Raw genomic sequence first — 72,089 nt, forward strand, 5'->3', positions numbered from 1 at the left:
CACTCTTATAAGCCTTGCCTTGCTCGCAGACCCTCAACTCATTTGGGTCTCTCTAGACCTAGTTGTGGCCACTGGTTTCTTAGTTTCTTGTTTTTAGTACTGCCTTGCCTTATTTTTGTTCTTAGTGTTGGCCCCATTATTGTGGCCTGCTCTCTCTGTGTTCCTTGCTTGTGTTTGTTTCTTGTTTGGTTCTGTTTGTTTGTGGCCTCTGTTTTGGCCTTCTGGTTGTCTTCTGTGTTTGTCTGTCCAGTGTTCCCCTGTTCTGATTGTTTATTTATTTATTTTATTTATTTAAAAACTCTTCTATACGTCGTTAAGTTATATAACCATCACAACGGTTTACAGAAGGGCACGATAAAGAAAATTATAAGTGGTATAGATTACAAATTAAACATGTGCCATCATAGTACGGTAACATAGTTAAACTATATGTTTAAGTTAAGCCTATATGTTGGTTAGGAAACTGTTAAGCGTTTCAAATCTAACATTAATATGCATTTGTAGGTAAAAAACAAACAACTGCTTGCTTGGTGCGTCCTTATCTATCAACTGTTTTTTTCCTTTTCTTTGTCTTTATAAAAAGCTTGTTTAAAGAGCCAGGTTTTCAGGTTAGTTTTGAATATTTTCAAATTTCTCTGCAGCCTTATTTCGAGTGGCATGGTGTTCCAAAGCACAGGTCCAGCCAGCGACAGTGCTCTTTCCCTTACTTGAGTGAGGCATGCTGATTTAACAGAGGGGACAGTTAGTAGAGCCTTATTAGCAGATCTCAGGTTTCTGTGCGGAACATGTACGCACAGTGCTGTGTTAAGTGTTGCGACCGTCGCTGCCCGACATCTCCACTACGCCCACCTTACCTCTTTGGCTACTCCCTCTTTTGCTGCCACGGCGTCATCGTGCCATTCCCCTCTGGCGTCCCCGGACCGGCTAGACGCCGCACTTCGCCATATTTCCCAGCAGCCTAAGGGTGCGCACGTGGCGCGGCCCCGACTCTCAAGTACCAGCAGTGGCGCGAACCTCAGGGGCGTCCCCCTGAGGTGACGTCATCTCCACTGGATATTTAAGGTCTCTGAACTCGCTAACTAATCGAGTTAGCAAGGAGTTGGATTACAAGAGAAAGGTTTCCTTATGCTCCTAGCTACTCTGCCTCCACGGACTTACCAGGGGTACCCGATCCTCAGGGGCCTCGTTTCTCTTTGCATTTCAGGTCGCAGTCTGGAACCAGTACTCTCTCCTCGAGGGCCCACATACCCGGACTTGCTACTGAATACCACTTCTGCCAGGAAGTCATCGCTGCCTGCAACACCAGTGAGTTACCATCTCTCTCTCAGTGCGTTCCCTGGAACCAGGAACTCGCTCCTCGAGGGCCTACTTCTTTCCAGCTCTTGTGCTGCTTCTAAGAGACTATTGTGTGAGAGTTACCATCAAGGTTCTGTTCCTGAACTCTGCATACCCTGCCTAGTCACTATATTCAGTTTCTCTACAGCTCAGTTATCCAGGATCGCTGTTCCAGTATCTGAGGGACTACAGCCCAGCTGGGCATTCCAGCTCACTACTGCCACCTCTGGTAGTTCCATATACTGTCTAATAAAAGAACTAGTGTGTATCTGTTCCATACTCTGAGCCTGACCGGTGGTCCCTCTCGGGATCTTCCCCTGGGGGCGTGGTCATCTGCCACCAGCCCAAGGATCTACCCACAACTACTCCAAACACCAACATTAAGCCAGTCGGCTTTTTCATCATGGATTAGTTTATGAATTATGCATAGTGCCTTATATTGTATTCTTTGTTCAATTGGAAGCCAGTGTAGTTCAGCAAGTGTTCCTGTAATGTGATCACTTTTCTTTTTGCCAGTCAAAATTCTAGCAGTGGAATTTTGCAATATTTGCAGTGGTCTAATCGTAGATTGAGGTAGCCCTAGTAGCAGGGAGTTACAATAGTCTGTGCTTGCAAATATCATTGCCTGTAGAACTGTGCGAAAATTGTTTAGCGTTATCAGGGGTTTCAGTCTTCTCAGGATCATTAGTTTGGCATAGCCTTTTTTAAATTTCTGTGAGATGTGTTGTTTCATGTTTAGCTCGGGGTCAATTATTACCCCTAGATTCCGTACTTTTATTGCTAACTCCATGGCTTGATTATTTTTGATTGCGATTGTAGGTTGTATATGGTGTATGTTTTTTCGTTCTAGGTGTAAGAATTCAGTTTTGTCAATGTTTATTACAAGTTCCATTTGGTTTAGGAGCTGTTTGATTATTTCAAGATACATATTGGCTAGTTTCATTGTTTCTTCAATTGTGTTTACGATGGGTAAAAGTAGTTGTATATCATCTGCGTATATGTAATGATTGATTCCAAGTCCTGCGAGTAGGTGACATATTGGAAGTAAGTAAATATTAAAGAGTGTTGCGGCAGGGCTGATCCCTGTGGGACTCCTGTTTGTAGTTTGACTTTGTCTGAAAGTGTGTTTTTGATTTGTACTTGGAAACATCTATTGTTTAAGTATGACTCGAACCAGTTTATTGTTTTGTTATTGAGTTCTATTTCTTTTAGTCTATTGATTAGTATTTTGTGATTTACAGTGTCAAATGCTGTGGAGAGATCCAATAGAACCAGAATGTAATATGTTCCTGTATCGAAGCCTCTTAAGATATTATCTGATAGAGCTAATAGTAAAGTCTCTGTACTGTAGTGTTTGCGGAATCCATGTTGTGCTGGATATAAAATGTTGCTACTTTCAAGGTGGTTTGACAGTTATTTTTGTACTGTTTTTTCAATTAGTTTGGCTATTAGGGGTAAGTTGGAAACTGGTCTATAGTTGCTGAGAATTAGGGGGTCAAGGTTCTTTTTCTTAATGATTGGTTTGATTATACCTCCTTTCAAGGTATCCAGCATTAATCCTTCATCTAGGGAGAGGTTGATTATTTTAGTTAATGTTGGGGCTACTGTGTTGGCTAGTTTTTTTAATTCCATTATGGGTATGGTGTCAATTACGTGGGGAGCAGGGTTCAGTTTTTTTTATCATGTTCTCAACTTCATTGTGTGATATCTCATCAAATTCTGACCAGTTGCTGACGACCCTTGTGAGCATCTTAATCTCTTGTTTTGTTGTGTTAGGGATTTTTTTTCTTAGGTTCTCAATTTTATCTTTAAAGAAATGAGCTACATCATTGCATTGGTTCTCTTGTAAGGTCCGGTGATTGCTTGTATTGTCGCTGGTTAGGTTTTTTACTAGGGATGTGAATCGTTTTAGGATGATTAAAATTATCGTCCGATAATTTTAATATCGTCTTAAACCGTTATGGAACACAATACAATACAGATTCTAACGATTTATCGTTATAAATCGTTAGAATCGTGAGCCGGCACACTAAAACCCCCTAAAACCCACCCCCGACCCTTTAAATTAAATCCCCCACCCTCCCGAACCCCCCCCCCCAATAACTTAAATAACCTGCGGGTCCAGCGGCGGTCCGGAATGGCAGCGGTCCGGAACGGGCTCCTGCTCCTGAATCTTGTCGTCTTCAGCCGGCGCCATTTTCCAAAATGGCGCCGAAAAATGGCGGCGGCCATAGACGAAAAAGATTGGACGGCAGGAGGTCCTTCCGGACCCCCGCTGGACTTTTGGCAAGTCTCGTGGGGGTCAGGAGGCCCCCCACAAGCTGGCCAAAAGTTCCTGGAGGTCCAGCGGGGGTCAGGGAGCGATTTCCCGCCGCGAATCGTTTTCGTACGGAAAATGGCGCCGGCAGGAGATCGACTGCAGGAGGTCGTTCAGCGAGGGTTCCGGCGCCTCGCTGAACGACCTCCTGCAGTCGATCTCCTGCCGGCGCCATTTTCCGTACGAAAACGATTCGCGGCGGGAAATCGCTCCCTGACCCCCGCTGGACCTCCAGGAACTTTTGGCCAGCTTGTGGGGGGCCTCCTGACCCCCACGAGACTTGCCAAAAGTCCAGCGGGGGTCCGGAAGGACCTCCTGCCGTCCAATCTTTTTCGTCTATGGCCGCTGCCATTTTTCGGCGCCATTTTGGAAAATGGCGCCGGCTGAAGACGACAAGATTCAGGAGCAGGAGCCCGTTCCGGACCGCTGCCGTTCCGGACCGCCGCTGGACCCGCAGGTTATTTAAGTTATTTGGGTGGGGGATTTAATTTAAAGGGTCGGGGGTGGGTTTTAGGGGGTTTTAATGTGCCGGTTTTTCGATTTTTCGATTTTTCGATTTTTAACGATTTTTAACGATTTTTCACGATATTTTACCCCCCCAAACGGCAACAATACGATTCCCTCCCCCTCCCAGCCGAAATCGATCGTTAAGACGATCGAGGACACGATTCACATCCCTATTTTTTACTATGCTAAATAGGGTTCTGGCGTTATTTGCAAATTTTTCTATTTTTGAGCTTTAGTATTTCTTTTTGGTGTCTAAAATTGTTTTTTTATAATAGGCTAGTTGTTTCCTGTACTTTGTTAAATTCTCAGTTGTTTTGTTAATTTTCCATTCTTTTTCTTTCTTTCTAAGGATCCGTTTTACTTCTTTGATTTGTTCGCTATACCATGGATTATTCTGTTTTGGTTCTTTAATGTGGGCCATTTCTGAGGGTTTAATTCATTTGCCAAAGTAGTGGTTCTGTTTATCCAGTCAGTTGTTGTGGTGTGGACATTTATGGTAATTGATGTGTGTTAATTCTTCATATAATTTGCTTTTAGAATATCTGTGTTGAAGGGGGGGCGGTATGTGAATTCAACTGGTTCCATGTTTTGTTTCCTTATTGGGCCTGTGTGTTTGATCTGAGAGTTAATGAGGAAGTGGTCTGACCATGGGATTTGTATGTATTCGATTTTTATGTTTTCTAGGAGGCTACTGTTAATGAGGGTTAGATCTAATGAGTAGCCCGCTTTGTTTGTTGGTTTATCTGTGATAAGTTTGAAAACTAATGCAGTCATTATGTCAATTAGTGTTTGGCAGGTATTTGATAGGAGGTGAACGTCCATGTGAAGATTAAAGTCACCTAATATTATGGTGGGTTTAGATGAGTTGTAAAAAATTCTACTAGTGGGGAGTTGTTTAGTTCAAGGCGACTGGGTGGGCGGTAGACCAGGCAGATTTGAAAATGGTTGGTGTCGAAAAGGCAATTTCATGATTTGCTGGCACTGTGATCGATTCGAGAGTAGTTTAGTTTTAAATATTTTTTCAATAATTAATATTAATCTGCCCCCTCTTTTATTTATTCTAGGGATCAAGAAGACCTAGTAGTTTTTGTTTAGTAGCTGATTCTTTAAGACTACATCTGATTTTTTTAGCCATGATTCTGTTATTGCTATAAGGTTTTGTGTCATATAGCAGGTCAGTGATGATGGGAAATGTTTTTGTCACTGATTGGGCATTAACTAGAAGGAAAGAGATCATTAGTAGGCTGTTTAATTTGATACTGTTGGCACGTTTTACTGGAATTAAGTTATTTGTAATTGGATTGCTACTTTTTTTTTTACTGTGATGGTTTTTGTATTGTTTTCTCCTTGTGTTATTTACATACTTACCATTTCCTGTGCATACTTGCATAGTGAATGCCGAGGTTATGGTCATTAGCATTGTCCTGTTGCTAGGCAAGTGGTGGTCTTTCTCCATTAGTATTCTCTCGGTGTGTACGAGGGGCTGTACAAAGGGGCATGCAATGGGGCATGCCCCTTTGTTGTGCCCTTTTGGTATGCGATTCCGGCGCGCGGTGCCTCCCGGGTCCTTGGAGCGCTTTTAACCTCGGCACGCTTCTGTGACATCAGGAGGAGGGCTCAGGAGCACTGCGAAAACCTGTGGAGAGAAATAGAGAGAGATGGGAGAGAAATGGGAGGAAAAAACCAGTGAATACAGCGTCAGGTGGCTCGGGAGGCAGGTATATCTCTTTGGGCACCTTGTTCTGTCTCCATTATTATGCAGTTAGCCCTGAGTAGTCTATGAGTACAGTGCCACTCAAAACTGAAGTCAGCCAATCAGTCTTCACATCTGGTCTAAGCCTCGCCCACTCCACCTATCCAAATAGAAGTGAATGGGTGTATTCCCATCTGCACCCCACCTCCAAACCTCACCCCTTCTGCCTCTAGTCACAACTCTAACTCCAACCCTGGCCACAACCCTATCTCCGCCCATGTTTCTCCCACCCCATAGAAGTGAACATAAGAAGATGCCATACTGGGTCAGACCAAGGGTCCATCAAGCCCAGCATCCTGTCTCCAACAGTGGCCAATCCAGGCCATAAGAACCTGGCAAGTACCCAAAAACTAAGTCTATTCCATGTTACTGTTACTAGTGGCTATTTTCTAACTCAACTTAATTAATAGCAGCTAATGGACTTCTCGTCCAAGAACTTATCCAATCCTTTTTTAAACACAGCTATACTAACTGAACTAACCACATCCTCTGGCAACAAATTCCAGAGTTTAATTGTGCGTTGAGTGAAAAAGAACTTTCTCTGATTAGTTTTAAATGTGCTACATGCTAACTTCATGGAGTGCCCCCTAGTCTTTCTATTATCTGAAAGAGTAAATAACCAATTCACATCTACCTGTTCTAGACCTCTCATGATTTTAAACACCTCTATCATATCCCCCCTCAGCCGTCTCTTCTCCAAGCTCAAAAGTCCTAACCTCTTTAGTCTTTCCTCATAGGGGAGCTGCTCCATTCCCCTTATCATATTGGTTGCACTTCTCTGTACCTTTTCCCTTTCAATTATATCTTTTTTGAGATGTGGTGACCAGAATTGTATGCAGTATTCAAGGTGCGGTCTCACCATGGAGTGATACAGAGGCATTATGACATTTTCCATTTTATTCACCATTTCCTTTCTAATAATTCCCAATATTATGTTTGCTTTTTTGACTGCCTCAGCACACTGAACCGATTATTTCAATGTGTTATCCACTATGACGCCTAGATCTCTTTCATGGGTGGTAGCACCTAATATGGAACCTAACATTGTGTAACTATAGCATGAGTTATTTTTCCCTATATGCATCACCTTGCACTTATCCACATTAAATTTCATCTGCCATTTTGATGCCCAGTTTTCCAGTCTCACAAGGTCTTCCTGCAATTTATCACAATCTGCTTGTGATTTAACTACTCTGAACAATTTTGTATCATCTGCAAATTTGATTAGCTCATTTGTCGTATTTCTTTCCAGATCATTTATAAATATATTGAAAAGTATGGGTCTGAATACAGATCCCTGAGGCACTCCACTGCCCACTCCCTTCCACTGAGAAAATTGTCCATTTAATCCTATTCTCTGTTTCCTGTCTTTTAGCCAGTTTGTAATCCACAAAAGGACATCACCACCTATCCCATGAATTTTTACTTTTCCTAGAAGCCTCTCATGAGGAACTTTGTCAAACGCCTTCTGAAAATCCAAGTACACTTCATCTACCGGTTCACCCACAAGTTTATTAACTCCTTCAAAAAAGTGAAGCAGATTTGTGAAGCAAAACTTGCCTTGGGTAAAGCCAAGCTGACTTTGTTCCATTAAACCATGTCTTTCTATATGTTCTGTGATTTTGATATTTAGAACTCTTTCCACTATTTTTCCTGGCACTGAAGTCAGGATAACAGGTCTGTAGTTTCCCGGATTGCCCCTGGAGCCCTTTTTAAATATTGGGGTTACATTAGCTATCCTCTAGTCTTCAGGTATAATGGATGATTTTAATGATAGGTTACAAATTTTTACTAATAGGTCTGAAATTTCATTTCTTAGTTCCTTCAGAACTCTGGGGTGTATACCATCCGGTCCAGGTGATTTACTACTCTTCAGTTTGTCAATTAGGCCTACCACATCTTCTGGGTTCACCTTGATTTGTTTCAGTCCATCTGAATCATTACTCATGAAAACCTTCTCCAGTACGGGTACCTCTCCAACATCCTCTTCAGTAAACACCAAAGCAAAGAAATCATTTAATCTTTCTGCGATGGCCTTATCTTCTCTAAGTGCCTCTTTAACCCCTCGATCATCTAATGGTCCAACTGACTCCCTCATAGGCTTTCTGCTTTGGATATATTTTAAAAAGTTTTTACTGTGAGTTTTTGCCTCTATGGCCGACTTCTTTTCAAATTCTCTCTTAGCCTGTTTTATCAATGTGTTACATTTAACTTGCCAACACTTATGCATTATCCTATTTTCTTCTGTTGGATCCTTCTTCCAATTTTTGAATGAAGATCTTTTGGCTAAAATAGCTTCTTTCACCTCCCCTTTTAACCATGCTGGTAATCATTTTGCCTTCTTTCCACCTTTTTTAAAGCGTGGAATACATCTGGACTCTGCTTCTAGGATGGTATTTTTTAACAATGACCATGGCTCTTGCTCACTTTTTACCTATGTAGCTGCTCCTTTCAATATTTTCTAACAATATTTCTCCTTTTATCAAAGTTTCCCTTTTGAAAGTTTAGCACGAGAGCTGTGGATTTGCTTACTGTCCCCTTCCAGTCATTAATTCAAATTTGATCATATTATGATCACTTTTGCCAAGCGGCCTCACCACCGTTACCTCTCTCGCCAAATCCTGTGCTCCTCTGAGAATTAGATCTAAAATTGCTCCCTCTCTTGTCGGTTCCTGAACCAATTGCTCCATAAAAATGTCATTTATTCCATCCAGGAACTTTATATCTCTAGCATGTACCGATGATATATTTAGCCAATCAATATTGGGGTAATTAAAGTCTTCTCTAAAAAGACGTCATGTAAATATAATTTTAATTTTACTTAATGTGCTAATTACTTACGGAGCCATCATAACACCTGCAGGCATACCAGCATTTTTTGCTTTGAGGTCTTGCCACTTCAGGTCACATTTAATCATTGGCTCTAGTCCTTTATTCTACGACGTATTTTTTAAGTTTTTGCATTTTTCATAAAATTCTGTATCGGGGTTGAATCTTCCTTGAAGTGACTCAAAATGTCAAAATCACAAATCAGGGACTGATTTGTGATTTTGACATTTTGAGTCACTTCAAGGAAGATTCAACCCCGATACAGAATTTTATGAAAAATGCAAAAACTTAAAAAATACGTCGTAGAATAAAGGACTAGAGCCAATGATTAAATGTGACCTGAAGTGGCAAGACCTCAAAGCAAAAAACGCTGGTATGCCTGCAGGTGTTATGATGGCTCTGTAAGTAATTAGCACATTAAGTAAAATTAAAATTATATTTACATGACGTCTTTTTAGAGAAGATTTGTATTCGTTGTGTTTCATCAGAACTGTTTCTAGTGTGTGGTAATTAAAGTCTCCCATTATTACCGCACTACCAATTTGGTTAGCTTCCCTAATTTCTCTTAGCATTTCACTGTCAGTCTCAGCATCTTGACCAGGTGGACGGTAGTATACTCCTATTAGGGATGTGCAGAGGGACGCCATACGTTGCATTCAGGATACATATTCGTCAGGGGGCAGATACATTGCATACGTCCGTATGGCATCTCGATACGGTTATACGTCTAATCCTATTCATTACCCGACTAAAATTAAATTTGCTACATCCCCCCACCCTCCTGATCACCCCAAGACTTACCAAAACTCCCTGGTGGTCCAACGGGGGTCCGGGAGCACTCTCACACCCTCGGTACCAGTTCAAAATGGCACCGATAGCCTTTTCCCTACTATGTCACAGGGGCTACCGGTGCCATTGGTCAGCCCCTGTCACATGGCAATCGGCGCCATCTTGTGCTCCTGCCATGTGACAGGGGCTGACCAATGGCACCGGTAGCCTCTGTGACATAGTAAGGGCAAGGCTATCGGCGCCATTTTGGTTCCTGGCACCCGACGGCACGCATGCAGGAGATTGCTCCCGGACCCCCGCTGGACCCCCAGGGACTTTTGGCCAGCTTGGGGGGACTTCCTGACCCCCATGACTTGCCAAAAGTCCAGCGGGGGTCCGGGAGCGACCTCCTGCACTCGGACCATATTGCCAGTATTCAAAATGGCGCCATTGCTACCTTTGCCCTCACTATGTCACAGGGGCTGACGGTTGGTGACATTGTGAGGGCAAAGGCTAGTGGCTGCCAGTACTCAAAATTGCGTCGGCGCTAGCCTTTGCCCTCACTATGTCACAGGGGCTGACCCTCGGCCCCTGTGACATAGGGCAAAGGCTAGCGCCGCCGCCATTTTGAATACTGGCAATATGGCCCGAGTGCAGGAGGTATCTCCCGGACCCCCGCTGGACTTTTGTCAAGTCTTGTGGGGGTCAGGAGGCCCCCCCCCAAGCTGGCCAAAAGTCCCTGGGGGTCCAGCAGGGGTCCAGGAGTGATCTCCTGCACTCGTGCAGTCAGGTGCCAGGAACCAAAATGGCGCCGATAGCCTTGCCCTTACTATGTCACAGGGGCTACTGGTGCCATTGGTCAGCCCCTGTCACATGGTAGGAAAACAAGATGGCGCCGATGGCCATGTGACAGGGGCTGACCAATGGCACCGGTAGCCCCTGTGACATAGCAGGTCAAAGGCTATCGGCGCCATTTTGAACTGGTACCGAGGGTGTGAGAGTGCAGGGGATGGGTCCTGGCCCCCCCACCCCCCCGCTGGACCACCAGGGAGTTTTGGTAAGCCTTGAGGGGGATCAGGAGGGTGGGGGGGTTGTTTAAATTGGCGGCTGAATAATTTGGTGAAAATTCATTGTATTGTGGGAAATCGCAATACGTTTCGCTTCCCCACGAATACAACGAATATTGGCACATCCGTTGCGGATTGCCAATATGTAGGGACTGAATGCACACCCCTAACTCCTATCACTATAGTCTTCCCCGACACACAAGGGATTTCTTCCAATAAAGATTCAATTGTGCATTTAGTCTCAGTAGGATGTTTATCCTGTTGGACTCTATGCCATCCTGGACATAAAGCGCCACACTGCCTCCCGGGTGCTCCTCTTTGTCATTGTGATATAGTTTGTACCCCGGTATAGCACTGTCCCATTGGTTGTCCTCCTTCCACCATGTCTCTGAGATGCCAATTAAGTTTATGTCATCATTCACTGCTATACATTCTAATTCTCCCATCTTACTTCTTAGACTTCTGGCATTAGCATACAAACATTTCAGTTTGTTTTTTGTTTGTATTTTCATTCTGCTTTTTGATTGATAGGGATAAGTTAGAATTTTTTAGCTCAGGTGAGTTTTTAGTTACAGGCACTTGGACTACTTTTCTTATTATTGGAACCTCACTGTCGGGATGCCTTAATTCTATTGCATCATTAGTATCCTTTGAAGACACCTCTCTCCAAACCATGCACTGCTGAGTGACTGTCGGCTTTTCCCTTTGTTCTAGTTTAAAAGCTGCTCTATCTCCTTTTTAAAGTTTAGCGCCAGCAGTCTGGTTCCACCCTTGTTAAGGTGGAGCCCATCCCTTTGGAAGAGACTTCTCCTTCCCCAAAAGGTTCCCCAGTTCCTAACAAAACTGAATCCATCTTCCTTGCACCATCGTCTCATCCACGCATTGAGACTCCGGAGCTCTGCCTGTCTCTGGTGACCTGCGCGTGGAACAGGGAGCATTTCAGAGAATGCTACCCTCGAGGTTCTGGATTTAAGCTTTCTACCTAAGAGTCTAAATTTGACTTCCAGAACTTCCCTTCCACATTTTCCTATGTCATTGGTGCCCACATGTACCACGACAGCCCACATGTATCTCCCCAGCACTGTCTAAAATCCTATCTAGGTGGCGCGTGAGGTCTGCCACCTTCGCACCAGGCAGGCATGTTACCAGGCGATCCTCACACCCACCGGCCACCCAGCTGTCTACATCCCTAATAATCGAATCACCAACTATGACAGCCAACCAACCTCCTGGGCAGTAGGCCTTGGGGAGATATCCTCAGTGCAAAAGGACAATGCATCACCTGGAGAACAGGTCCTTCCTACAGGATCCTTTCCTGCTGTACCAGGTTGATGATCTCCAATCATGAGACCTTCTTCCTCCAAGGCAGCACCAGGGCTGCCAGTCTGAAGTTGGGACTTGGCTACTATGTCCCTGAAGGTCTCATCTATATACCTCTCTTTCTGCCTCAGCTCCTCCAGGTCTGCCAGTCTAGCCTCCAGAGATCAGACTCATTCTCTGAGAGCCAGGAGCTCTTTGCATCACATGCACATGTACAATTTCTCACCAGCGGTTAAAGAATCATACTTGTGATACTCGATGCAAAAGACTGGGTAGACCCCTCTTGCTTCTGGACTGCTGTCTTCATCTCAAATTTGTTCAGTTCCTACTTAAGTTTTAGGTTGCTATGGGATTAAGAATGTGTCTAATTATTGTCCTTTAAATGTATTAGTGAATTCACTATGGGGTAGATTTTAAAAATGTGTGCGATCGCGTACTTTTGTTCGTGTACCAGGCGCGAACAAAAGTACATTGGATTTTATAAGATACGCGCGTAGCCGCGCGTATCTTATAAAATCTAGGGTCGGCGCACGCAAGGGGGTGCACATTTGTGCAACCTGCGCGCGCCAAGCCCAGCGTGCGCTGCCTGTTCCCTCCGAGGCCGCTCCGATTTCGGAGCGGCCTCAGAGGGAACTTTCCTTCGCTAAAAGCAGACGTAAATCTGCGCGCGCCAGCGGGCCCCGGGGGCTGGTCCAGAAGTCTTGACCACGCCTCTGGGCCGGCGCCATGCCCCCGGGTCTGCCCCCGAAATGCCGTGTCATTTCGGGAACGCCCCGACACGCCCCCTCCCCGCCCCTTTTACAAAGCCCCAGAACTTACGCGTGTCCCGGGGCTCTGCGCGCGTAAATCCGGCCAGATTTACGCGCGCAGGGCATTTAAAATCCGCCCCTATATGTCTAGTAGTGGCCTACAGGGGAATGATCAAACTCTCAAGAAGGGGTTTTTTTTGTTTTGTTTTGTTTTTTTAAAGTGTCACCTGCCTGTAAATTAAAGGATGAGCTAGGGGTGGGTGGGTGAGTGTTGGGAAATACAAACAGTCTAACTTCAGTTAGTCAGCCAAAGTGACTCACTGCTCTCTTGATTAACAAATGTTGGTACCTAATCAATCCAAATCACACTATCTCAACACCTTTCTAAGGTGAGTAACTGAACTGATCTTTTCAACCTTTTTACTTAGGTATACACTGCTCCTAGCTTATTTCTAGCTTCTGGCTACTTTTTTCTTTTTTTTGTTTTTGTTTTTATTATGCAAACACTCTAACTTCTGCTTACTAGCTGCCTTCCAGACTATTTAAAAATACAAACAGTCTGACTTCTGTTTATTTGCTGCCTTACTGACTATTAAAAGCACAAACACACAAACACACTAAATAATATTCCCAAATAGTTTACTTTGCCCCAAAACTTTTAAAAAAGACAATGTCCCAAGCAAAAACTTACTGATTCCTTTCAGCCACCAGCAAGGTGATCCTCTCCTCTCAGTGCTCCCACTGGAGTGCTCGTTCCTACACCCTACCCCAAACCAAACCCCCTGTGATTTCACTGGTATGACATCACCAGAATTCTAACCCTCAACACACTCCCAAAAAATACACCCCCTAGAAAGTCATCAGAAAAAGCTTTTTAATAATGACAGAATTAATAGACTGGCCGTTTTTGATGATCTCACTGGAAGTACAGCACAAACCCAACCTCACCCAAAAATGTGCCCCCTAGAACATCATCAGAAATGTCCCTGTCACTTTTAATGAAAAGCAGGGTTTTTTCCTCTAGCCCCTCTGTTTTAAAAGTTACTAGCTGTGATGTGGCAGAAAGCTTTCTCTCATTCTGTACACAGTAACAGGGAGAATCACTCCCTTCCCTCCTCTCCTCACTGTAGATATGCATGCCCAATGGCCTCAATCTTTGCAGGGTGAAATTTGGGCAGATCTTTTGTAGTATACTAAAAGGATAATTAACAGGGTGTTTGGCTGTTGGAGATTGAGGGACTGCAAAAGGGAATAGAAAAGGATTTCATTTTCTTTTAAAAAAACAGACCTCTGTGTTTACAGCCTTAGAAACCAGCCACGCACAAACAGCTATTAGGAAAAATGTATTATGACCTCGGCGCTGTAGGAAGTTTTGGTGGAATAAATCTTCTTTTTCAGGCTGCTAAAGCATGTACTGAAACAGTGATCAGAAAACAAGTAATTGAATGGCTTACAGATCAAGATGCTTATTTGTTACACAGACCTGCTAGGACACATTTTGAAAGAAACAAAACCATAGTGTCAGATGTGGATGCACAATGGCAGGTTGATTTGGTTGATCTGACTGCTTTGTCTGGGTATAACAGCAGCTACAAATACATCTTGATGGTGATAGATTCTGAATCTTTGTCAAAATATGCATCGGTTGTGAGCCTAAAAACAAAAATAGTTCACAAAGTGGCCAAGGCACTTGAAAATATATTTAAAGGCAGCCGGGTCCCCAATAAAATGCAAACAGACAAGGGTAAAGAGTTTTCAAATAGCTCTGTGAAGAATTTGTTAAAATACACAGGCATTCATCATTTTGTGACCAACAATGATGTTAAGGCAGCAGTTGTGGAGAGATTTAACAGGACTTTAAAATCCAAAATACTTTACATTCCACAACACTTTTCAATATGAAGATGTGCTTCAGGCTCTTGAGAATAGTTATAACCACAGCTTTCACAGAACAATACAGTCCCACCCCATCGATATAACAGCCTCAAACTCTATGCAGGTCTGGAAAGTAACCTACAACAATAACGACAAACATGAACCTGCTAAGCCATTTTTTATAAAGGGAGATCCTGTTAGACTGTCAAAAACTAAAGGGAAATTTGAAAAAGGTTATGAACAACAAACATGAATAGATGAGATATTATAATAACTAGCTTCTTAAACAAGGGGCAGAAAACAGTGTACAAGATTATGGTGAGGTAGCTGTTCAAGGTTCTTTTTATCCTGAAGAATTACTGAAAGTCAACGCTTAACAGGATAGAATATACTGCATTGATAAGGTTCTAAAGGTAAAAGGGAGAGGTAGGAACAAGCAATGCTTTGAGAAATGGCAGGGGTGGCCTGAAAAATTTAACATTTGGATGAAAGCATCAGAGATTCAATACGTTTGATTTGAAAAGGGCTTGTATCATAAAGAAGAAAAAAATGAATGAAAGGAGTTTTTACATAATGGTGCTTAGTAATACCTCTGTGAGGATATTTCCACAAAACACCAGCTCTAATTTCATGATACAATTAGCTAAGCCTTTGAACCTACAGGAACCATAGGAAGGGGCTGGTGGAAATACAGTATTCACATACATGGGATAATACTAAAGAAGACCATAAGTACGTTATCACCTCCGGAGAAGGAAGCATGAAGCACCATTTTATTGTATGAAGAGGGTATTATGCAACCATTCAAAGTCTAGTGAACAAAATGAACTATGACATGAATTGTCTCCTTAAACCCATGCCACCACGAATCATTTATGACCCTATTATCTGAAGAAGCAAATTAAAATCAGAGGACAATGCAGTAATTTCTGCAGAGGGTTATTTAATGACCATTTTGGGGCTAGATGTAATGCGTGCTGTCCGTGGCAGACCCACGGCATGGCCCTCTCACCTTTTCACAAGGACTCTAGCCTCTGGTTCCTCCTCACTAGCGGCAGTGGGCCACCAGTTCCCCCCTCGGGTCTCCCCTGGTGCCTCCACCCCCACTACAGTCTCCAGCATTCCTAGTCCTGATGCCACTACACGTCGGGCCTCTCCACATGGCCCGTGGAGAGATGCCACCACTTGCGCCGCAATCCTCCCTAGGCCTGCGCTCATCACTAATTCTTATATAGGGACCACGGCGGGAACCTGGCCGCAGCCCTGGATGATGACGTCAACCTCTTCATAGTGTTTAAGCTCAGGCCCCGCTCCATAGCGGTGCCTTTGCAACAGGTCTCCTCACTGGTTGAATACTCGCTGCTGCTAAGAGATCATCTCTACTTTTCGTTCCTGATCCTCATTGTTCCCTTTTCCTCGTTCCTGCACTGCCTATGCTTCAGATTGATTACATGGACTTTGACTTCACTTTGCTTGACTACGCTACAGCCTATCTCCAGATCCAGACCTCTGCTTTGCCTGACCACATATTGTCTATCTCCAGACCCTGACCTTCGCTTTGTCCGACTACGCTATTGACTTCTCCTTGATCAGACCTCAGCTTCGATTGACTACACTATTGACTTCTCCGTAATCAGACCTCAGCTTCGATTGACTATGCTATTGACTATATCCGTGATCAGACCTCAGCTTCGATTGACTACGCTGTTGACTATCTCCGTGATCAGACCTTAGCTTCGATTGACTACGCTGTTGACTATCTCCGTGATCAGACCTCAGCAATGCTTGCCGCAGCCCCTAGATTGCCGCTGGCCCTGACTCAAGCCTACCATTGGATACCTCTTCTGCTTACTTTCTGGATGTGGACTTATTAGGCTTCAGCCTATCTTTGCTCGAGTGCCCTTAGTCTGCCTTTATTTCATTGGCACCCAAGTTTCCAGAACCTTATCCAGTCCAGAGTAGGACTACATCATCCCTCACCTGCTGTCTCTGGGCTGAACCAATTTCTCTTGCTATTCTATCTCATGGCGCACCTAAGTCCTGCCGGCCCCGGCACACAAAGGCTCAACCCATGGGGAACAAGGGCCTCTGCCTATCAGCCCACTCCACCTGCCGATGGGGGGGACCGTAGGTCCTTACCTATGGGTTGCGTCAATCCCATCTCGGCCCAAGGGTCCACCTCCGATGCAACAGGTTGCAAAGGCCATGGTGGAGCTGCATGCCCTCCAGACCATCCCAGGCCTGGCATCCAAGGTGCAAGAACAGTAGCAGTTCCTTAAGGTATTGGCCTCTTCCATGGATCGCCTTCATGACTGGCTTGATACCCTTACTAATAATCCAGCTTCTACTCTGGCTGCTCCTCAGCCACAGCCATCTCCATCGATGCCTCGAGTCTTGTTGGTCCTACCAGCACCCCCACACTTCAACGGTGACTCCAGACTCTGCAGAGGGTTCATTAACCAATGCTACATGCAATTCGCTCTGCAGCCCTCCGTCTTCCAGGATGAACTGACCAAAGTCACCTTCATCTTATCCCGTCTCAAAGGGAAGGCGCTGGTTTGGGCTTCCTCCCTGTGGGAAAGCTCGGATTCCTTGCTTAAGGAACTCTCTCAGTTTATGGCTGTGTTTCAACGGACCTTCGATGATCCCGGGCGGCATGCCTTGGCAAGCACCAGCCTACTACATCTCCATCAAGGTCAAAATAATCTCAGACTTTGGCTTCGAAGCTCACCTGGCAGGAAGACTGCCTACAAGCTATCTACCTGGATGGACTTTCCTCACAGCTGAAGGATGAGCTGGCTGCAAGGGAGCTCCCTTTGTTATGACCGCCGGCTGCGGCAGTCCACAACTGGGGCCGACTGTCATGGCCGCCGGCCGCGGCGCTCCGCGGCCAGGACCAAGCACTTAACCGCGGCGTCGGGTCTCTGCAGAGGCTCCTGCAGCAGGGAGCCTCCAACAGCGTTCTCCGCGCGGCCTGGGCCGCTGCTTGGCCGGCCACGGGACTCTGCTCCATGCCATGACTCCGCCCCCTTCTCAGCTGCACTAGGGCCGCACGTGCGGCTGAAGACAGGGTTTAAAGGGGCCACAACAGGAAGTGTCGTGGCTCCCTTCTGAAGCACTTCCTCCAGGTTTTGCTATATAAAGGCAAGGTCTGCTCCTCAGACCTTGCCTTGGTATTGAGGTCTGTGCTCTGTTCCATTATTTAGTATTCCTGGTTCCATGCTTCGTCCCGCTTCTGCTCCTCCCTGTTGGATTGACTCTTGGATCCCTGACTTCGGACTAGTAGTGGTGTATTCTGGTATTGACTTGGACTGGCTCTGGACCCTTCTCCTTCTCTGCTCCTGGATCGGCTTCAGACCATTCTCCTGTCTGCTTCTGGACCGGCTTTCGACCCTTCTTTGGACTTCGACCCTTGGACTGGATTAGGACTACTCTTCTGCTATACTCCTGGACATCTCACGACCTGCTGGAGGCGCCAGCTGTCTGGAACCCACGACCGGCAGGAGGCACCTGCATCCAGACCATCTTCATTCTTCAGGGAGTCGCCTAAGTCCCAGCGGCCGTGTCCCTACGGGCTCCTCCTGGGGGGATCACAAGCTTCCAGGGTGAAGTCGTCCTCTCAACATCTTCAACAGGCCTCGCCATCTGACGGTAGAGACCGACGAGGGTTTTCTTCCTTTTCGGCAGTGCAGACTCTACCTCAGAACAAGGGTCCACTCTCCGGTTCCTAACACCCTTCCTCTCTTGAGGACCTTATACACTTGACAGGCCGAATCGACCACTGTCTCCAAGAGCGTCACCGGGAGAGTTGGATGCACAAGAAGCCTTCTCAGGTTCGGTCCCGTTCACCACCGATCACCAACCCTGCCCCAAGCAGGGACACAATGGTGGCTAAGATGGAAGAGCCCATGGAGTTGGGTCATGGGCTGCTGACACGGAAGAGTGCCTCCGGCGGAGACAAACTGGTCTGTGTCTGTATTGCGGAGCACCTGGGCACCATCTACAGACTTGTCTTATCCGTCTGGGAAACTTCCCGGCCCAAGTTCAATAGGGGTCCTGAACTTAGGCACAACCTCTCTGGCCCCTCAGTTATCTGTACCAATTACCTTGATCTGGGATTCCCGATCCTTTCCAGTTCTTGCTCTGGTAGATTCTGGAGCAGGAGGTAATTTCATTCTCAAGGACCTTGTCCAGCTCCTGGGTATAAAGACCCACTCACTTGAGACCTCCTTATGTATCGTATCTATTTATGGAGAGCCATTACGTGGCCAAATCTCTCTTACTACTGAACCAGTCCAGCGGTGCACCGGTACCGTACACACTGAGGAACTCAAACTGTTAGTGTTGGAGAAATCAATCCATCTGGTAGTTTTTGGACTCCCCTGGCTACAGAAGCATTCTCCCCAATTTAATTGGGGTTCATTGCAACTGGTGGAGTGGGGTCCTGCCTGCCACCAGTCTTGTCTCCAGAAAGTGGTACCTCCATCCGTGGTTCCTTTGGCTGTTCACTTCTTCTGGCATAACTGCCCCTACTCCAGACTTCAAGGACGTGTTCTCTAAGTAAAAAGCAGACCTCCTTCCACCTCTTCAGAAGTTTGATTGCCCTATTGATCTACTTCCAGGGACCACGCATCCTCGAGGACGCATCTACCCTCTGTCTCAGCCTGAGACAGAGTATATCTAAGTATATCTAAGAAAAACTTGCGAAAGGGTTCATCTGCCCCTCTACTTCTCCTGCTGGGGTGGGATTCTTTTTTGTGACCAAGAAAGATGGGTCACTTAGGCCGTGTATTGACTACCATGACTTAATCACCATCACCCATAAGGACAAGTATCCCCTGCCACTAATCTCCGAACTATTCAATCTTCTTCAGGGAGCATCTATATTTACAAAGTTGGACCTACGCGGAGCATATAACCTGGTACGAATCCGTCCCAATGACATTTAACAACCCGGACGGGCACTACGAATACCTGGTGATGCCTGTCGGCCTCTGTAATGCTCCCACAATATTCCAACGAACGATGAATAAAATTTTTAGAGATTTGCTGTATATGAAAGACGTGGCTTACCTGGACAATATCCTTGTCTTTTCTAAAGACCTGGACACTCACTGCTCTGACATCCGTACCGTCCTCCAACGCCTTCACGAGAACCACCTGTTTGCAAAATTGGACAAATACTTGTTTGAGAAATCCAGCCTGCCTTTCCTCAGTTATATTATCTCCCAACAAGGGTTTTCCATGGACCCAGCCAAGTTAAAAGGAATATGGGATTGGCTACAGCCCATGGGTCTTAAAGCTTTCCAGCACTTCCTGGGATTCCTCAACTACTATTGTCACTTCATCGCACATTACTCTACTCTGGCTGCTTCTTTGACGGCCTTAACTTGCAAAGGGTGAGATACGTGAAATTGGACTCCAGAGGACATCGCAGCCTTCCATCGCCTCAAAGAAGCCTTCCAGAAGGGGTCTTGTTTACATTATCCCGACCCAAATCTCCCATTCCTAGTGTAAGTGGACACCTCTGCCATTGGAGCTGGGGCGGTCCTGGTTCAACGCACCACTTCTGGCACTATAGTTCCGTGCTCCTTCTATTCCCATAAATTTTCATCTGTGGAGCAAAATTACAGCAAAGGGGATCGTGAATTACTTGCCATAAAATTGGCTCTTGAAGAATGGCACCCGTGGCTAGAGGGTGCACAACACAAATTCACTGTGTTCACCGATCATAAGAATCTGGAACATCTGAGCCAAGCCCAACGTCTCAACGCCTGTCAAGCTCAATGGGCTCTGTCCTTTTCCAGGTTCAATTTTGAGCTTTGTTACCACCCAGCCGATAAAAAATCTCCGGGCAGAGGCCCTATCACAATCCTTCAAGCCTGAAGATACTCCGGAAGAACCTAGCCACATAATAGACCCAGCCTGTATTTTTTTATCTGCTACTCACCCAGTTCCTGCCGGGAAGATGGTCGTGCCCCGATGACTCCGAGAAAGAGTTCTCCGCTGGGCACAAGATTCCAAATTCGCCGGTCATCCAGGGCGAGCACGTACCTTGGCACTGCTCCAGCGGGTCTTCTGGTGGCCTACTATGGTCTCCAATGTTAAAGCATACGTCGAATCCTGTAATATCTGTGCATGGCAAAAAACCCCGGTCAGTTGACCTTGGGGTCTCCAAAACCACTTCCAGCTCCAGAGGAACTGTGGACCCACCTGTCTATGGATTTCATCGTGGATTTGCCTCCATCAAAGGGTCATACTGTAATATGGGTAGCCATAGACTGATTTTCAAAAATGGCCCATTTCATCCCTCTACCGGGCCTACCATCTGCTCCAGATGTAGCACGCCTTTTTGTCCATCATACCTTTAGATTGCATGGCCTACCCAAGGACATTGTCTCAGACAGAGGTCCACAGTTCGTTGCTAGATATTGGCGCACTCTTTGCCGAAAATTCGGTATTAATATCAGCCTAACAACTGCCTATCATCCCCAAGCTAATGGACAAGCCAAGCAAATGAATCACTCCTTGAAGGCCTTCCTGCGTGCTTACATCAATGACCACCAAGACAATTGGTCCGAATTTTTATCCTGGGCGGAGTTTTGTCACAACTCCCACATTGCCACTGCTACAGGCACAGAACTGTTCTCTATTGTCTATGGAAAACAACCACGACCACCACTGCCCATATCTCTATCAGTGCTGTCCCCTGCGGCACAGGCTTCTGCAGATGCCTTCAAGACTTTAAGGGAGCAGATGAATCTTTGCTTACATCAGGCCACTTCCCGGGCCAAGAGAACTGCTGACAGTCAACGTCACTCGGCTTCTGAATTCCTCCCTGGCCAAAAAGTCTGGTTAAGTACTTATAACCTGTGGGCCTATCCTGGCCTGCCTGGAAGTCTCCTGAACCACCTCCATTGGTGGTGGTGGAAATAGATATGACATACAAGTACACGAAGTCCTTGATGTCTGCCGTAGGGGCCGCCGGTGGGAATACTTCCTTTCTTGTCAGGGTTATGGACCTGAAGAAAATTTGTGGGAACCAGCTCAGAGCATCCTGGACAAAACTCTCCTCCTGAACTATCATCTTGCCCATCCAGGCAAACCCCGACCTCCAAAAGGGGGCGTAAAGGGGGGGGGGGGGGGTACTGTTATGCGTGCCGTCCGTGGCAAACCCGCGGCACGGCCTTCTCACCTTTTCACAAGGACTCCAGCCTCTGGTTCCTCCTCGCTGGCAGAAGTGGGCTACCAGCTCCGCCCTCGGGCCTCCCCCAGTGTCTCCTGCACCGCTACAGTCTCCAGCATTACTGGTCCTGATGCCACTACTCCTTAGGCACGTGCACATCGCTGATTCTTATGTAGGGACAGTGGTGAGAACCTGGCCGTGGCCCCAGATGATGACGTCAACCTCTTCATAGTATTTAAGATCAGGCTCTGCTCCATAGCATTGCCTTTGCAACAGGTCTCCTCGCTGGTCGAGTACTCGCTGCTACTAAGAGATTCTTCTCTACTCTTCGTTCCTGATCCTCATTGTTCCTGGTTCCTGTTTTCTTATTCCTGCCCTGCCTATGCTTTGGATTGATTACACGGACTTTGACTTCGCTTTGCCTGACTACGCTACAGCCTATCTCCATACCCAGACCTCCGCTTCGCCTGACCACGTATTGCCTATCTCCAGACCCTCACCTTCACTTTGTCTGACTACACTATTGACTTCTCCATGATCAGACCTCAGCTTCAATTGACTATGCTATTGACTTCTCTGTGATCAGACCTCAGCTTTGATTGACTACGCTATTGACTATCTTCGTGATCAGACCTCAGCATTGCTTGCCGAAGCCCCTGGATTGCCACCGGCCCTGACTCAAGCCTACCATTGGATACTTTTTTTGCCTACTTCCTGAACCTGGACTTATTAGGCTTTGGCCTACCTTTGCTCGAGCGTCCTCAGTCTGCCTTTGTTTCATTGGCACCTGAGTTTCTAGAACCTTATCCAGTCCAGAGTAGGACTACATCATCCCTCGCCTGCTGTCTCTTGGCTGAACCAACTTCTCATGCTATTCTATCTCGAAGCGCACCTAAGTCCTGCTGGCCCCGGCACCCAAAGGCTCAACCCACAGGGAATGAGGGCTGGTATAGGTGAAGCCTCAGCGGCCTCTGCCTATCAGCCCACTCCACTTGCCGACGGTAGGGACCCGAAACTCCTTACCTACGGGTTGCATCAACCCCACCTCGGCCCAAGAGTCCACCTCCAATGCAACACTAGAAGCTAAAACAAATATGCAGCACTCTCTATTTCCAGCAGATATTACAGAAGGGTTTAAATACCTTTTACCTGTACTCAGATATTGTAGAGCATCAGCTGGTGGGGGACCATTTTATGCAGCTACTTCACTGTGTTCCAGCTAAAGCAGATAAGGATGAGTTTATCACCTTCACTTATGATAAGCTATATTACATCTCTGTGAACAAGCAGCACATTGACACCAAAACATTTAAAATAAAGGCAGACCAGAGCCAACACATCTCATTTCGCTATGGGAAAGTCATCCTTAAGCTACACCTGTGAGCCCAGAAAGCTGTTTTTTAAAATGGTTGTGGTTAAACATGATGGGGACCCTGACGCATACAGAAATTATTATACAGCTCAGGCCGGTCATGGTCTTTCGGGGTGTTATGGAGCTCTAGTCATGTATGGGGCATTGATAGGCAGTATGTTGCATTGTCTCTTTAGAAAAGCAATACATCATTTGAGAAGGGATTTTGAGATTGTTAAACCACACATGAAAAATGCAGAAAAAAACATTGCCAAAGATGTTATGGGCCATGTCACAACAGACATTCTGAATAAAATGAAAAATAACACAGATCAGGAGGGGTCAGGATTAGTGGTTATTAGAAGAGCTGTTAAAAGAAAGAAAGCCAATCAACAGGAGCCTCCTGAACTTTTTAAAACAAAGAAACCCAAACATGTCAAGTCTCAAAAGACTAACCACAAGGCTAAGAAGAGAAACCTCTCCACCAGGAAGCAAGATTAGAGATGTGAATCGTGTCCTCGATCGTCTTAACGATCGATTTCGGCTGGGAGGGGGAGGGAATCGTATTGTTGCCGTTTGTGTGTGTAAAGTATCGTCATAATCGTTAAAATCGTGAGCCGGCACACTAAAACCCCCTAAAACCCACCCCCGACCCTTTAAATTAAATCCCCCCCCCAAATGCCTTAAATTACCTGGTGGTCCAGCGGCACACTAAAACCCCCTAAAACCCACCCCCGACCCTTTAAATTAAATCCCCCACCCTCCCGAACCCCCCTCCCAAATGCATTAAATTACCTGGGAGTCCTCCATAGCAGCGGTCCGTGGCTAAATCGGGGGAAGGGGGAGAGCACGAAAACCAGCACACTACATCGTGAGGTCTTCAGCCAGCGCCATTTTTCAAAATGGCCGCCGCAAAATGGCGGCGGCCATAGACGAAAACGATTCGACGCAAGAGGTCGTTCCAGACCCCCGCTGGACTTTTGGCAAGTCTTGTGGGGATCAGGAGGCCCCCCCCAAGCTGGCCAAAAGTTCCTGGGGGTCCAGCGGGGGTCAAGGAGCGATTTCCTGCCGCAAATCGTTTTCCGTACGGAAAATGGCGCCGGCAGGAGATCGACTGCAGGAGGTCGTTCAGCGAGGTCCGGAACCCTCGTGAGATTTCCGGAAATCGCTCCTTGACCCCCGCTGGATGCCAGGAACTTTTGGCCAGCTTGGGGGGGCCTCCTGACCCCCACAAGACTTGCCAAAAGTCCAGCGGGGGTCCGGAACGACCTCTTGCGTCGAATTGTTTTCCTGCCGTGAATCGTTTTCCGTACGGAAAATGGCGCCGGCAGGAGATCGACTGCAGGAGGTCGTTCAGCGAGGTCCGGAACCCTCGCGAGATTTCCGGACCTCGCTGAATGACCTCCTGCAGTCGATCTCCTGCCGGCGCCATTTTCCGTACGGAAAACGATTCGCGGCAGGAAAACGATTCGACGCAAGAGGTCGTTCCGGACCCCCGCTGGACTTTTGGCAAGCCTTGGGGAGGTCAAGAGCCCCCTCCTGACCCCCCCAAGGCTTGCCAATAATCCCTGGGGGTCCAGCGGGGGTCCGAAAGCGATTTCGTTGTCGGCTGCCAGTAATCAAAATGGCGCCGATAGCCTTTGCCCATACTATGTCACAGAGGCTTTTGGCGCCATTGGTCAGCTCCAGTCACATGACAGGAGCACAAGATGGCACCGATGGCCATGTGACAGGGGCTGACCAATGGCGCCGGTAGCCCCTGTGACATGGTAGTTCAGAGGCTATTTGGCACCATTTTAAAGAGCACGGTTTGCAAGTAGCACGGGCACGGAGGGCAAATGGAACCCGGGACCCCGCTGGATCACCAGGGATGTACTTAGTAAGTCTTGGGGAGGGATCGGGATCAGGGGGGGATGTTGTATTATAGTTTATTTAAATGTTTGGGGTGGGTTTTAATTTAAAAAAAAAAAGTGTCCCTCTCCCCATGCAAACCCGAAAAACGAAATTTCCCCAAAAGTCGGGGAAAATTCTTTTCGGGTTTCGGGGCCTCCGAAACCACAACGAGTTAGGAAATTTCGTTGAATTTCCTAACTCGGGCGAAAAACGAACCACATCTCTAATTTATATAGCAATCTGTTTTGTTTTGTTTTTTTCAAGAAAAGCTGCTCATAAATGGATTGGATATGAAAATTAAATTAATGCAGAACAAAGATACATTCTGTTTAATGAGTGGCAATGCTGGTAAGCACCACAAACTCCTGGTGCCCTCTTTGTAAGGAAAGTGAAAGTGTCTCTGGGAGTGCGTTTGGGGCTTGCAGAAGCTCTACTGAGAGCTAATGCCAAGTACGCGGCGGACTGTGCAAGGCTGAAAGTATTTAGCCCATGTCACTAACCAGGAAAACATTACGATATTAACTTTGTTGCGCTGTATGTGGATGGCGATCAAGTCCCCAGGAAACCTCTCCAATCAGATTTTGAGCATGGATGCTGTGTCAGAGAATACATGCAGCTGATTCAAGCAACAGGTAACATTTGAAAGACAGTGCTCTCTTGATTGATCGTCATAAGTTTTACCAAGATTATACTTTACTGGCCTTTAACCTATCACCCGACCAGGAGTGCACGGACCACTACTCTTTGATTAAAATTGCTAATCTACGGACTGAAATCCATTTTGCCAAAGCTTTGCCACACACAGTGAATATAATTGTGTATGATGTCTTTGGCAATGTGATAGAAATTAACCACAGAAGGAACATCCTTTTTAATTATCTGTGATAATGAACACCATACAGATCTTCTGTATCTTAAAGAAGGATCCTTAAGTTACAAAATCTTTTGTAGTCGTCCTGCCCAATGACTGGCTGTCAGATGAACAAATAGAAAGGAAACCTACAAGCTTGGTAGTAAATACCTATCCCCATGACCTTCCCGGAGAAAACTGGTTAGCAATTTAAATGAATGAAAATGGCATAGGAGAAATTTTTTTATTCCTATGGGCAACAGCCTACAGTATTATGAACTTTTCCAATAATCATTATGAGGATGTTTTATACCATAACATCCGCTATCCACAGTCTGTGATTATCACTATGTACTTTTGTTACGCGCCCCGTCCGCGCACGGCCTGCGCACGGGTCTGCTCACCTCGCAAGCTCCTCTGCAGGTCACAGGCCGGCATCCCCAGCAGCAGCCGTGAGCTCCTCCAGGCCTCGGCATCCTGCGGCGGTGGTCGCCAGGCCTTCCACTGTGCACTAGGCCTCACGCTGGAGTTCGGCATCTCCAGTGGCATTGGCCACACGCCTATGCGTGCGCTAACCGCCCAGCTTCTTGTAGGGCCAGGGGCAGATCCTAGCACTGTGGCGCGCCCTGATTGAATATTCAATATAAGGAAGTCTCTGCTTTAACTTCCTTGCCTTGGCAATCGGGTCAGCACTGCATGTGTACTAGTTTGCTTCCACATTCACAGCCTTGTTCCAGTCTTGTTCCAGTGTCCTACTGTTCCAGTGTCCTACTGTTCCAGCCTTGTTCCAGCGTCCTACTGTTCCAGTGTCCTACTGTTCCAGCCTTGTCCAGCGTCTTTCTGTTCCAGCATCAGTCTGTCCTGTCTCCCCAGGTAGTACCCTTGGACTGTCTCTCTGGTACTGACCTTGGCCTGCTCCTTGACCATTCTGTCCGCTGCCTGGATCCTGATCTCTGCCTGCCTTGTGACCTCATCTGACCTCCGGAACCTGACCCCTGCCTCATTGACTACTCCTTGGACCCATCCTCGGATTCTGACCTCGGCTGCCATTGACCACATCTCTGATTCTGGCTCTGTTCCTTGCCTTGTCATCGCCTACGCTGTTCTGGTCTTGCTTGCTCCACCAGACCTACAGCTTAGATTCTGACTGCACTCCCTTGTTGTTCATGGGCACGCTTCTCTGTTACCTCTCCGAGAGACCCTGCGAGGCCCACTTAAGTCCAAGCAGCCCGGGTCCCTATGGGCTCCACCCGGGGGGACCACAGGCTTCCAGTGGTGAATGTCATCCTATCCTCTCTCTCCTCCTGTGTTCTGACCCTGGGAGCAGGTGCTTCCTGGTTCCTACCAGGGAGCCATTCTCCACTGCTCCAGGACAAGGGTCCACCTCCAAGCGCAACAGGTTGCCAAGGCCATGGACTCGGTGGAGTCTCCCACCTCCAGGGCCTTACTGGGTTTGGCCACCACAGTCCAAGAACATTGCAGGGCTTTGGAATCTCTAGTCTCTTTGGTGGAAGAGCTCCAATCCAGCTGCGAGATACAGCTCTGGCCAATCCCGTGGACCTATCAGCCTCTATGCTACCCAAAGCATCGTTGGTACTCCCTGTACCTTCTCGATACAACGGGGACTTATGCTCCTGTCATGGCTTCCTCAATCAGTGCTTCATGAAATTTGCACTGCAACCCTCCTTGTTCTTGAAGGAAACCACTAAAGTGACCTTCATCCTTCCCGTCTGGAAGGGAGGGCTCTTGCATGGGTCTCTCCCTTATGGGAACGCTCTGATACCATGCTTTCCAAGCTATCCGAGTGTGTTGCTCTCTTCAAGCAGACCTTTGGAGACCCAGGTTGCCAAGCTGTAGCCAACCATAATCTACTCCACCTCCGTTAAGGATCACCAACCCTCTCTGAGTATACGGTGGAGTTCAGGACCCTGGCTACTGAGCTTGGGTGGCAAGAAGATTGTCTGCAAGCCATCTTCCTAGATGGACTCTCCAGTGCTCTCAAAGATGAGCTCTCCATCCGTGAAACTCCCACATCTCTAGAGGACCTGATTTCCCTCACCGGGAAGATCGACCATCGTCTCCGGCAAAGGCGCCTAGAAGTAAAGGCTTCCCACTCTTCTACATCACCTACATCATGTCCCATGCATGTCCAGAGTCCTCCAGCCAAGACTCCAGCACCACCACCTTCTCCCATGGTGGAACCTATGGAGGTGAACCGTGGGCGACTGTCTCCGACTGAACGTCTTCGTGGCACTTCCGGACATCTTCGGCAGTCCTGTCCGGTCCATCCGGAAAACTGCAATACCTGAGCCTGGTGGGGGACCCTAGCTTAGGCGCTACTGTCACCGGCCCCCAACTCCTGCTTCCAGTCTCTCTGGGCATCGAGGCCCACTCCTTCATGACCACTGTTCTTGTCAATACAGGAGCAAGTGGAAGCTTCATCATGGATGACATTGTCAAGCTTTTGAACATTCCTCTTCAGCCATTAGATGTGAGCCTCCGCATCGCCTCCATTCAAGAAGAACATCTTCCAGGGCTCATCACCCATCGAACAGTGGCTGTCTGTCTTACCGTGGGCACTCTCCATGAGGAGGAGATGTCCTTCTATGTGTTAAAATGTTCTACACATCCAGTTATCCTGGGCTGCCCTAGCTCCAGGTCCACGAACCCCGGTTCAATTGGCATTCCCTGCAGTTGGTGCAGTGGGGTTCCAAATGCCAGAAGACATGTCTATGTCAAGTATCTCCAGTAGTCTCTGTCATGAAGTCTACCACTCTATCTGGTTGGCCTACTCAGTATGTTGAGTTCGAAGATGTCTTCTCAATGCAGAAGGCGGATACCTTGCCTCCGTTACACAAGTTCAATTACTCCATAGAAATTCTGGCAGGCACGACACCTCCCAAGGGCAGAACTTATCCATTGCCTCACCCAGAAACCCTAGCCATGTTTGAGTATATCAAAGAGAACCTAGAAAAAGGGTTCATTTGTCCCTCTGATTCTCCCACTGGAGCGGGCTTTTTCTTCGTCAAGAAAAAGGACAGCAGTTTACGCCCTTGTATCGACCACAGAGGGCTGAATGCCATAACCCACAAAGACTGATATCCCCTGCCCCTTATCAGTAAGCTGTTTGACCGCCTTCAAGGGGCACGGATCTTCACCAAGTTGGATCTGAGGGGTATACAATCTGGTACGCATCCAACCTGAAGATATCTGGAATACCACATTTAATACAAGGGATGGTCACTATGAATAAACTGTGATTGCTCTTTGGGCTATGCAATGCCCCTGTGGTCTTTCAACATCTAATGAACGAAATACTCTGAGACCTCTTGTACTCATTCATAGTCGTATATCTTGATGACATCCTGATCTTTTCCAAGGACCTTGTATCCTATCGAGATCATATTTGGATTGTCCTCCAACGTCTAAGGGAAAATCATCTTTATGCCAAGCTAGAAAAGTGCCTCTTCCAGTGGAATAGCTTACCCTTCCTAGGGTACATCATATCTGATCGAGTTTCTCCATGGATCCAGATAAAGTCTAGGGGATCTGAGACTGGCCCCAGCCAGTAGGCCTACAGGTCTTACAATGTTTCCTTGGCTTTACTGATTATTACAGGAGCTTCATTGCCAATTATTCTACCCTAGCTGCTCCACTCACCACCATGACCAAGAAAGGGAGCTAACACTCGTGTGTGGACTCCCAAAGCACAAGCCGCCTTTCAGATGCTAAAAGAAGTTTTCTGTTCTGGTCCTTGTCTTCAGCATCCAGACACAAGACGTCCATCGTCGTCAAAGTTGACGCCTCTGCGATTGGAGCAGGAGCCGTCTTAAGTCAGTTTTCTCCAATGGGTAAATTGATACCTTGTTCATTCTACTCACACAGGTTCTCTCCTACAGAGCAGCACTACACCTTTGGTGACCGGGAACTTCTCGCCGTCAAGTTGGTGCTCCAAGAGTGGTGACCCTGGTTGGATGGGGCACAACACAAATTTACCATTTTCACTGACCATAAGAATCTTGAGCACCTTAAAGAAACTCAACTCTTGAATCCTAAACAAGCCCGATGGGCGCTCTTTTTTGAACGGTTCAATTTCATTCTATGTTATTGCCCAGCTTCCAAGAACCTCTGTGCTGCTGCACTATCAAGATCCTTTGAACCAGAGGATCTTCCTGATGTTCCCAGACACATCATAGATCCTGCCTGCTTATCCCTTGCCATGACCACTACAGTTCCAGTTGGTAAATCCATTGTTCCACGTAGAATACGTAACAAGTTCTGAAATGGGCCCATGATTCCAAGTTAGCAAGACACCCGGGTCGTGCCAGGACTCTAGAGATGTTGTGGAGAGATTACTGGTGGCCCAACATGGTGTAAGGCTCTTGTAACTATGTAGATTCATGTCTCATCTGCGCCCAACAGAAACCACCTACCGGACAGCCTTGGGGTCTACTCCAACCGCTTCCAGCACCTACCGAGCCATGGTCCAGCATCTCAATGGACTTCATCACAGACCTGCCTCCATCCCAGAACACTACCATAATCTGGGTCATCATCGACCGTTTTTCGAAAATGGGTCACTTCATTCCCTTGCCGGGCCTCCAATTGGCCCCAAAACTAGTCAAGTTGTTCCTGAAACACATTTTCTGTCTCCATGAACTCCCAAAGGAAATTATATCTGACTGAGGACCACAGTTTGCTGCCAGGTACTGTCACTCCCTATGCAAAAAGTTTAACATTGCCTTGAATTTCACGTTGGCCTATAACCCACAGGCCAATGGTCAAGCTGAAAGGACCAACCGAACCTTGAATTCTTTCCTCCATTCCTATGTGAATGACCAGCAGGACAACTGGTCTGATCTGCTACCCTGGGCTGAGCTGTCGCACAATACCCACGTTGCTGCTGCCACTGATGTATCTCCGTTCTCCGTGATATTTGGATGATGACTTCCGGTTCCTCTGACTGTTCCTTCTCCAGCTGCGCAATCCATGGCCCACACCATTCATCAGGTGTGGAATCAATTCAATGAACACCTTACCCAGGCCACTGAGCATTCCAAGCATACTTCTGATGCCCATAGAGGTCACACTCCACTCTTCCATCCTGGTTAGAAGGTGTGGTTAAGCACCCGACACATAAGGTTGAGACTTCCTTCTCATTGCTTGACTCCCAAGTACATCGGCTCGTTCCCAGTGCTTCAAAGAGTGGGAGCAGTGTTTTATCAGCTCCAGCTACCTCATGCCATGGGTATCCACAACACATTCCATGTCTCTCTGTTGGCCTTTGGTCCTCTCCTGACCCTCTCATAGAGAACCTTCACCTCCACGGATCTCTACCGGACCAGACTCGTCACTCCAGGTAAGAGAGGTTCTCGACGTCTGTCAACATTGAGGTAGATGGGAATACCTCTTAGCCTTGGAGGGTTACGGGGCCGAGGTGAACTCAAGGGAACCCTCCCACAACATTCTCGATAAAGAGCTCCTCAGAACTTTCAATAGGAATTATCCTGAAAAGCCACAGCCATGTAGAGGGAGGCCTAGAAGGGGGTACTGTTACACGCCCCGTCCGCTCCCTGCTCACCTCGCTAGTTCCTCTGCAGGTCATGGGTCAGCCTCCCCAGCAGCAGCCGCGAGCTCCTCCAGTCGGCATCCAATGGCGGCTGTCGCCGGGCCTTCCACTGTGCACCAGGGCTCACACTGGAGGGTTCGGCATCTCCAGTGGCATTGGCCACCCCCTACACGTGCGTGCGTGGACCACCCAGCCTCTTGTAGGGCCAGGGGAGGGTCCTAGCTCCACGGCGCACCCTGATTGAATGTTCAATATAAGGAAGTCCCTGCCTGTACTTCCTTGCCTTGAAAATCGGGTCGGCTCTGCATGCATACCAGTTTGCCTCCGCGTTCTAGCCTTGTTCCAGTGTCCTCTTGCATCCTCCTGTTCTAGTGTCCTACTGTTCCAGCCTTGTCCAGCGTCCTTCTGTTCCAGCGTCCTGTTCCAGCATCTATCTGTCCTGTCTCCCCAGGTAGTATCCTCGGACTGTCTCTCTGGTACTGACCTCAGCCTGCTCCTTGACCATTCTGTCCACTGCCTGGATCCTGACCTCTGCCTGCCTTGTGACCTCATCTGACCTCTGGAACCTGACCCCTGCCTCGTTGACTACTTCTCAGACAGATCCTCAGATTCTGACCTCAGCTGCCATTGACCACATCTCTGATTCTGGCTCTGTTCCTTGCCTTGTCATCGCCTACGCTGTTCTGGTCTTGCTTGCTCCACCAGACCTACAGCTTACATGGTAAGAGCAAAGGGCCACTGGTGCCATTTTGTTTACTGGCAGCCAACGGCCCAAGAGCGGGAGATTGCTCCCGGGACCCCGCGGGTCCCGGGAGCAATCTCCCGCTCTTGGGCCTCCTAACACCCCCAAGTTTTGGGGGTGTTAGGAGGATGAGGGGTTGTAATTAACTTAATTTGAAGGGTTGGTGTGGAATTGTTTTGTTTTTTAATAAATTTTCCCCTCCCCCCGCGCTAACCCGAACAACGAATTTTCCCCGAAGTTTAGGGAAAATCCATCTCAGGATTCAGGTCCTCCGACCCATGTCAAATTGGACTATTTCTTTGAAATTTTCCAATTCGGCAAAAACGATTGCACATCCCTACTAAATACATTTTTCTGTGTAATGCATTATTGCTTAGCTCAAAAGGCCTGTGATAAGTGGCAATGCAAAACCTAGCCTCGCCTTAAATAGTGAGTCTAGGTAATGTCATCGAGAGGCGCCCCTGTGGGGTTTCCCACCTTGGGTCCTTTAAAGGGCTGCACATCAGCCGCGCGCCTAGGAGCATGGCCGAGGATGCCAATGATGCAGACCCCTGACGTAAGCTCCAATGTGAGGTCTGCGAGGAAGATGGCGCGCGGAGAGCACGAGGACACCGTGAACTGGCTGCAGCCTCAAGGGAGGAGTTTCCGGAGCTGGTCGATGAAAACGCGAGGTGAGCAGGCCCGACCGCGGTGCCAATGCGGCCAGGATGCACAACAGTACCCCCCCTTCTAGGCCTCCCCCTTACCGGTCTAGGTTTTTCTGGGTGGTCTCAATGGAATCCTTGAAGCAGGTCCTTATCAAAGATATTGTGAGAGGGTTCCCAAGAGTTTTCTTCTGGGCCTAAACTTTCCCATGACAGAAGGTACTCCCAATGGCCCCAACGACGTCGAACATCAAGGACCTTCTTGACCTGCAGAGTGTTCTCAGGTTCCGCCATATGCTGAGTTGGAGGAGGAGGCCTTCGGAAAGGCCAAGACAGGTCTAAAAGTTTCAGTAATGATACGTGGAACATGTTGTGGATTCCCATGGAGGCAGGGAGTTGTAGCTGGTAAGTGACTGCTCAAATGCATCGAAGAATAGGGAATGGACCAATGAATCTGGGGGCTAGCTGTTGAGATGGCAGTCATAGTCAAATGTGTTTTGTACTGAGCCAGACTTTCCGGCGAGGTTGGAATAGCGGCATGGCTCGACGATGGAGATCAGTAAAGGGTTTATCTCGTTCAGCTGCTTGGCTTAGTCTCTCTTTCACTTGGTTCCAGAGTCTGCGTATAGTCTGTGCTGTAGACTGAGCTGCAGGTAAAGGTAAACTGAGTGGAACCGGTAGGGGCAGGCGTGGTTGGCAGCCAAAGATATCACAAAAGGTGAGACATCAGTGGCAGAAGCAATGTGAATGTTATGGGATAGTTCTGCCCATAGCAGGAGATCAGCCCAGTTATCTTGCTGGTCATTGACATATGATCACAGGAATGTTTTTAAGGAATTGTTTGTCCTTTCGGCTTGGCCATTTGCTTGCAGATGAGAGGCTGAAGTCAAGTTTAATGTAATATTGAACTTTTTACACAGGGATCTCCAATATTTAGCAGCGAATTGAAGACCCCAATCAGAGATGATTTCTTGTGGTAGTCCATGCAGATGAAATACGTTGGATGACGCATCACGTGTGGGTTGGGTAAGGCCATTGTCAGCGTCTCTGGTTGCTTTGGCAATGAGTCTGCTTAGAGTAAACAACTGTCAGGGTTTTCTCCGGTGGATTCTTATTATTATTCTGTTCTGCTGTGTTTTTTCCCTTCAGTCTCATTGCCTGTGGTCTCAGAAAGCATGTAATCTCTGGACTGTATATTTGGCAGAGTTTTTAAAAGAATAAAGTTCTATTTTCTATGGTTACATCTGGAGTCATAGCTACCTCAGTGATTTATGTTTTAATCGTTAACCTGGATCATCAGACTACTATTAACCCTAGTATAATCAATCTTTCTGGACTCTTTTTCTGCTAAAAGACTTTCTGGTAAGTCCTACTGACTCTGGTACCCAAAGGTACAACCTGCGGGGAGCATGGCCTAGTAAGGTGAAGTTCTTGTCTAAGCTATTAGTATTGTCCGCATTCCAGCTGGAGGTAATTTTAAGGGATTTCCCTTCAGTAGTTCCATCTACCTTCTACCGGCTCAAGGGTCCACATACATAACAATTAACAATGGGATAAACACTGTGGATCTCTAAAGGCTAGAAGTGGAAATGAAAGAAAGGGCGCATGGGGGTAACCTGCATGGAACAACAGCTACTTCCCCTAATACTCGTGGGCTTTTGAAAATTGCTGCCATACATGCCATTGAATTTTCCATAGGTTTTACCCACATAAAGTGCACTTACACAGGTAAATGGATTTTGAAAATTGCTACAACAGTATGTTACATTTACACGCATAGGGGTAGATTTTAAAAGAAGTGCGCACATGTTATAAAATCCAGGGTCGAATTGAGCACCTTGCATGTGCCAAGCCGCACTGCCTTCCTCAGTTCCCTTCCCCCTAACCTAACCTTCTCACCCCCTTCCCCTAACTCCCCCCCCCCATCCCTACTCTAACCCCCCCAAAATTATCTTACCTTTTGCGCCTGCTTCCAGGCAGGTGCAAGTTGCACGTGCCGGCAAGCTGCCGGCACGCGATCCTCTGACAGAGCGGCAAAAGCTGCTCTGTCAGAGGCCTCTGGCACCACACCCACCCCGCCCCGGACCGCCCTGCCCTGCCCCTGCCCCCAAACCTCCCCTTTAGTAAAGCCCCGGGACTTACACGTGTCCCGGGGCTTTATGCACGTCGCCAGGCCTTTTTAAAATAGGCCCGGCATGTGTAACCCTTTTAAAATTAGGCCCATAACTCCTTTGAAAATCACCTCCATGTTAGCACTAATTTTTTTATGGGTTTGACAGTGCTTGGTTTTGATTGTTAACAGAGATGAGCAAAGCCCGAACATTTCAGTTTGGGCTTCATTTTCGACCCGCCGTGGGAAATTCCGTATTTCCCGTGGTTCAGGCCTTTGTAATTCAGTGGACCCGAATTTTGGGTTAGTGCGCACTAGTGCGCACTAACTCAAAAACCAAATTTTCCCGAAATGTTGGGAAAATTTGGTTCAGTTTTCGGGTTTCTAATTTCCTAATTCATCCTAAACGATTGCACATCCCTAATTGTTAATATTACTACAGTTAACATAAGGCTTGGGGGTAGTCAGCATGGAGTGACAGTTTCTACCATAAGAAACTTGCTAGACAGACTGGATGGACCATTTGGTCTTTTTTTGACTAGGGGCATTCTACAGTGAGGCCAACACTTACTTCTACAAACTTACATATTTTTACACCTGCTAATTATCTAGTGTAAGTGATATTAAAGATATTTAAAGGTGAATTTTAAAAGAACAGTGTGCACATTAATTATGGGATGCGTGCATTATTTGGACTAACGCGCATTGAGCAGATTTTAAAAGCCAGCGAGATACACATGCATCTCCCGCAGCAAGTACATGTAGAAAGTTTTCAAAAAAGGGGTGGAGCATGGACATGGTCTTTTTGGGGCATAGGCATTTTGAGGCATAAACCAGAGATGTGCATGTAAATAAATGATCTGGCGCATGCCGATGCCCCTTTTGTCTAACTTTGTTTTTGCTATGGATGCTGTGTAAGTTATAAAATAAAACTATACAGATCTGTGATTTTTTAAGGGTCAGGGCTAACTGGAGGAAGTGACAGCTATTAAACTAGGGGGGTTTGGGAGACCTGTCTTTTTTTTTTTTAATTTTTTATTTATTGCATTTCAAAATTTTATAAACAGAACAATTGGATTTTATGAAGGCAATAAATCATAAGAAATTCAAAACTAATACATATTATTCTCATACTTATCCTACAATACCAAGGATAATAAGAAGGAATATTAGAGAACGTGAATGTCAAATAAGCATGGAGCAAAACAATAAGTATATTCCGTTAAATTTTATGTCTTGTCTTTCCCCAAGTCATAATTAATTATCCCATCATAACAGCTCTTAGGAGTGTATATCTAGATACGCTCTTAATTGGTCTGGGTAGTTAAAGATATATGTATTTTCTAAATGTTTTATATAGCATTTACAGGGATATCTTAATGAGAATTGTGCACCCCTTTCTTGTACTTCCTTATGAAGTGCAATAAAGTTTCTACGTCTTATCTGAGTTGTTCGCACAACATCTGGAAAAATTCTTATGGGTGCACCATAAAAATTCTGCTTTTGTTGTCTGAAATGCAGTTTTAACACTGCATCTCTCTCTGAGTGAAATAGGAATTGAACTAATAAAGTAGCTCTATTGTCAATTTTAGATTCATATGACTTTTCAAGAAATTCTGTCAAGTTAAAATTTACCATATCTTTCTGATTATTATCCTCCCTCACTTGCTGTAAGTAATACATCTTGGATAATTTAGGAATTGAAGTTTCTGAATATTTTAAAATATTTTTCAGGTAGTTGTTAAATAAATCTATTGGAGTAACCAAATGAACTTTAGGGGCGATCCGGGCGATCCGGGAAACTACAGACCGGTTAGCCTGACTTCAGTGCCAGGAAAAATAGTGGAAAGTATTCTAAACATCAAAATCACAGAACATTTAGAAAGACATGGTTTAATGGAACAAAGTCAGCATGGCTTTACCCAGGGCAAGTCTTGCCTCACAAATCTGCTTCACTTTTTTGAAGGAGTTAATAAACATGTGGATAAAGGTGAACCGGTAAATATAGTATACTTGGATTTTCAGAAGGCGTTTGACAAAGTTCCTCATGAGAGGCTTCTAGGAAAAGTAAAAAGTCATGGGATAGGTGGCGATGTCCTTTCATGGATTGCAAACTGGCTAAAAGACAGGAAACAGAGAGGATTAAATGGACAATTTTCGCAGTGGAAGGGAGTGGACAGTGGAGTGCCTCAGGGATCTGTATTGGGATCCTTACTTTTCAATATATTTATAAATGAATTGGAAAGAAATACAACAAGTGAGATAATCAAATTTGCAGATGACACAAAATTGTTCAGAGTAGTTAAATCAAAAGCAGATTGTGATAAATTGCAGGAAGACATTGTGAGACTGGAAAATTGGGCATCCAAATGGCAGATGAAATTAAATGTGGATAAGGGCAAGGTGATGCATATAGGGAAAAATAACCCATGCTATAATTACACAATGTTGGGTTCCATATTAGGTGCTACAACCCAAGAAAGAGATCTAGGTGTCATAGTGGATAACACATTGAAATTGTCGGTACAGTGTGCTGCGGCAGTCAAAAAAGCAAACAGAATGTTGGGAATTATTAGAAAGGGAATGGTGAATAAAACGGAAAATGTCATAATGCTTCTGTATCGCTCCATGGTGAGACCGCACCTTGAATACTTTGTACAATTCTGGTCACCGCATCTCAAAAAAGATATAATTGCGGTGGAGAAGGTACAGAGAAGGGCTACCAAAATGATAAGGGAATGGAACAACTCCCCTATGAGGAAAGACTAAAGAGGTTAGGACTTTTCAGCTTGGAGAAGAGACAAATGAGGGGGGATATGATAGAGGTGTTTAAAATCATGAGAGGTCTAGAATGGGTAGATGTGAATCGGTTATTTACTCTTTCAGATAGTAGAAAGACTCGGGGGCACTCCATGAAGTTAGCATGGGGCACATTTAAAACTAATTGGAGAAAGTTCTTTTTTACTCAACGCATAATTAAACTCTGGAATTTGTTGCCAGAGGATGTGGTTCGTGCAGTTAGTATAGCTGTATTTAAAAAAGGATTGGATAAGTTCTTGGAGGAGAAGTCCATTACCTGCTATTAAGTTCAATTAGAGAATAGTCACTGCCATTAGCAATGGTAACTTGGAATAGACTTAGTTTTTGGGTACTTGCCAGGTTCTTATGGCCTGGATTGGCCACTGTTGGAAACAGGATGCTGGGCTTGATGGACCCTTGGTCTGACCCAGTATGGCATTTTCTTATGTTCTTATGATTCTCTAACATTTCTATTTTTCCTTCGTATTCTTGTACGGATTTTATCAAATTCACCTGAGTTTTCTGAATTTCTCCCATTTTCTCATCAAAAATATTAGCATTTTTCTCTAAATTATCAATTTTCCCCTGCGTATACACATTCTTTTTGAAGACTTCTTGAACATTCAAAGTTAAATTATCTATCGACTTTTGCATATTAATAATCATCAATCCCAATTCCTCCATTGAGAATTTTTTAGGGTTGATAATAGGTATATCCTGTATATTAAAACTAGGTACTACATATCCTAACTGTTGTAAAGACCCATTTCCTCGATCTGTGTCCAATGTATAACCATCCTTGGCATCCCAGGGCCTCTGATCTTCACTGCCCTCTGAGATCTTCGTTGCATCCCCAACATCTCCTTGGGAGCCATGGTAATCCCTTAAAGGTAAAACAGTTTTTTCAGATCTTGCAGATGGAGGAGCTGGTTTCTCTGGGGCAACGGGAGTTAGAGATGTTTCACTGGCCAAGCAGACTATCTCCTGCTCCTGAGTCAATCCGCTAACGGCCCCTACTGGTGTTCGCGTGGGGGGAGTTTGAAAACACTCTGCTATAGTTGACTGATACATTTTAACTGGAGTAGAAGTTAAGGAAAGTTCTCTTAACTTTGCTTTCCTTTTGGTATGAGCCATAGCAAAAAGTATCTATTAACTATAACAGCTCCAACAGAAAATTCTTAAAAGGAATGCTTTCAATAAGACAAGTAAATCTTATACTTAACTGAACACTGTTCTCTATGGCCGCTGCTTTAAAATTCTCCGTTCCAATCCATTCTAATCCTGGCAAAGCCGCGCGCCCCTTGACCGCGCACAGCTTAACCGTCGTGCCGGCGGCGTCGCGCCGGAGTAAGCATCATCTTATTGCCTACCCAGCTCCTCTTTCTCCGACGTCACCGACAGGCAGGAATCCGGAAATTAGTAAGTGCAAGCGGGCCTCTCACCGGCCAGACCCCAGCAGGAAAAGATGCGGCCAGACCTGTCTTAATTGGGTGAACTAAGGACAAACTGGTAAAACTGAGAATAGCTTCAGTGTGCGCCCCTTTTAAAATCCCCCAATTTACAAGGTACAAGCAGCATTTGTTCACACTTGCGCGTGCCTGTTTAAGATTTGGTGCACATGTGCACACGGCCAGGCTAATTTATAACAAGCACGCATATACACATGCAAGTTATAAAATAGCTGCATCTCTGGCATGGGCGAACGCACACACATGTGCCTGTATGCAGGTTTGAATGTTACCGTCCCTTCATGTTATACTGACTGGGTGGGAGGTCTGGATAAAATGGTGGGAGTTCAAACTGAAGAACCAAGAAGGTCTCAACAACCTGGAGAAGGACTGGCTGAACTGGTGGACTAATTAGTAAACTGGTTAATTTCTTTTATATGCACTTGATTTAAAATTACGACAGTAATTATGACAGTAACTTTAAAACAAGTGTGCAGGTTCACATACATGTACATATAGATGCACAAGCAAACATATGCTGCAATTTTAAATCATGAATGCAAGTATGTGCGAATGGTTTAAAATATGCTTACCAGCCATATGTGTGCTCCTAATTTTAAGCAGTTATTTGAGCATATGCATAGTAGGTATCTTCTTTGATTTGTCTGCTTTAAGACATGTAGAGAAGTGGATTTTAAAATATTCTCACATGAAGGTCATTCCCAGTTTTACCCATTAGTCTAAAAGTTTGTCCAGTTCATCTTGTGGTCATTCAGACCACTCTGGTTCCTAATCCTGCACTCCCCTCCCCCGCTCCCTACCCGGTTGATCCACACCGCTCACCCAGTTGTTCTAGGCCTAAATAGAGATTTATGAAGACTTACTCCTCACCAGGAGAAGAGATAAACATACATGGTTAACAGCCCACTGCACATTGAAGTGGATGGTTTTAAAATATGAAGTTACATGCATAATGATTGGGCTTCGCCCGGGGATGCCCATGTCCTGCCTCCAATTATGACCCTTTTTTTTCCTTGATCACACACATATATGCATGTAATTTGAGGCTTTAAAAATATGCATTGCTCACATGTGGCACAGATATTTGTATATATAGGCCTTTTAGTGCGAGCAATGCTTTTAAAATTCACCCCTCTGCACAGAAATCAGGACTTGCATGAGCAATTCCTACTTTACTGTCATGTGTAAAATATATGCACATATATTTTTAAAATAGGTAGGAAAGGTACAAGCATTCAGTGCATTAATATACTATATGTGGTTTCAATGCATTGCATTTATTTGTATGTAAGCATACATATGCATAAGCCTTGCAGGACAGAGATAATCATATTTTTAAAAATGCGTCTATATCATATTTGTTGATTTGAGCCATGTATATGGCTCACAGCCATATACATGAATATATGCTGCCACATGCATTTGTTTGAAAGCTATACTCCTTGTTTAGTCTAATTTAAAGTAAGTGGATTGATGGTTTTTGAATTTGATATGGGAGATTTTTTCAGTCTAATGATTTTATGTCTTTCTAGATATGCCTTAATGCAGCTTCAAGGCAAAATGTCAGCTTCACTATGAACCTTTGTATGGAAATATGGACTGTGTCACATTCACATGAGATACATTTAAATTTTCACAAACATTATTTGAAAAAAATGGATGAATTAATATAGTAGGTTTTTCTGGTCAGTGATTGGCAAGTAAATGCTTTGCTCTGTTCTGAGATCTTTTCCTTCATTTTTCAGTTTTAAGAAATATGTGTTTAATTCCTCAGATGTCTTTTCAGTAGATCCTCCCCTCACCCTCACCCTCTCACTCTCCTGAGTCATTCCCAATAAATGTATTTATTTTAAAAGATTTATCTGTGCCTTTTCATAGTTCAAGGCAAGTCGCATAAAACAATACTCATAATTAAATCACATAAAACATGGACAAACAATTAAGCCACAAGTGACATTTGTCTGCACTGAACTCCTTGCTTCATTTCCTATAGGCTCTTCTGCAGCAGCTCTCCCAGATAGGTCTGTACCCTTGCCAACTCTGGAAAGAGAACTCATGCTGCTGCCAATAGCAATGCAAATAGGAGCCAGAGAAGTCGTCCTAACATTCAGACTTAGCAAAATTTCTTTCTCCAGCGTTGGTGGTAGTGGCTCCTCTGCCCTCCCTCAAAGCAGATGCACTGGATAACATAGGACTCGAGCCTGAGATCACCAACTGCTAAAGTGAAATCACATAGGCCTCCTCACTCTCCCCTTGCATTTAACCATCCACAAAGGTAAAAAGCAAAATTGAAGCAGATCCCGTGGAAGAGCTTAATGCAGTATGTCCTTTCCAAAGGAGCTGCAAGGTTTATAAAATGCTGAGTATTTCTGTTCCAAAAGTATGTGCATATTTTTCAGTAAGCATGTATATTTCCAAAACAAGAAAATACAAACTTTCTCTACCCATTTTATATACATACATGCATATATTTTATGCACACAATAATTTTAACACTGTATGCATAAATACCCAGAATTAAATGTGGTAGCTGGTATTTTGTAAAGTATTCATGAGTACTTGGAATCACCAGTTTGTTGATGCTGCCACCAGTTTGTTGATGCTGCCACCTGTTTACCCAGTCCTTTTCCAGTTCACCTAGGCTCTCTAGCACTTCACCCTGAATCCCTACCAGTTCTCCCAGATCTTCCCCTCAAAAACTGTAGCCAACAGACCAGCTGAATTTCATGTACATGAGTCAGTTACCAGGTATAAAAGTATATGAACAAGTTCCGCTGAGGTAGATCTTTAAAAAGTATGCGCGCGCGTACTTTTGTTCATGCAATCGGCACAAACAAAAGTACGCCGGATTTTATAAGATACGCGCATAGCCACACATATCTTATAAAACCCGGGGTTGGCGCGCGCAAGGCTGCGCAAAATCAGCAGCCTGCGAGTGCCGAGCCGCGCAGCCTGCCTCCGTTTCCCTCCGAGGCCGCTCCGAAATCGGAGCGGCCTCGGAGGGAACTTTCCTTCCGCATCCCCCCACTTCCCCTCCCTTCCCCTACCTAACCCACCCCCCCGGCCCTACCTAAATCCCCCCTACCTTTGTTGGGCAAGTTACGCCTGCTTGAAGAGGGCGTAACTTGCACGTGCCGCCTCTCATCCCCCGGCATAGGCCGCAGTGCCGGGGGACTCGGGACCGCCCTCCCGGCCCTCCCCCGAACCGTCGCCATGCCCCCAGACCCGCCCCCTCCCGCCCCTTTTACGAAGCCCCGGGACTTACGTGCATCCCAGGGCTTTACGCGCGCCAGCGGCCTATGCAAAATAGGCGCACCGGCGCAGGGCTTTTAAAATCTAGCCCTTAATGTATACCTGTATATCTCATAAAATAGCAACTGCCATGTGTACTCTGAACCCCATCCTGGAACATCCCTTGACCACCCCTTGTCTTCCCTGATAAAATGTATGCATGAAACTGAAAATATACCCATGCTCTTAGGGGCAGATTTTCAAACCTGCGCGCGCTGTTGGCTAAGGGCGCGCTCAGTAGTGCGCATAGGAGGTGGCACGCATTTTGTATAGTGTCGTGCAGGGATGCGTGCACTATGCAAAATATGGGAATATATCCTCCAGACATTGTTCGTGCTGGTTGGCAAGCACAAATGCCCTTGTGCGCGCAACTGCACTTATGCTCCCGGGTGCACATGTACACGTCTATGCATTTATGTGCATGAGTGCAATTGTGCGTACGTCCTGTGCGTGCGTGCATGCGCGCGAGGGCGGATCCACACGTGCAGAGATTTGTTCCACAACATGGCGGCCAGGGGGCACAGGCAGCCCAACTTCACCACCAGGGATGACAAACTGCTGGCGTCCCTGGTGGTGGCGAAAGAGGAACAGCTATTCCCCATCAGAGGTCGGATGACAAACTTCCCGCGATTGAGGAGGACCTGGAGGCAGCTGCAGGGGAAATACAATGAGAGAGCCTCCCACCCACGTGGGGTAAGTGTACAGTGTGTACTACTGCACTGTGAGACTGTCAATATGGGGTTAGGCCTGGGAGGAGGGAAAAAAGTGAGAAACAGAGGGTTATAGTATAGGCATTTGGATAGAGGCTGAAATGTGAAAAGATAATAGGCAGAGGAAATTAGCTATATGATTGTCATACTTCTTCATGGTTGCCAAATGCTTTTTGAACAATCATTTGCACTTTGCAGAATCCAGCATCATCACAGTACAGTCATGTTTGTCTCTCCATTTGTTGTCATAGATCAAAGCTTTCCAAAGTGTGTGTTGCGACACTTTAGTGTGTCGCCTACAGTGTGCCGGTGTGTCGCGCAAGCCCGGTGCACGTGACACACCTTCAAGTGGGAGCCAATGTGGCTGCCGGTGGACTTCATCCCACTGGCGGCTGAGTAGTGAAGTTTCGCTGGGCTGGGCTGTGCTGTGTGCCGGAGACACACAGCAGGAAGATCGGCAGGGCCGTGGTGGAGCTCGCGTCACCACAGCCTGAAGAAAAAGGTCACGTCTAAACATGCAGGTGCTCCGCCTCCTTCCTGTCCACGCGGCCCCGGAAGAAAAATGTTGCTGGAGCCACACGAGCAGGAAGGAGGAGGTGCATCTGCCATGTGCATAAGAGGAGAAGCGTTGTTGCAGCGGGCTGAGAAGAGTAGGAGGCCCGGTAGCAGGGTCCCCACCGCGGATCGTCCCGAGAAGATCAGGGCCGCTGCTGCTGCGGATCGTCCCGAGAAGATCAGGGCCGCTGCAGAGCCCATCCTGCAGCAACGCGTGAAGAGGAGGCACAGAGGTAAGAGAGAGGCTGAGGGCCCGTAGAGTGCGTGTATGAGATGAGTTGAGAGATTGTGTGTGGGAGTGAAGACCTGAATGTTTGCAGAGACAGCATGTGAGAGCCTGTGTGTGTGTGAGAGAGACAGCATGTGACAGTGAGAGCCTGTGTGTATGAGAGAGAGCATGTGACAGTGAGAGCCTGTGCTTGAGCAAGACAGCATGTGGGCGTGAGAGAGAGCCTGGGAGTGTGAGAGTCAGACAGCATGTGCAAGAGAGAGACTGTGTATGAATGATTGTATGAGAGAGAGCATGTGACAGTGAGAGCCTGTGCTTGAGCAAGACAGCATGTGGGAGTGAGAGAGAGCTTGGTGTGTGAGAGTCAGACAGCATGTGCAAGAGAGAGACTTTGTATGAATGATTGTATGAGAGAGAGCATGTGAGAGTGAGAACCTGTGTGTGTGTGAGAGAGAGAGAGAAAGCATGTGAGAATGAGAACCTGACTGTATGTTTGAGGGAAGAAGATAGATGGAGAGAAAAGAAATAGAAAAAAAGACTATGAAAGGAATTGGCAAAAAAATAAGAAAGGGGAGGTGGAACAAAAAAGCCTGTGACCAACCGATTAGAAAACTAAGATCAGACAGCAAAGGTAAAAAAAACCCAAAAACTTTTTACTGATTGGCACATGTAATCTTTGGAAATGTGCAAGAGTAGCACTTTCTCTATGCGGATCTCACAATGTACGAGATCAACATGGAGGAAGTGGAAACCCACGGGGCCTGCACAGAGGAGGCAGCAGAATGGGCTTCAATGCCAATAGCAGCAATCAGCGCCTCCCCAATAGCCATGTGGCATCAGTGACAGTGGCAGCAGAGGAATGAGAGAGGCTCCGAGGTTGCTGGCAAAAGAGAGAGGGGGTCTGCCTTTAGTGTGCATGTATATGAATGGGAGTCTGCTTGGGGGTGTACGTGTGTGAATGCATGGGTGCCTGCCTGAGGGTGTGTCTGTGTATGAGAATGTATGGGTGTCTTCCTGGGGTTTGTATGTGTGAGAATAGGTGCCTGCCTGTGTGTGGTGTATGCGTGTGTGTGTGTGTGTGTGTGTGTGTGTGTGTGTGTGAGAATGACTTGGTGCCTGCCTGGGGGTCTGTTTGTGTGAGAATGAATGTGTGCATGCCTGGGGGATGGTGAGGGAGTGGTGTGAAAATGAATGGGAACCTGCCTGGGGGTCAGTTTCAGTGTGTGAGAATGACTGGGAGCTTGCCTGGGTGTGTGTGTTTGAGTGAGAATGATTGGGAACTTACTTGGGTGTGTGTTTGTGTGTATGTGAGGGAGCCAGAGAGAGTGAGAGCATGAGTGTGTATGAGAAAATCCAGGGGAGTAAGAATCTGAGTGTGGAGGAGGGGTGTGTGTGGAGGGGGAGAGAGTGTCTTAGAGCCTGAGAGTGTGTCAGTATCTGTGAGAGCGAGAGGTTATGGTGGGTATAAGAGCATGAATGTGTATGTATGTGACAATGTATGTGTAAGAGAGAATGGACATGTGAGTATGTGTGAGAGAGAGAGGATAACCTCCTAATCCTTGACAATATCAGGGTGACTGGAAATAAAGAGCTCCCACGTATTGACAGCAGGGGCTTTTTAAAATCCTTATTAGTTTTAATTATTGGGTGTTATTTGATATATGTGCTGTTTGAAATATTTTATTGGTGTTTGGGAAATTGTAAAAAATGTATATGATTTTAATTAATAGAAATTCTATTTATCAGTAGTTTTAAAATATTCTTTTATTAGTATGGTTTTACTATTATAACTCATGCTTTATGTTTCTTGATTTTATTTGTTTTCTGAGGAATGGTGGTTCTGTTTTTCAATTGTTAATACACAGAGTCTGGTTTCTTGGGGTTTCCATTTCAGTTTTTGTCTAATTTGTGCTCCTTTATTTTGTATTCTGTATTTGGTGAGGGTCTGTCTCTGCTCTGTGGGGTAGATTTTATAAATTTGCACGAGCGCGTACTTTTGTTCGTGCACCAGGCGTGAACAAAAGTACGCTGGATTTTATAAGATACGCGCGTAGCCGCGTTTATCTTATAAAATCCGGGGTCGGCGCGTGCAAGGGGGTGCACATTTGTGCAACTTGCGCGCGCCGAGCCCGGCGTGCGCTACCTGTTCCCTCCGAGGCCACTCGGAGGGAACAGGAGCGGCCTCGAAGGGAACTTTCTTTCCACCCCCCTGCACCTTCCCCTCCCTTCCCCTACCTAACCCACCCCCCCCCCCCCCCGGCCCTATCTAAACCCCCCCCTACCTTTGTTGGCAGATTTACGCCTCCTGAAAGCAGGCGTAAATCTGCGAGCGCCAGCGGACTGCTGGCGCCCCATCACCCGACCCGGGGGCTGGTCCGGAGGCCTCGACCACACCCCCGGGCTGGTGCCATGCCCCCATCCCACCCCTAACCGCCCCCTGACCCAGGACACGCCCCCTCCCGCCCCTTTTACGAAGCCCCGGGACTTACGTGCATCCTGGGGCTGTGCGCACGCCAGCGGCCTATGCAAAATAGGCGCGCCGGCGCACGAGTGCCCTGCACGCGTAAATCCGGCCGGATTTACGCGTGCAGGGCGAACTCGCCGGGAATCACGTGACGCCGCATCTGAGTGACGCGGCGCCACGTGATTCCCGGCGAGTTTGCGCCGGACGGCTCGTTCGGCCCAAAAAGAACTTTTGGCCAGCTTGGGGGGGCCTCCTGACCCCCCCAAGCTGGCCAAAAGTTCTTTTTGGGCCGAACGAGCCGTCCGGCGCGAAGGAGCCGGGAATCACGTGACGCCGGCGTCACTCGACGTGCCGCCGACGTCACATGCTTCTCGCCAAGGATTGCAGAAATGGCGTCCTCACTCCTCGCTCCATCACCAGGGAGTTGTGGTAAGTCGGGGGGGGGGGGGGATTAAGGAGGGTGAGGGGGTTTATATTTTTATTTTGGCTCAACAATCGCGATTTCCCACATATCGAACATATCTATGTTCGATATGTGGGAAATCCGATCGTTTATGTCGAATCAATTTTTTAAGTAAAAAAAAAATATGAGTTGCGTTTTACTAATGCGGTCAATCCGAATGCACACCCCTAGAAGGGGGGTAAGGGGAGAGGTGTTGGGAGAAAGGGGGTGAGGGGTACATGAACAATGCAAGATATTGTCCAACGGTGAAGAAGCAATAACACATGTGGAACCCAAGGTCCTCTGGCACAGTGACCATCCAGGAGGAAGACAAACACCATCTCCAGCTACACATATATGCTACACATATAGGAATAGATCTGATGAGCAAACACAACGCTGTTTACTAATTCCTTCACAGCTGTGGGCAGCATGAAGCCACTCATGTCAGTTATACAGCTTCACGTTCCATATAGGTTATCTCTAACTTTCAATACCTTCCCACATACCACACAGGAAGCTGCCATCCAGATCGTAGATATTCTGTAGAGCTCCTACACTGTGAAAAGACAAGTTTACTACTACCAAACCATTAGGGTGAAACTCTCATAGGCAGGTGAGAAGCAGAGGACACATGGTTCACATAGAAAGCCTTGGAGGGATCCCCTTTGGGAGCAAACACATACGTCTGCTACTCTGAGACATTAACTCCAAACACAAGTAGAGCAGGCCAAAAATACATAATGCCAGTTCTGAGTATGTAAGTCACCATTCTTACCTACACATTTCACTGTGCTTCCTATATCAGCAGCAGTCAACACACCAGTATGTGCACATAGTTATGAACACAGCAGGATCTTGATTGCAGGGTCACAGAGAAGGTTAGCTCAATCAAGGACAACTGCTAATCAACAGCCTTCCCACAGCCAGTGGGGCTATCAACCCCTCCCCAGGGTTTTACACTGGTAGGTGATTAGTCCTAATTACCCGTGGGGAACTGAAACAGCACACACATGTACCCTATAAGCCATAATTGCAATAGGTAGGCACATCTGAATTAAAGTTAATAGGGGCTGCGCGCACATCTCCATTACAATAAAAAAAAAACAAAACTGCAGGTTTCACGGACTCGACTGCTCCCATGTTACCTTTGTGGTTACTCCTCCCCCTACACTTCCCTACCCTCCCTGCTTCCCTTCCTCCCTCACCCCTTGATACCATAGCATGAGTAACATTAGATATAAGTTGTTCTGGTTTATTCTCATTCTCTTTTCTACCCTAGTTGGTCACTTGGCACCTCCCCGTGTGAGGTAGTTCAGTTCTAGGCCCTCAACAGGGTACTCCCCCGTTTCCGGCCAACTTATTACTCCCTGTTAAATGTAATTTTCTTATCTTCTAATGTTTGATGTAAACCGATGTGATATGACCTGTCATGAATGCCGGTATAAAAAAGAATCAAATAAATAAAATAGGAGTTGCGCGCACATCTCCATTAAAATTAATAGGCGGCGCGCGTAAATCATCCAGCGTGCACAAGTTCCGCATCAATTTTAATTGGTGGCATGCGTAAGTGTTATTCGCACTGACTGCGGCTACCTGTGCACCTAATTTACGTGAGTGTGGTGGTGAAACGCCCAAATAGGCCTGCCTACAAAAGGATCCCCTCTCCACTTAATGGACAGCTTCACCATGTCTCAGACATGTGCAGTTCAGATTCGTAAGCCCAACTTCTTACCAGAGGAGGTTGATATGCTTGTCCAGCATGTCATGCGGCACCAGGATCTGCTGTATGGTCCACAGTCTCATACGGTGGGTGCATACAGGAAGGAGCAGATCTGGAAGTGGGTCAGGCACAGTGTCAACTCTGTGTTCCACCACAACCGGAGCATTGGTGAACTGATGCACAAGTGGAGGGACCTGAGGAGACTTGTGAAGTGGAAGCAGGCCAGGAGGATTACAGAGGGAGAAGGCAGCCACATCAGCTTCTCTCCCTCTGAGCAGCTGATACTCAGTACCATCTCTGAGGCAGCTGTGGGTGGAGTTGGCCAGCTTGACACCATGCCTCGTGTAGGGCAGGAAGGTGAGCAGAATTTTATAATGTCTGACCCCTGTACTGAAATCCATGTAGCACTTCTACATACCCCTGCTTTTCTAAAGATATCCAGCTACTACCTGTTTTCATGTACTGTATGGAAGCTAACATAGGTGCCATCTCTATCCATAAGTAGAGTACAGTGGTATGTGTTACACCATATAAGACACGCAGGGGCCATTGTATTGTGAACTTTCATTATCCTAAGAAAATCCACTAGTTAATATTTCTTATATTGGCACCAAAATAAGTCCTTCAATTTTGAAGTTGCAATTTGCAATTAAAATCTTTCTTTATTTAACTAATATTAAAAATTGCCAACTCATATATATTTTTATCAATTTTTCTTATTTTTTCGTCTTTTTTTCGTAATTTTCTTCCTTTATTTATTTATTTATTTATTTCGGATTTTTATATACCGACATTCTCAATACAAGTATCGAATCAGGTCGGTTTACATAGAACATTAACTGTCGCAATAAAGGCGTTACATTAAACAGCGTTTCTTAACATATATTTTCTTAACATATCACATATAAATATAACTATAAATACAACTTAAATATAAGTATAAATACAGTTTAACTTAAATATAAATACAACTTGAATATTACATAAACAATAATAATACTGATGATAATAATAACTCGTCAACAGGACGAAGATCAATATCAGGAAAGTTTAAAGCGTGAATAAATATCTTGAATAATTGGAGGGACAGTCTAAATTGTGATGTGAGGGTACATATACCTTGTTGAAATGCAAAAACCGAGTTATGCATGAATTAAAGAAGACTGATGAATCAGAGAAGTAGTCTTAAACAGGTGAGTTGTTCAGGTCTGGCGTGGTTGGTTCTTGAGGGGAATATGGGTGATCGATGGTCTGATGTTGGACTATTTTCCTCTTTGACCGGTGTCTGAGTGATCTTGTGACTCTGAATAAGCTTGCCTGAAAAGCCACGTTTTTAGGTTTTTCTTAAAAGTTAGATGACAGGTCTCTTGGCGTAGATCCGGCGGTAATGAGTTCCAGAGGGTGGGCCCAGCTGTGGAGAGTGCTCGTTTTGTTAGTGTAGATTTGATCGGGGGAGCATATAAGGAACCTTTGTAGTTGTATCTGATGGGTCTTTGTGATGTGTGAGGGCGGATTTGTGTGATTAGATTTAGGTGAGCGATGCCCATGATATCCTTGTGGATCATTGATAATGTCTTGTAGGAGATTCTAGCTTTTATAGGAAGCCAGTGGAGGCTGTGAAGAATAGGTGTTATGTGGGCTCTTTTATTTGTGTTAGTGAGTAGCCTCGCTGCGGCATTCTGCACCATCTGTAATGGTCTTGTGGATAAGGCTGGAAGACCTAGCAGTAGAGAGTTGCAGTAATCCAGTTTAGACAGGATTAAAGACTGGACTACTAGCCGGAAGTCACTGAAGTGAAGAAGAGGTTTAAGATTTTTTAGCACTTGGAGTTTGAAATAGCATTCTTTAGTTGTATTGGTGATGAAGGATTTAAGGTTGAATTTGTTGTCGAGATGCACTCCCAGGTCTCTGACTGAGGTGGAGTGGTTAATAGTTAGTTTTGAGAATTGAGTTGCGTTTAGGGAGTTGATGAGGGTATTGTTTTCGTCAGGTGAGATGATGAGGATTTCTGTTTTGTTTGGATTAAGTATGAGGTTCAAGCTGGATAGCAGAGTGTTGATAGCCTGTAAGCAGTTGTTCCACTGTGCCCAAGTTTTTTGCAGTGATTCTGTGATGGGCAAGAGAATCTGAATGTCATCAGCGAAAATATAATGTTTTAGCTTTAGGTTAGAGAGTAAGTGGCAGAGTGGAAGCAGGTAAATATTAAATAGTGTAGGTGAGAGAGATGATCCTTGAGGTACTCCTCGAGTTGATTTGATAGGATGCGATTCTTCATTATTGATTTTTACTTTGTAGAATCTGTTCTCCAGGAACGATTGGAACCAGCTATAAGCTTCTCCTTGGATTCCTATATCGGATAGCCGTTCGAGTAGGATGGTATGGTTGACCGTGTCAAATGCGGCGGATAGGTCAAGAAGAGCGAGGAGGTGAGGTTGTTTTTTTTCGAGATTAAGAAGGATGGTGTCCGATAGCGATGTTAGAAGTGCTTCAGTGTTTTGAGATTTCCTGAAGCCGAACTGGAAAGGGGAGAGAATGTTGTTATCCTCCAGGTATTCCGACAGTTGTTTGTTGATGAATCGTTCCATTACTCTTGAGATCAGGGGAAGGTTGGCGATAGGGCGGAAATTTGCAGGGTCATCCGTTGAAAGGTTTGGTTTTTTTAGTAAAGGTTTCAGAACGGCTATTTTGAGTTGATCTGGGACCTTTCCTTGAATTAATGAGCAGTTGATGATGTCTGCTATTGATTTAGAAATGGTGTTAGGGGTCGATAGGAGAAGATTGGAAGGTATGGTATCCAGTGGATGGGAAGAAGGTTTGAGTTTCTTGAGAATAAGTTCGATTTCCAATGATGAAGGAGTTTCGAATGATGATAAGCTGTATTCTTTGTAATGTGGTGAGGTTATTGGCTGAGAAACTGTTGAAGGTTGGGTAGATATAGGCTTAAGGAGGTTGGTGATCTTTTTATCAAAGTAGATTGCTAGTTCCTCAGCTTTGTTGGCTGCTTGATCATCTGGAATGATAGGTGGAGTGGGTTTTGTTAAGGAAGATACAAATGAGAAAAGAGCTTTTGAGTCCAGTGCAAAGTTGTGGATTTTTTTTGCAAAGAAGTCTTTTTTGGCCTTTAAGATGGCTAATCTGTATGTGTTGAGATGTGATTTGTAGTTTAGCGTTGTGATGGTGGAAGGAGACTTGCGCCAATTGTTTTCTTTTTTCCGAAGTTCTTGTTTGAGGGTTTTGAGAGTCGGAGTGTACCACGGTTGTCTTTTTGCTTGGGGTGGTTTTACGGGTTTGGTGATTGAGGGACAAGTAAGATCTGCGATCTCGTTTGTAATGTTGTGCCAGGAGATGATAGCTGATGATGCGTCAGTTAAATCCAGTCGGTCGAGTTCTTTGGAAAGTATTTTACTAAGATTGTCTATGGAGCAGGGTTTCCTGTAACGTATGGTGGTTACTGGAAATATAGGACGAGGCTGGTCTTTAATTTGGAGTTCTGCAGAGATGACGTGGTGGTCCGACCATGGGACTGGGACGCAAATAGGGTTGTTTGTTGGTGTTATGCCTTGGTTGAGAAAGATCAGGTCGAGGGTATGTCCCGCTTTGTGCGTGGGATCTTTAACTATCTGATTGAAGCCGAGGTGGTTGAGTGCTGAGAGAAGGATATCACAGTTATGGGTTAGAGGTGCGCTGTTTACATGTAAGTTAAAGTCTCCCATCAACATGGCTGGTTTGTTCTGGTTGCAATGTTTTGTTGTAAATTCAATAAGGGGAGAAGGGTCTGAGTCTAGAGTTCCAGGAGGTGAGTAGACTAAAGTTATTTGTAGATGGTCCGAATTGAAAAAGGCAATTTCGGTGTTCTTTATTGTGGTAGATAATTGGAGTGAGAGCCCTAGGCCCTTTTTTGTTGCTAGAAGGATCCCTCCACCCCTTTTTTTGGTTCTAGTGATTGAATGTATGTCATATAGATGGATGGGTAGCTGATTTAATAGAACTGTGTCTGTGGGTTTCAGCCATGTTTCAGTGATGGCGCAGATATCGGGGTTGTTGTCTGTCAGGTGGTCGTTGAGGAGGTGGAGTTTTTTTGTGATCGATTGGGCGTTGAATAGTGTGAGCGTGAATAGAGTTAATCCTAGCGTTTGAGAAATGGGTGAGATCATGATTGGAATCAATCTCTGTTGACGTAAGCCTAGAATCCTGGGTTTATTGGGTTTGAGTTTAGGAGTGTAGTGGATAGTAGGTATAGGTGTAGGGTGCATGTTATGGTGCTGGTGTGTTGAATTGTATCCTTTCTTGGAATCCAGTAGTGGATGGGTGGCTGATAGAAATCTTTATGAAATAGAAGATTAGACCTCGGCACTGATAGAAATCTTTATGAAATAGAAGATTAGACCTCGGCACTGGCATATGATTCTGACAATGAGCAGAAACTTTTCGCCGAGTTGATACAATCACCAGTCTATTATCTTCTTTTATATTTTTTGTTTTTCTTAAAAGTTTTTTTTGTTGAAACTTGCAACTCCAAGGTGTTAGACTTGAACTCAGAACCTATACGGTCTCTGATAGTCACGATTGAAAATAAACTGAAACAGTTTTATACTGTGCCACCCGACTCCATAATTAGAGCAAACAAAAACTTGTTTCCTATACTGGCAAGAAGTAGAATTATAGTCCCGACAAACAATTACTTATCTTAATCGACAACTTTGTTTATAGCCCAGACATATTCTTGGCTGATGGAACCACTTAAATTTCTTTGTGGAGGCCGCCAAATTGCCGACGTTGTCAACGTTTCAGAACCTGCATCAGGGCGGGCTCTATAACATAAAAAAATTGAGCGGGTAATATAATGCATAACTTTTACCAGCCTGACATTTAAAAAAATGATTTTGTTACTCACTTTCTGTGGACTATGCCGTCTCAATGGTCGGGTCAATGTAAGGCATTTAAACATGGCACCGCTTTATAAACAACAAACTTACTCAATATTGACCAATCATTAAACTCGTACTGACGTCATAGCTTATTAGCGTCACAAGTTTAAAAAACTGTACTTGTGACTCATCTATAGCACTGGCTTTCCACAATGTATGCAATGATATACTGCACTGTTGATGTAATGGACATGAGTACAGAAATAACACCAGGTTGGCCATGAAAGCTGTTGATACTGTAACCAGAACAGTATTGGGTTGTCCCCCTTGACAAAGACCTGTATGCTCACCACCCTATCCCCTATTCTAGCCTATCACCCATCCCCCCTTCCCCATTAATCTCCTTCCCCTATTCTAGCCCATCCCCCCTTCTCCTATTCTAGCCCATCTCCCCTTTCTCCTATTCTAGCCCATCCCCCCTTCCCCCACCTTCCTTGCCCACTTCAAACCTCACAAGGTTTCTAGCAAGTAGCACAAGTCATGTGTCCATGATGTCCTGAGCGATTTCTGTTGCGTATGGTTCCCCTTCTGGACTATTCCAAGGACAGGGCCTTCTGTTAGTAGATGTGGTGGAATATGTCCCTATTCCATGCAGCACACTGACAATGCTCAGTGACCTCTGAAGGTCTTATTGGACAAGCACTCACTGATGTCCCATAAGGCCCCCTGTGCCACATGGAATACCTCTAGGACTCTACAACTGGGTTATGGCCTACTTAGAATGCATGGTCCATCCATGATTCAATACCACACGGGTAGTACTGAGGTCATATAGTGAACCATGCACCCCATATGGTGGAATGTACATAGGACACTTATTGGCAGTGTGTTGATTTGTGGATATTTTTTTTAGGGTAGCCAGATGATGAGCAACCTGGACCTGCACCTAGATGACCCCAAAGGCTGTACCGTCGTCTGTGGGTGATCCCTGACTCGTCGGAAGAGGAGGAAGGGGGAGGCCGTGAACAGCCAGAACAGCCTGCAGAGGAAGAGGAGCAGCAGCAGCAGGGAGAGGAGCCGGAGGACACACTGGCTGATCTTCTTCATGATCACCCGCAGGATAGCAGTGCGTCGGACCAGCCTGAATCTGACCTGGTTGCCAGTCAGGCTGAGAGACTGCTATTACAGCAGAGCGCCAGGATCTTGAACGCTATCTCCAGCCTGCCTGATGTGGCACGGCAGGAAGCAGAGTCCGTCATTGATACCATCAGGGAGGAAGGACAGGGGCTTCAGCAGGCGATCCGGGACCTTTGCCGGGCTACTGATGAACAAACTGAGGTGTGAAGGGAGATGCTGCAGCGGTTGCCTCCTGTGCAGCCACAGCCACCAATGGCACCATGGGCTTTCATGGGGCCCTGGATGCATTACCCTCCACCTTATGGGCCACCCTTCCCATGGATGGCACCAGCCCGTACAGAAGAACCCGCCATGGGACAGCCACCTACGCTGCAGCCTGGTCTAGGCTATTCGTGGATGGCACCCCCACCCCCACCACCTGTCATGCTTCCACCACCACCACCAGAGCCGCAGCCGCTGTACATTCCTGCAGCCATGAACTGCCCCAACCTCCTCTGCCCTCTGAGGGTAGCGTCAGTAGTGGGAGGAGTCCATTGCGCAGGAGCTCCAGGTTGGGGCAGCCGAAGCTTCCTGAGTGCCGAAAGAGAGGACGGCCAAGAAAGTGAACTTTTAATATATTTATCTATTTTCTTTTCTTTTACTTTTTTATTTCTGTGCACTTTTTGTGCATACATCCACTTTAAATACACACTTGTGAATAAATGCACTATCACCTTATGAAATGGCTTTCTATGAGAGTGTTCCTTTGTTGTATAGCCTGCCTTTGACTCAAGCGATGGATTTCTGCCAATTCCTCCTGAGTCAGATGCTCTGCCTCCTCATTCTCTTCAGGGGCCTCCTCCTGCAAAGGGATGTGTCTGTTAAGTGCAAGGTTATGTAGCATACATCAGGCTAGAAAGATCTCACACACTTTAGGGGGGCTGTACAGAAGGCATCCTCCAGATCTTTCGAGACAACGGAAGCGGGATTTCAGGATGCCAAATGTTCTCTCTATGACAGCCCTGGTCTTACGGTGCGCCCTGTTGTAGCGAGTCTTAGCGGCAGTTGCGGGGGAGGCAATGGGGATCATGAGCCAGGTTTTAAGTGGATAGCCTCTGTCACCTGTAGGAGAAGACAGCAAATGATGGTTACATTCCTTCTGTGCTTCATTGTGGCACAGCTCAGAAGGCAAGCAAACATGAGGCATGCTGTGCCACCCTAAATAGAAGCTTACCAGACATATAGCTGGGAGGTATTATGTTAGAAGTTTGTAAGCTTACCTAGGAGCTATCCCCCAGTGATGTGTCCTTGCTGGAAGTGGTCATGAATTCTGGATTGTGATGGAAAGTAGGGCACCACATTGGTGATGATCCCCTGGCGTTGCACACCACTTGCATGTTTAGAGAGTGGAAACCGTTGCGGTTGCCATAGGTGGCCTTATCTCCTCCTGGTGCCCTTAGGGCCACGTGAGTGCAATCAATAGCTCCCAAGACTGAGGGGAAGCATGCAATTTGGTAAAAGTCTCTCATTATTTCTTGCTGTTCCTCTCTTCTGAAGGGGAAGGAGATAAAGTGTTGAGTTTTTCTGAGCAAGGCAGTCAGGAACTGCTCCAGACACCTTGATGTGAGTGATTCCGGAAGTCATGCCAAGCGGTGTTTGGAAGCTGCCAGAAGCCAAAAAAGCCAGGGTGGTAGTCACCTTGATATGTACAGGCAAGGCATGGCCCCTTTGGGTGATAGGTTGTAGGTCAGCCTCTAACAATTGGCAGAGGTACTGTATGGTCTCATTAAATCTGAAACGTTGCATTACTTCCTCCTCAGACAGATCCAGAAATTGTGTGTGAGTCCTGTAAACTCTATGTAAAGGGTACCGCCTCTGTCTCAGCATACTTCTCCTCCTCATCCTCTCTCTTTCTTTATGGAGCCGTTTGGAGCGCAGGACCCATATTGCTATTATAAGCATGTGTAGAAACAGGAATTACCAAAGAATAGCCTTTGAGTTATGAGCTCCTGCGGCAGTCTGCTACCATTTACACATATCAACAGTGCCTAGGGAAATCATTTGGAGTTTCCCAGTTACCACCAGTTAGCCCCCCATAACCTTTTCCTTCCATCTTCTGCCTTTCTCCAGAGTGTAGGGTCCCTGAGTAATGAGAGGCAGTAGGCACGGACACTTCAGTAGTCGCTTACGCACACAGGCAGGCAGTAGTAAAGATACGCGCGTGACAATGGCAGCGCGCGCTGGTGGATTTGTACGCGTCACTTATAAAATATGCCTTATGCTTGTAAGTCAGGTATACGCCCCGAAACGCCCTCTGACATGCCCCTGACATGCCCCTTTCTTATTCACATAAATTTACGCACATGGGGTCATTTGCGTGCATAAATAGCCCTATGCAAAATTCGAGTTATTTGTGCTCCTGTCACTTATGCGCATAAGTGCCATTTTTTACACGCGTAACCCTTTGAAAATCTACCCCACAGTATACATAAAATAGTACATACACGCATACATGCTACTTAGGCATATATATGCTATTTTTATGTGCAGAACCCTTTGAAAATTCTCTTCATAGGATTATTTCCATTTATCCATCTCTTTGCCCTTGACTACATCCAATTCATCTGCCATTGTCTGGCAAGGGCCTCCTACAACTCTTCGCAGTCTGCTCATATATTCATTATTTTGTATAATTTTTTGTCATCTGCAAATCTGAGCACATTCTTCAATTCTTTCTTTTCCAGATCATTAATGAATAAAAAAAAAAAAAAAAACCAATTCTGGGCTCAGTTCGGATCCCTGGGGTACTCTAGCATTTTCCACTCTCCACTGTAAAAACTGACCATTTACTTCTACTTTTTTTTTTTTCCAATCCTTTAACTAATTTGTTTGTAAGAAAATAAATCTTGTATGTTTATTCATCCAGGATGCAATTGTGGCAGGGAATATAACAATAATAGAAGCCATGTCTAACTGTGAATATAAAAATTTAGATTTATTCTGATTATGAAAATGATAGGTGACAAGAATTCAACAAGCATTATCAACACAATTATTGTTAATTACAGTTCACACAATGTACACTGTATAAGTAGAGATAATGTGGGGTAATTCTAAATTCCTGACTTTCATCTCAGCATTGCATTCTTTGATGGGCCAAATCAGGAGCTTCAGGAATGTAAGTGTGCAGACAGACTGAATATGCAGAGATGACTTCTTCCTTCAGTTTCTTTGTCTTTGATGATACAAGTTCAACAGTGCTTTTCTATGACTTTAGATGCCTTGAGAATGCAGTTGAGAGCACATTTCTTATAAAATGACTTCATATACAACATCCTATATGAAAAGCCAGGCTATACAAGGTAGACCATATACAGCGATGGGAATTTTGTAGTACTTACTACTTAGCAACAAAAATTCCCTCTGTGATATTTTTGCTACTGTGAGCTAGTTACATTTTCTTCTGCTGAGTCAGCATATTGCATGCTGTTCAGATTCTTATCAGTTCTTATCAATTTTCAGCATATTGCTGGACCATTGTTTTGTATTTGAAAACATGCAGAAATCTCAATCAAAGTCTTCAGCACTTTGTTATTAAACAATCATTTTAAGTGTCAATGCAGCAAACAATACCAAAAATCAAACAATTACTCCGTCATCACTTTGAACAATAATACAAAGGAAGAAGATGACAAAATCTCCCCTGAAAAAAAGAGTGATTGATATCTTACAAGCAGTCCTGCTCCTTGGCTAGCATTTGGGATATACCCTTATCAGTTTGAACAGGAATAACAGGTCGATTGTTTAATTTTTCTACCATCATCTACTGTCTTGCTAGAGGGCCAATATTCAAAAGGGCTTCTCCAGCTAACCCCTGGATACACTAAGCTGCAATGTTTTTTCGCTGGAGGGGTCCCTCTATTGCGGGGACAGGAGTGTTGCTACAACAGTAAGGCCTCTCCTTTGAAAAACCATTACAGCTGTATGTCACAGGTTTTTGTCTCACAGCCAAACACCATGGGACAAAACACAGAAAGTGGCACTTTAACAAGATGGTAGCCCCAAAATCACAAGAACGCCATCACCTTAGAGAGTCACTAACCCCTCCACCCCAAAAATAGCTCGCAAATGGGGAGATTGAGCAGAGGTCAGTACAAACCCCCATCTCAACCAACAGCCACTAATTGAGGCAAACCCAAATCCCCCCAAAGTGTTAAAAAAAAAAGGTCACCCAAGCGGCAATAGCCCCGGACCCCCCACATTCCTCAAATCTCTCAAATAAAGTAGAGTTTCCAGCCCTCCCAATCCCTTAACTTAAATAGAGGCAACATCCCCCTCACCCCCCCCCCCAGTCAAAACTCATGGCCTTCCATCCCAAATCCCCCAAATCAAACCTCAAGTCCCTCTACTCCCCACCTTCCAAGTTTCATTCATTATATCATCCACCAAATTTACAAAGATGGCTTACAACAGTCCTTATCCTTCACCCATCAAGTGTCATCAAAGGACCCTTAATGTAAAAAAAAAAAGTTCAAAGGCTCCACTCTGTCCCACCCCCCTCTACCCCCTCCCACCCTCCTCTGAATCTAAAAACAGATCCATATTGGATGCGCCTTCATACCCACTCCGGTCAGCACCATTTTCTAATATGGTGCCAACCTGACATTGCCCCAGCAATGTGACTGGGGCAGAGTCCAGTGATTGGACCTCAGCCACATGGCCTGGGTCCAATCCCCAGATCTTATCCAGTTTCATGGCAGGGGCAAGGTCAGATCAGCACCATTTTGGAAAATGGCACTGACCAAGGCCAGATGTGAAGGTGCACCCAGCCCATATGTGGAAATCTATTATTAGGTATGAGGGGAGGTGTGGAAGGGAGTCAAGGGTGGCGTGCCAGGAATCTACCCTTTATTTCCTTAAGGGGGAGGGGTGGGATCTTTTTTATTTTTTTTAAATTGGGGGCCATCAATATCACTTGAGTATGTAACGCCCCCTTGACCGCTTACCTCGTGGGGCATTTCTGGGTTCAGGACCAAACTGGTGGGAGCCCCCCTAGGGCAGACTCCATCGGTCCTCAAGTTCTTGGCGCCTGGTGCCTCCACCTGGGGAAGAAGGTGTTAGTGGGTGGGATTTCCCTCCCTTCACCCCAGGAAGACAAATGGGACTGTGAACAAGGCTGGCAGTATGTACAAATATATACAGGTTTATTAGACTATAAAATTATATACATTTCTACATAACTATGTACATTGGTAATAGGATGCCAAACAGCTCACTTATCTACTCATGGTTGGGAGTCTGTCTACACATCTATATATATTTCTACAAGGTAGCAAGAAAATTTAATATTTTGTAATTTGGGGTTGTGGCCCTCACAGTATACCAACATATAAAATAGAAGGGAACTCTTGCATTCCCACTTAATCAAGCATCATTATTATCCTCCCCCTTTTTTCAACAAGTCTCACCCATGTAAACATGCAACTGGGCTGGTGGGCTGTGTTGGCTTGGGGGGGGGGGGGTTCGCTGTATCTAAAATGTCTCCTTCCATTCTGCTGAAAGGTCTGTGCCAATGCTGAGGTCCATGCCCTCCTGGGGACCTGATTCCACCTCCTAGTCTGTTGCTGGGGTCCACGCCATCCTGGGGGACCCAACTCCACCTCCTGGACTGCCACTGGGTTCCATGCCCTCTTGGGGGATCTGAATGCATCTCCAGGGCCTGCCTCTGGGGTCCAAGCCCTCCTGGGGGCCCCAACTGCCTTCCGGTCTGCTGCTCTTGTCCACACCCTCCTGGGGGACCCGACTGCATTCCAGACTGCTGCTGCAGGTCCCTTGCTCAAGGGGGACCACTCCAACTCTGGATCTGCTGCTGTGTCCATGCCCTCCTGGGGACATGACTCTACCTCCCGGGCTGCAGTTCCCTTTGATCAATGGGGACCAGTCCACCTTCTGATCTGCCACTGGGATCCACAGCCTCCTGGGGGACCTGCCTTGCAGCCTGCTGCTGGGGTCCCCTTGCTCAAGGGGGACAGCTTGATCTCCAGATCTGCCACTGGGGGGGGGGGGGGAGCATGTCACCTCCAGGCCTGATGCTGTCTTTCAGTTCTCCTCCCGCTGTAGGACTGACTTGGGTTTACAGCTCCATTGGGCTCATGATTATTTTATTGGTCAGTGGTTCTGGCCCTCTGCAGTCTGAGCTTTCAGTTATTTTAGCTCTGCTAAACTCATAGCCAGTCATGCACTGTTACCCATCTCGGATAAGTCATCTTCTCTCAGCCTAGCTTTTGCTTTATCTGTTGTCTGACCCTGATTCAGTTGCTTCTTAGCCAAAAGGCCAAGACCTAGGCAGGACCATGGACAGAGACCATGTGCAATGCTGCTCCATTCTGCCTCGCTAACCCCCTATTGTCTGGGAACTTGGTACTCACCTGTCTGAATACCTTTGTTAGTCAGGGTGAAAATCTGTTCCTAGGACTGTTTTCCAGTACATTTCTCTCATAAATCCCTTTCCCAGACATAGTTCTGTAATTTAGGAGTTTGAATCCTCTGATTTTTTAGTGATATTTCCTTTAAAATTATCAGCAGAAGGTCAGGGGGCTGTGACATGTAAATCCCCTACCTGAATCTGTGACTCATCTATTCAATGGTCATTTAAGTATCTTCTCAGTAAGAGGTCTGATGATCTTTTCAATTTCATTCTGTGTTTCCTGGGCTGGTGGCTAATGTTACATAGCTGCATTGTCTTCATTTTTTTCTCTCTGCTGCAGTTCATTAAATAATAGCATGCTCAAAGCTATGTCTCTTGTGAAGGGGCATTTCTCTCTCCCCCCTCTTAAATTTCTTGTTGTCCTCAACAAGAACCCACTCTCTTGCATGTACCTCCCCTGTAGACCAAGTCTCAAGGTATTCCTTCATTACTTTTGTGTAATAGGTAGGGATGTGAATCGTTTTTTGAAGATTTAAAAAAATCGACGGATATTTTTTAATTTGTCAAAAATCGTTAGAGTGTGCGATACAATAGAAATTCCCCCGATTTATCATGAAAAATCGTTAATGGGTTAGTGTCCACTAACGGGAGTTATTTGGGGGGAGGGCGGGAAAACCGGCACACCAAAACAACCCCTAAACCCACCCCGACCCTTTAAAACTAAACCCTTACCTTCCCCCCACCCTCCTGAACCCTCCCAAAACTTTTTACGAATACCTGGTGATCCAGTGGAAGCCCCAGGACCGATCTCCTGATCTCGGGCCATAGGCGCCATTTTGGCTGCCACTAATAAAAATGGCGCCGATGGCTCGATAAAAAAAAAACAAAACACCGACCCTTTAAAAATGACCCCTTTGCTTCCCCCACCCTCCCAAATCTCCCCAAAACCGTTTTAAAATTACCTGGTGGTCCAGTGGGGGCGCGGGGAGCGATCTCCCGCTCTCGGGCCGTCGGCTGCCACTAATCAAAATGGTGCCGACGACCCTTTGCCCTTACCATGTGACAGGGAATCCGTGCCATTGGCCAGATCCTGTCACATGGTAGGAGCACTGGATGGCTGGCGCCATCTTCTGCTCTTACCATGTGACAGGGGCTGACCAATGGCACTGGTAGCCCCTGTGACATAGTAAGGGCAAAGGCTATCGGCGCTATTTTGAATACTGGCAGCCAATGGTCCGAGTGCAGGAGGTTGCTCCCGGACCCTTGCTGGACCACCAGGGGCTTTTGGCAAGTTTTGGGGGACCCTCCTGACCCTCACAAGACTTGCCAAAAGTCCAGCGGGGGACCGTCCAGTGGGGGACCGTCAGCTGCCAGTATTCAAAATGGAGCTGATAGCCTTTGCCCTTACTATGTCACAGGGGCTACCAGTGCCATTGGTCAGCCCCTGTCACATGGTAGGAGCACAAGATGGCGCCGGCCATCCAGTGCTCCTACCATGTGACAGGATCCGGCCAATGGCACGGATACCCTGTCACATGGTAAGGGCAAAGGGCCATCGGCGCCATTTTGACTAGTGGCAGCGGACAGCCCGGAGCAGGAGATCACTCCCGGGACCCCCACTGGACCACCAGGTACCTGTAAAAAGTTTTTTGGGGGTTCGGGAGGGTGGGGGAAGCTAAGAGGTTAGCTTTAAAGGGTCGGGGTGGGTTTTTTGTTTATCGGCTGGAGTGCAGCCAATAAACAAAACCGCGATCGGGCCCAATGGAAAAAACCCACATGTGAATCGGAACCGGAATCTGAACCGATTCCAGTTCCGATTCACATCTATAGTAATAGGCAGTCACCTGTTTGTGTGCTGCTGTCAGGAGGATACTCACAGGTTGTTCAGTAGAGATGAGCTTCATTTGACATAGTGAGGGCAAAGGTAGCGCCGGCGCCATTTTGAAGATTGGCAATACGGCCTGCGTGCAGGAGGTCGCTCCCGGACCCCTGCTGGACTTTTGGCAAGTCTTGTGGAGGTCAGGAGGCCCCCCAAGCTGGCCAAAAGTCCCTGGGGTCCAGCGGGGGTCCGGGGGCGATCTCCTGCATGCGTGACGTCAGGAGCCAGGAACCAAAATGGCGCCGGCGCTACCTTTGCCCTATCACATGATAAGGGCAAAGGGCCACCAGCGCCATTTCTCTTAACGCAACCGTGGCCAGAGAGAGGGAGATCGCGCCGGGACCCCCCCTCCCCCCACTGGACCCCAGGTAATTTAAAACATTTTGGGGGGGTTCGGGAGGGTGGGGGATTTGTTTTAAAGGTTCGGGGTGGGTTTTAGGGATTTTTGGTGTGCCGGTTTTCCCGCGCCCTATTTAACGATACAATACAAATGCCCCTGACGATAAATCGGGGGCATTTGTATTGTATTGTGCACTCTAATGATTTTGGACGATTTTAAAATTATCTGACGATAATTTTAATCGTTCAAAAACGATTCACATCCCTAATCTCTAGTTTCCAGGGCTATCATAATTGAACCTTATTGTGGGCTTCACAGTCCTATATGTCCTTCTGGGCTCTTGGGGTGGCAGTGGAACCAATTCCTCAGCCTTGGTAGTTTCTGATTCTCCGGAGATGAATCTCATCTGTGGTACCTCTCTCCCTCTCTTGTTCCAGGTTGTCCATTTCTCTCTCACCATCTGTACCACCCTTAGTCCTATGATTACTCTGGAAGGCTTCTTGAATCTCCCTGTCCTGGGTTTCCATTCCTGTGAGCTGTCTTACTAAGTCCCCATCATGTGCCTGTTAGTTAGGGGTATGGTCTCTCCAATGTGGCTCCCAAGTGAACCTCATATGTCCCCCACCTAACTCTTCCTCTGTATCCTCACTATCGTATCCACTATGTCTGTCTTCCAGTGGATGCTCAGCGGTTCCTATCAGTTACTGATGGGGAGTCCTGTCCAATCCCAATGAGGTTGGGTCTCAGGTCTTACTGTTCCCTTCTTCTTGGTCAAGGTGGAGGAGGTTCAGCTGTAGCTTGGGGTTCCTCTAGGGGAAATACGAACTGTCCAATGGGCAGAAGATGGTTTCTATGTACTGTTTTTACTCGTCCTTCTGCCCATTCTGGTCTTACCCAGTAAACAGTCAAGTTTGTTCAGTTTTTCCTCTACAACATAGGGGGTAAACCTCCATCTATTTGCAATTTTGTGTCTTTCAGTCTTCATCCAGTTCTCTAAAAGTTCTCTGACCCCTGCCAACAAGTCATTATGCCTCACCTTCTGGTCAGTTTGTAGGCAGACTCCACAGCCAACTGTTCTTTTAGCCTCTTCACATAGCTTTGAAAAGTCTGAGGCAATGACCCATGTACTGAAACCACAAAACACAGATCAATTGTCAACCTGGCCTCTCACCCAAACATCAGAAAATAGGGTGAAAACCCTGTAGCATCATTATATGTGCAGTTGTAAGCATGCACCAAATAGCTCACATACTGGCTCCAGTTCCTCTTTTGAGCTGGCTTAAATGTCCCCAACATGTTTAGAAGTGTCCGGTTAAACCTTTTGGGCTGGGTGTCTCCTTGGGAATAGTAGGGAGAGGTGTTTGACTTCTTAACCCCAGCCACCTGCAACATCTCTTTAATGAGTCTGCTTTCAAAATCCCTCCCCTGGTCGGAGTTTATCCAGGCTGTGAGTCCATAGTTTGCAAATAATTTCTCCAATAATACTTGGGCAACAGTCTCTGTTCTCTGGTCCTTGATGGGTTATGCCTGTGCATACCTGGTGAAATGGTCTGTCACAACCAGAATGTTCTCTTTATGTTGGGAATCCAATTCTAAAGTCAAGAAGTCTATACTAGGGATGTGCATTCATTTATCACGAATTAGGCAATTTCAACAAAATTGCCTAATTCGAGGTGGTTCGGGGGACCTGAACCACGAAACGGATTTTCCCCGAACTTTGGGGAAAATTCGTTTTTCGGGTTTGTGTAGGGGGGAGGGGCACATTTATTAAAAAAAATAAAAAAAAAACACCCGACCCTTCAATTTTACTTTCTTACAACCCCCCACCATCCCGATTCCTCCCCAAGGCTTACTAAAAGCCCTGGTGGTCCAGTGGGGTCTCGCAAGCGATCTCTCCCTCCCTTCTCCCCTACTGACTGGATAACCTTTACCTGAGTTAGTCATTACTCAACTAACTCTTATCTGGATAAAAATGAAATGTCATATGGGAAGGTAGGTCTGGTTGTGGTAGAGAGCAAGACTAAATTTATCCAGGTAAATGTACTTGGATAACATTAAACCTAACTGGGTACATTCAGTGAGATTAGTTTGCCCCTGAATATCACGGTCAAAGTTAGCAAGGTAAGTTGAAAATAAAAGTTGCAGATTGTAGTGGCTCGACACTTCCACCACCACTCCCAAATGCTTAATGCTCCAAGTTTAAAAAATGCAAGTTGCAGGCTGTAGTGGTCCAAACCCACCATTTCCCCACGCCCCAAATTTTAATATACAGTTGTGAGTTGCAGCAGCCTGATTCTCCTGTTCTTCCCCAAGTTTAAAAATAATCACTGCTATAGTGGCACAATCCCTTCTTCCCCTTATTAACAAAAACTGGAGCCCCACATTAGCCAGCTTGGAGCCCTTTAAAGCCTTTCAGGACCTCCTCCTGTGGGAATGACTATCTAAATGTTAGTACAGCTAAATGATACCAGCACTTAGATATTCATTTATTCAGTGTTCTCCAGCCAGGCATGGTTGCTTCACTGACCAATCCCCATTCACAGGATAACTAACCCAGCTTCCAGCAAGACTGGCAGAGCATCACCTATCTCTTCTGTATGTACAAAGCAGCTGCTCTTTGACCTCTGTGAAAGGGAACCTTAAATGCCTCAAAAATCAGCTTGCAGGCTGCATAAATCCTCCCTGCATTCCTCCCTCCATTAACACATTTTAATAAGTCTTTGAATGGATCACCTAATTCTTTCTGACTGCCCTGCATAGTGAGATTCCTGCCACTTGGCATCTCTGGTTCCACCATTGCCTATTCCATCCCCTCAGAACATAAGTAAGTGTCATCATAACAAAATGAACTTGATTCCACTGGAAGCAAAAGATCTGTGGTCCCATAGCCTAACAATCCTGGCAAATCTTCTGCCTGCAAATGTAGGTTGCTGCATAACTTGTACAGAATTGTCCAACTTGGAAGTTGCTTTATGTGCCCCAGACAACTCCACACCATTCTGTGTAGTAAGCCCACAGGTTGACACTAGGCTTATACAACCAATAGTCAGGATAATGGTCCATGCTTTTTCCCCTGCCTTCACATCTCCCCTCAAAGGTTGGAGGTGGTCTACATGAACTTTGCAGAGTCCATCAGCTTCCAGAGAAAACACACACGTTACAGGTCCCAATGAGTGGATGAGCATGCCATGGTCTAGACATCACACAAAGGGAAAATATGGATCCACACCCTATGAGAGGAGACCTGTGAAAGGAGGCAGAATCTGAAGGTCACGGATAGTGAAAGAGGCACCGCATGTCTCTCCCAGAAGAGTTCATCAGGAGTCTGGCCAGTCTTTGAGGGGTAAATGTAATAAAACTTGTACTAAAATTGGAGTTACATTTTAGCAAGGTTATTACTTAATTCACATGTTAAAAACAAAGGCCTAAATTTATCATTTTGTTATAAATTTCACATGAATAGCACCCGTGATAAAAAAAAAAAAGGGGGTTAGGCTAATTTTTCAGTTCCACAATGTGGGTTATTTTACCACTTCTCATAGGTATTTTACTGCAAAGCACGTTAAATTTATTGTACCTGAAACATTTTCACTTCACAGCTTGCAAAGTGCCCAAGTTTTGGGCTGTTGAGAGAGAGAGAGAGAGAAAAGAGAAAGAGAGAAAGAGAAAAAGAGATTATCAATAAGGCTCTCTCATATTCTATTTATACCACTGTAGTACTGTAGGAGGCTCAACAAGTAACTCGTGGTGAGATTTTGATAGTGGTCCATTGTTTGGGGACCAGTTTTACATGCACAGTTAGAGGTATGAACAGCACAGTACACATCAGTTAAGATTTGATGTGATTTGGAATGAGGAAAGGAGCACCTAGCATCTAGGTAGTAGGGATGAGAATCGTTTTTCTGACGGAAGAAAATATCATACGATATTTTCTCATCCGTCAGGTATCGGGGGGTCCCCGAAAGCGATGGGAAAACCCCATGAAATTTTTGTGCGGTTTTCTTATGGTTTTTGGGGGGGGGGGGGGCAGGAAGAAAGGGCACATAGAAAAACAACCCCCAAACCCACCCCGACCCTTTAAATCGAATTATTTAGAATCTCCCACCCTCCCAACCCCCCACAACTTTTCTAAAGTACCTGGTGATCCAGCGGGGGTCCTGGGAGTGATCTCCCACTCTCGGGCTGTTGGCTGCCACTAATCAAAATGGCGCCGATGGCCCTTTGCCCTTACCATGTGACAGGGGCTATCGGTGCTATTGGTCGGCTGCTATCACATGGTAGGAGCAATGGATGGCCTGCACCATTTTTTAAGATGGTGCCAGCTGTCCATTGCTCCCACCAGGTGACAGGAGCAGGCCAATGGCACCGATAGCTTCTGTCACATGCTAAGGGCAATGGGCCATTGGCGCCATTTTGTTTACTGGCAGCCGACGGCCTGAGAGTGGGAGATCTCTCCCGGGACCCCCGCTGGACCACCAGATACTTTAGAAAAGTTTTGGAGGGGTTGGGAGGGTGGGGGAGGGTGGGGGATTCTAAATAATTAAATTTAAAGGGTCGGGTAGGTTTTTTTTTTTCTTCACCTCAGGACAGCCGAACAAAAGCGCTCAGAACCGCAGGAAATGAAGGTTTACTGCAGTGGTCCTACGAACACGATACCGGAAACAAGTCCAGTACCGATTCTCATCTCTACTAGGTAGAGAGTACATCAAGCTAGGGTGAGAGTTCATTGTAGAAATCTCATCTTTGTGCTTCTTTCCTCAATTCAAATCACATCGAATGATCACTGATGTGTACTGTTTTGTTTGTACCTCTGGCTCCCCAAACTGTAGACCGCCACCAAAACTTCACCTCAAGTTACTTGTTGACCCTCCTACAGTGATAAAATAGTTGACTAATATGTGTGCCACCTCAGAGGTGTTCTCTCTCTCCATATGCAATATTAGGGATGTGAATCATTTTTTGACAATTTAAAAAAATCGTCCGATATTTTTTAAATCGTCAAAAATCGTTAGAGTGTGCGATACAATAGAAATTCCCCTGATTTATCATGAAAATTTGTTAATGGGTTAGTGTCCACTAACGGGAGTTATCTGGGGGGAGGACGGGAATACCGGCACTCCAAAACAACCCCTAAACCCACCCCGACCCTTTAAAACTAAACCCTTACCTTCCCCCACCCTCCCGAACCCCCCCAAAACTTTTTACGAGTACCTGGTGGTCCAGTGGAAGCCCCGGGACCGATCTCCCACTCTCGAGCCATCGGCGCCATTTTGGCTGCCACTAATAAAAATGGCGCCGATGGCCCAAGAAAAAACAAAACACCGACCCTTTAAAAATGACCCCTTTGCTTCCCCCACCCTCCCGAACCCCCCCAAAACCATTTTAAAATTACCTGGTGGTCCAGTGGGAGTGCGGGGAGCGATCTCCCGCTCTCGGGCCATTGGCTGCCACTAATAAAAATGGCACCGATGGCCCTTTGCCCTTACCATGTGACAGGGTATCTGTGCTATTGGCCAGCCCCTGTCACATGGTAGGAGCACCGGATGGCCGGCGCCATCTTTAAAGATGGCTCCAACCATCTTAAAATGGCTGGCGCCATTTTTAAAGATGGCGCTGGCCATCCAGTGCTCCTACCATGTGACAGGGGCCGGTCAATGGCACGGATACCCTGTCACATGGTAAGGGCAAAGGGTCATCGGCGCCATTTTTATTAGCGCAGCCAATGGCCTGAGAGCGGTAGATCGCTCCCCGTGCCCCCACTGGACCACCAGGTAATTTTAAAATGGTTTTGGGGGGTAAAGGGTCGGGGTGGGTTTTTTTGTTTATCGGCTCGGGCGCAGCCGATAAACAAAAAACCAATCATGCCGGACTTTAAAAATTGTAAGATTTGAATCGAAACCGGAACCGATTCCGGTTCCGATTCACATCTCTATGCAATATTAAACACCCCTCATTTTCACAAACCCTGCTCAAACTCCTCCCCTTCCAATAAATTTACATATTTATCTCACGATGCATGTGTTATGGCATCATTGCTGGCGTTAGGGCTCTAATGTGCATGATCACACCCTAACGTGATTTGAAAAATGACCCTTAAAGATCCTTGCAGAATAGAGTAAGCTAATGGGATGCAAATCAAACAGGAGTTAAAAAAGCATACTATATGAAAAAGTGTGCTAAAATGTGAGTTAAACTGAAAAATCTGCAATAATGCAGAAAAGTGCTTTAAAACTGGAGTAAAGAGATACATGCTTGAAGTTGGAAGGAGTATGACCAAAATGACCTTACATGTATGATTGATACTGGGCATCCCGACTTGGGCACAATCTTATAAGCAAGACCATTTGAGCAAAGCATACCAAGTGAAATCAAAGAGTAAGCTCTCTAGGGAAGGCACTTACCACTGACTAGTATGCATGTTGATGCTGTATGTCTCAAATGGCTGTAGTTGCTTGTTCCAGAAAGCTTACCATTTGATTTCACTTGGTACAATGGCCTTACATGTGAGATTGGCACTGGGCATCCTGACTTGGGAGCAGTCTTGCATACAAGTCCATTTTGGTCACATTGCTTCCAATTTCAAATGCCTATCTCTGTACTCCTGGATTAATGCACTTAAGTGGATTTTCAGGTTAACCCAATGGCCTGAGGTGGAATAAAAGTGAACTCACATTTCTGGTGGCCATGATATTCTATTGCTGCACCCATGTTGTAGTGTCTACCAGACTGGGCACAACAATAGAATAACTTTAGCCACCAGAAATTTGAGTTTGCTCCACCTCAGACCAAAAAAAGGTGTAAGCTCTTTGGGGCTTGCACTTACAGCTGAACAAAACATAAGCTCTCTAGGGAAGGTACCTTCAGCTGAATAGTATGCATTTGATGTTGTGCATGCTGACTTTGAAGTACTGTTCAGTTGTAAGTGCCTGCCCCAGAATGCTTAAATTGGAAATGTAAATCCTCCTGGATAGGAGGTGGACTACCTCACTGGACACAATAATAGGCATTTGACAACAGAAATATGAGTTTACTCCACCTCAGACCCAAGAGTTAAATTTCCAATTTGAGCTCTCTGAGGAAATCACAAGTCACAGGTTTTGGTTTTGTTTTTTTTGTTTTCCTGAATAGCTGCACAGCACACGCATATCTAGTGTTAAAGTGTATCCTGTTCAGCGTTAGGTGTGTCTGTCCCCCCCCCCCCCCCCGTCCCCCCCCCAGACAGCCTAGCTATAGGTGCATTCCCCAGAGAGCTTATGCTTTCATTTTACTTGCCATTCCTTGTCAGAAAGGCCTTGAATGAGAGTAATTTCCCATAAGCTGGGATGCACAGCGCTAATCTCACATGTAATGTCATTTTGACAAGGTATGACAAGTAAAATCAAATCATAAGCTCTCTGGGGTAACACCTTCAGCTGAACAGTATGCGCGTTAGCTTGGTGCCTCCAGTTTTAGCATCCTGTTTAGCCTTAGGTCCTCCTCCCCGCCCCCCAAAAGTGATTTATGCTTTGTTAAAGTAGCTGTAGCTGCCCGCCCCAGTGAGCTTATGCGTTGATTTTTGCCATTCTCTGCAAAAAGGACCTCGGATATAAGAATTTGCTCTTTTGAGATTGCACTTACAACTAACTGAACAAAGTGTAAGCTCCCTGTGGTAGGCATCTATGGTTAAACAGTGCTTCAAAGTTGGATGCATATAGTGCTGGTGTATTGCTGAACTGTAGGTGCCTTTCCCAAGAGCACCAGAAATTAAGTTCCTGGGTCTGAGGTGGAGTAAACTCACATTTCTGGTGGCCAAAGTAATTCTATTGCTGTATCCAGTATGTAAGATTCAGCTAAACACTACCCAACTGTTGCGGTCCCGGTCGCTAGGCTAGCGACCGGGTCCTTACCTTTCTGCTGCCTCTCCCGGTCTCGCCGCGTTCCGTTGCTCCTGGGGCCTGCAGGGCCGCATGGCAGCGTCTCTCTCCACGTGGAGACGCTGCCGAGGGACGACTCAGACTCCTCCCACTGCCAGGCAACGCGCGCGAGCAGGGGGCTCTTAAAGGTCCAGCACCCGGAAGTGCTGAACCGCCCCGTTCCTGACGTCAGACGCTGGCCGGCTATTTAAACCAGCGTCTGACTTCCTTGCTTTGCCTTTGCAACGAGGTCACTCTACTGTGTGCTTAGTTGCTTTCCAGCCGTGCCTTGCTTCCAGCCCTGGTTCCTGCTTGTTCCAGCCGTGCCTTGCTTCCAGCTCCGGTTCCAGCTTGTTCCAGCCGTGCCTTGCTTCCAGCCCTGGTTCCTGCTTGTTCCAGCCGTGCCTTGCTTCCAGCTCTGGTTCCAGCTTGTCCCAGCCGTGCCTTGCTTCCAGGTCAGGTTCTGTTTGGTCCTGCTGTGCCTTGGCTCCAGCTCTGGGCTCTACTTGCTGTCTACATATCCTGACTCCAGCTCCGGTTCCTGATTCTCCTTGTCTTCAGCCAGCCACGAACCTTGGTCTTCTTCACGATTCTCCTTTGTTTTCAGCCAGCCACGAACCTTGGTCTTCTTCACGATTCTCCTTTGTCTTCAGCCAGCCACGAATCTTGGTCTTCTTCACGATTCTCCTTTGTCTTCTGCCAGCCTCGAACCTTGGTCTTCTTCACGATTCTCCTTTGCCTTCAGCCAGCCACAGACCTTGGACTCATTCACGATTCTCCTAAGTCCCAGCGACTCGGACCCCTACGGGCTCCTCCTGGGGGGGTCTTGGGTTTCCAGGGTGAAGACGCCATCAGTCCGCTCCAGCTGAGTGCCGCCTCCCGGCTTATTAACTCCTGTGGACGCTGTCCACCTCAGCCGGCCCAAGGGTCCACTATTGACTTTACTCATAACATAACACCAACTGGGCACAGCAGCAATAGTATAATATGGCAACCCGAAATATGAGTTAAGAATTATTC

Source organism: Rhinatrema bivittatum, chromosome 2 (genome assembly GCF_901001135.1).
Source record: "Rhinatrema bivittatum chromosome 2, aRhiBiv1.1, whole genome shotgun sequence".
NCBI classification, from domain to species: Eukaryota; Metazoa; Chordata; class Amphibia; order Gymnophiona; family Rhinatrematidae; genus Rhinatrema; species Rhinatrema bivittatum.